The sequence below is a fragment of the Agelaius phoeniceus genome, chromosome 24 (genome assembly GCF_051311805.1).
Source record: "Agelaius phoeniceus isolate bAgePho1 chromosome 24, bAgePho1.hap1, whole genome shotgun sequence".
In the NCBI taxonomy this organism is placed as follows: Eukaryota; Metazoa; Chordata; class Aves; order Passeriformes; family Icteridae; genus Agelaius; species Agelaius phoeniceus.
In genome coordinates this window covers 6,751,280-6,822,853 of record NC_135288.1, presented here as the reverse complement: position 1 = coordinate 6,822,853, position 71,574 = coordinate 6,751,280, and the positions used below count along the sequence as shown (strand labels likewise).

The following is a 71,574-nucleotide window of genomic DNA, read 5'->3' as shown; positions in this document are numbered from 1 at the left end:
CAGACTACAATTTGGTGATGAATTCTATGAATACTAATCTTAGGCTACCCTTGACCCTAGGGTCAGCTAAAGATCAAAACCAAACCATTTAATATTTTCCTTTTGCAGATCAATAGAAGCATAAATTCACTCTCAATGACAACTATAATTTCAAACAGATCTATAGGAGGCATGCATGCATTTCCAGGATGAGCTGCTCATGCGCCTGTTGGGGAGCACAAGAAAAGGAGTTTTTCTGTTGTTGTGGGTTTGGGGGTTGTTTTTACCATTGAATCTCTTTTACCTTTTTTCTTTTATTGCTCTGAAACGCTATTTTCAGCAGTGCCTGTCATATAAATATCTCTTGTTTTTCTTCTCCTCTTTCCCTCCTAGTGAAAAGGGCAGGGGACCTATTGAAAATTCTGCTTTATCTCTTTCAGGAGAGTTCAAGTGCGGGTCGAACAATCGATTCCTCCTCCTTTTCTTTTTCAAGTTTCCTGTCGTTCTTTTGCCCAGATCAGCACTGAAGGAAAATAGGAAGGGCAGCCTGGAGTATGTACATCTATACATCCAGTGACAGAAAGGGAGAGCACGCAAGTGTGCATTTGTGAGCATTTATAAAAATGGTTTTTTACACACATATATATATTCACACTCATGTGCAAACATACACGTACATATTTTTTCCTGTAGCTGTCTGCATGTCACAAACTCCTGATGTGTTCTTACAGTAAAACTATTGCAGAGATAGAAGAAGAAAAAAGCTGAGAATGGGAAAAGTTTGGAAGTACTGTTCAGTTGTAAACCAGAATATTAACCCTTCCAAAAATTCTCCTCTATGAATTGCAAAAGCTTTTAAAGAAATGCTTTAAGATCCCAGACAGTTCCTACAATTTTCCATGATTGGGGGTGGGGGGGGGGGGAAAGAAGGTTCAAGCAGCATTGTTTCAGAAAAATAAATTCAGCTGATAATCCACAAATCTTTAAAGCTGCATTTATTCTAAAAAAGGTACTTCTCAAACATTTTCACCAAATCAAAGTGGCAGGAGGGGAATGGGGTTGGGGGGGTGGGGGGGGAAGACAAATATAAAAAAAGCAAAACAAATGACACCATTAATCTGCCTGGATTTTCCACCTCATAGAACAATCTGTTTAGGAATGACTGAAATAAAGTGGAATGTGGTTTAGATTTTTTTCCTCAGCAATCTCTCTCTGTAAATTCCTTGTTTATGGGGAAACACTGAAAAGAGGAGTTAGTCCCACTACCCCTTTAGTAAAATAAAAAAAAAAAAATTAAAAAGGCACTATAAGCACAGGGAAAGAAGGAGGGGGGGGTTTGCTTTGTGTAGGAAATAAAGACCGTAAAGTGAGGACTTTTATTGCTGGCAATCAGAGTATTGCTGCTGGCAGTGGCTAAAGGTGGAAAGCAAAGATGATTTAATTTATAGAAAGGACAAAGATGTCATGTAGCAGATTTAATCACTGAAAAGAAAAAAAAAGAAAAAACCTAGCTAACGTCATAATTTACATTTTGGGATAATAAAGAAGAGTGAAAGAAAGAAACAACTGAAAAACCCTGATGGGTGAAAAAAATGAAGGAAGATAAATAGATTTGCCTGTAAAACTAATAAATTTAAAAACAAATCCAGAAAGCAAAACACAGCCCCTTGAAAGTGCTGGTAAAATGGACCATCGATTTTGGAATTCATCTGCATTTTGTATTTTAATAATGCTTACTCTCTCTCTCTCTCTCTCTCCTCCTCTCTCTCTTTTGCAAAATATAAAAGCTGATCTGATAAATATTAATTTGAACCATCATAATGTATTTGAAAATTCCAGCTAAAATGTCACCACATGGAACATTAATGTAATATTTCAAGGCCCTGAGAGCAATACTCATATTGATTGCATTTATTTCACTCTAGGGAGGAGAAATAATTCTTCAATGTGGGACACATCTGGTAGCCAAAGATGCAAAAGGCTGAGGGTAGAAATGCAAAATTATATGGGAAAAAAAACCCCATAACCTAACACCCCAAAACCGAAACAGAAGTATAAGCAAACCTGACAAATGCAACCCATTCAATCTTGTGTTTCAGTTGAAGCAATCTTCTTTTTTTTTTTTTCAGAATAGTTCTCTATGATTTTTTAGCTTGGAGAAAACAAAAAAATCACAAAGTAACAAAAATTCCCATCATGTTTCTATGAATCTTTTGGCATGAAAATCAACAGTATCATCACAAGTCTAATGAAAGAATGTGTGTAATTGAATTGCTTATTGGAAACACAGAAGCCAGGCTGAGAAGACAGCACAGGACTCAATCCCGTGAAACTTGGACAGAGGCTCCCAAGAAAGATGCTCTTATCTGGGAAGGGGCTTGAACTTTGCAACACTGGTAACCCAAACATGTGCAAGACTGGGACTATTTTCCTGTGATTCTGCAGAAGGAGCATGGAGACGCTGCCTGTCTGGGGTCCCATAAAACAGATCTTTTCCTTGTCATTAAGAATATTGATGTTCATTAGGCCCAGGCGTCAATGAGTCTTTGTGCAAATGAAACGAAATCTGAGTCAAATTTTGACCCTGAGCCCAACACATAACCGCAACTGGCTGCAACTGGGGGGTTGGGGATGAGAGGGGTTCCCCCCAGCACCGAAAATTCAGCATCCTTACACTGAGACAAAAACATCTCTGCAAACACAGCCAAAATGCATAAGGAAATGGTCCTGTCCCTCCACCCCGCCAAAAAACTCTTCATGTAAGGTGGTTTCTGATAAAGATGGAACAGATCAGGGCAACTTTTTGCATTCTGTCAAGGCAAGATCTTTCCAGGTAAGATAAAGGTCCTCTCTGTCCCAGCTCCTGTCAGAGCAGTATCACTTCTGCAGGTAATGCTCCTTCTTTTAATTTGTTACCAGGGTTTTTCTCTGCCACCGTGGGTCTGGGATTGACGTTCCTGCTGGACAAACTCCAGGCTAATGAAGCAAGCTCGAGCCCTGTAATTCACGGCAAGCTGCTTTGATGGAGCACTTTCAGTGTTAACAGTGTGATGGGTGCTTTTCGGAGCTAATGCCTCACTGATATTAACAGCCATGCCATAGAGCAAAATCTGCAATGTAAAAGCGAGTGGCTTGCTAAATATTTACAGGCGTGCACATCTTGCTGTCCCATTCATTTCCTTGACCTTTCCTGAAGGGGGATGGGAAAGGAGATGCCAGAGAATGGTCCCTTCTGAGGTACAAATGCACTAGAGCCAAACCAGCTCCCCAGCTGCTGATAGCAAGACCTTGAGCTGAGATCCTCGTCTTTCCTCCCCAGCAGTTCATAAAATTAAGTCAAGTAAAGTCACCACATGCAGTGGGCAGGCTTTGGCCTGAGCTTTCTGAGCAGGGATAGAGGAATAGCTCCCAAAAGGAGAGGAGCCTTGTTATGAACTATGTGTAGGTCACTGGAGCATTTCACTGCAGATCAGCAGAGAGGCCAGTTCGATCCCCAAACCCCCAAAAGTTGATCCCAGGCGCAGCTGTTCCCAGAGAAAGGCAGCATTCCTGGAGAATTAAAAGATGGGAACCAATTAAGGAGACTTCTCAGTTCTGCATCCAGCTCTGCCACTGATGTGCCGGATGATTTTGGGCAAGCCTTTTCCCATCTCTGCGCCTCAGTTTCTCCTGACAGCATTTAAAATAAATACAGAACGGGTGTAGCAAACCCTCCTACATGAAGACGGGAGAGGGCATTGTGAGGCTTGTTTAATGCTTAGAAAGCACTTTGAGATCTGCAGATAGAAAGCGGTACGCGGAAGCCAAGTATTATAATTAAACTTTTTATATAACCAGGCTTTGTAGAAACCATGGGGGCAGGAGCAGCAGCTCCGGTTCCTGCAGCACCATGCAGCGGAACGAGCCGGGGGCCGGAGCGGCGGCCGGGCCCGGCGGGAGGCGGCCGGGCGGCGTGTGCCGGGGGAGCCCAGAGCGACCAAGTCTGGTTTTGTGCCACGCTGAGCCCCACTCAGCACTTGCGCGGCTGAGCAGCCTCTGCACTCGCTCAAACTGACGCTCCGCCGAGCTGTCGAAACAGTGCGACGGCTGGTGCCGGCCTTGTGGGGCAGCCCGCGGGACCGGCGACCCTGCAGAGCCTCCGCCACAGCCGAGCGAGCCGAGCTGGGCCGAGCTGAGCCGAGCCGGGCCGAGCTGAGCCGAGCCGAGCCCGCGGCTCCGGCGTGCCCCGCGCGCCCCCTGCTGCCCGCCAGCTCCGGGGCGCCTCAGGCCCGGCCCGGCCCCGCCGCAGCCCCGGCCCCGCCGCAGCCCCGGGGGCTCTCCGGGTGCAGAGCGCCCCATAGCCGGGGCCGGAGCTCGGTGCCTTTTGGTCCTGGTCCCGCCCGGCCACGCTCCCCAGGCGGAGTTCCGGTTGCAGACCCCAGTTTGAGCGAGAGGTGGAGGGAGGGTTGTCTAAAGAGCAGGCATTAAGAGATGGTTTAATTAAGCCCACCAGAATCTGCAATTCTTATACAGAGGAGAGAATACTGCAAGAGAACAGTGGAGAGTATCTGGATAAGTCAGCCTCATACACATAACGCGAAAAGTTATAATGGCCAAACCAGTTTGGTACAGAATTTACCAACCTGTAAAGGACTGAATGTGCACTGTACAGTCTCTCTTAAAAACAATCCTACAGGTCTGCAACCGTTCAGTTACATCAGCCCCAGCACTTTCTCCAAAGATGCACCATCCCCAGAATGACTTTTGTTCACAGATTGAGAGTTTTGTTAGTGCCTAAAACAGGACAAATTAATCCCCTGCAGCTGGTCTGCCCTAATACACCTTGCAAACTCCAGGGCTCAGGACAGGCAACCACAGTGCTTTCTCCTGACAGAGAAAGCCTGGAATTAGTTTTTTCCCTGCTGTTCTCCTTATACACCCATGCAATACATAAGACTGCTGGGAGGCTCTGTGGAGGAGGCACACCTTCAGGAGGACAGGGGTTTTCAAGTCCACTGTGCCATAAGCCCCCACCAGCTGTGCAGCAGCAGAATGAACACAGGGCTTCAGGTGGGCCTGCAGAGCACTTAGAGGGGGACTCTGTGCAGGTGGTTGTGCCTCAAACTACTCATAGGACAAACTGAAGTGACCCTTTGAACACCATGGCCTCAAGAGTCGTGTTCAGGGATGTGATGATCATTTCCCCAGTCCATCCAGTATTGCACAAGGAAACATGCTCCCTACAGTCTCTCCTCTGCCTACAATTTCCTCCCTTGTCATTTACATGATTGTCAATTCCAAGTAGCAGGACAGAGTTCCAGCTAGTGAACAAATCCAGATGCTCTTACAGGCCTTCACTGACTGTCTGTCACCAGAAGAAGAGGATTAAACAGGATAGTGGTGAAAAGAAAAGGTTGTGATTCTGGTCTTTCTCATGAGTGATACTGGATCTGAGTCACAGAGAAAGATGGCACTGGATTAGCCTATACTCCAGAAAAGCAGCACCCTGTCTGGCAACCTGAGCTCAGGGAAGAGCCAGGACAGGAAGAGCAAGTCAGGAAGGAGATGCAGTGGCAGAGCAGCATGTTTGTGGGAGCTCAGGTGGTGCATGCTCACTTTTCTGGGATGCGTCAGGCCCACACAAAGGGTGAAAAGCAGCAATGCCTGGGGCAGCATGCAGGGATCAGGATTTCTTTCTCAGGATTCTTGTCAGGCATAGGAATGGGCCATGAACACCCAGACCACGTATTTCAAATCTGCTACTGAATTTTCCTAGTGCTTCATAAACCATGGATGAGAAGGAGAGAGGAAGGGCAAGACCGAACATTACAGAGAACATTTTACAAAGGCCTCGAATCTCCATATCTCAAGGTCCAAGGGCTACAAACCTGTAAGATGTTGGCAAGAAGTGGCCTATAACCCCTACAACCCCTCCCCCAGTGATCTGGAAGCTTCTCAGCAGCCCCATTCTTCCCCCTGAAGACCACACAGTGCCCACCATGCAGGGTGAGGCAGGAGGTGGTTCCCACGCAGATGCCTTTGCTCGCCTTAGGCATGGCTCCACAGCCTGTGGATGTGCTCAGTGCCATCAAAGGCAGCCCCACCTTGAGGCTAAGATTCAGAGTGCCTCATGAAGAACCACATCGCCAAGATTAATGACTGCCTGCCTACACTAGGACTTCTCCTTTATCCCAAGATGATCCCAATCAATGTTTCACATCCACATGCTGCTGAACTCAAGTCCTGCCTACATCTATGAGTTCACGCCTTTCTTACCCATTTCTACTCCTGATACCTCACCTAAGACAACTTTTCTCTTTTTTCTTCCACAACACCTACCATACACTTGTCTCTACACCAAGAGTGGCATTGCAAGCCAGAGTCTCCAAACATCTCTGCCAAGACCTATTTGTTCCTGGGACTCAACCTCTTCCACGAGGCCTATGTACATGCCATTCAAACAGTAAACTTTCCCACAATTAGTGGAGGTGTTGGCATCAGGAGCATAGCACAAACCAGAGAGTGTGGACAAGCCATCCCTGGAGATGAGGGTAGTGAGTGCAGCTGAGCCACCATGGGATCAGGCAAGGTAGTCAGATCTCTCTCCTTATCTTCTGTTGTTCAGTTTTAGAAGGAAGCTGCTTGCACCCTGCTGGTCATTGTACCTCACACCAAAGAAGAGTGCTTCTCCTGGATTGAGAGCCTATCCTGGGAGAGTCCATGCACTTTACACTGAAAGAATTGACAGTGTGGGATGAACCATGAATGCCACACGTTATAATATCCCCAATATGTAGAGGAGAACAGGGAGACTGAGATTTGCCTACTAAGTGTTAATGTCAAAGATAAAAAGCACCATGTGCTCCAGGGGCACACACATGGAGCATTGGGCTGGGTGGTTTTGAGTCTAGAGCTGATTCATGAGAGCCAAGAACGCAGAAAGCTTTACAAAACCCCTCAAAGTTATTTCAGACAATTAATGTGGTTGCTTTCTCCTCCTCTAGCTTCACTGCTCTTCTCTGGGGTCCCACCTAAGTGCTGAGACTGCCCATCTCCCCTTGGTGTGCACAGGGACAGCTGCAGTTCTGTGGTGTCCCAGTGCTTCATTGCTGAGGCTGTGGCACAGCAAGGCTGAGTGTTGCATGGGGACAGTGCCCAACACATTTATAAATAATCACCTTTTCTGTGCCCTGCAGGAGAGTGTGACTTCACAGTGATATGTATCAATGTCACACAGGCCCAAGGAGAGATACTGCTTTGACTGCTAGCTTGGTTCCTGGGGGCCTTTCTTCTTCTTTGCCCTCCCTCCAGAGCCAAGGATCAATGTTAGAAGTTGCTGCTACCTTAGAGCTCCAAGCATCACTCCCTGCCACTGACTCATTCAGTTTCTTGGCAGGTCAAAGGGAAAGGTGGACAGAGAACCTGTACCTAATTTCCTGTAAAAATATTGTGGCAGACTAGGGGAAGGGTTAGTATTGAAGCATGAGAGATACTGTAAGATAGAAAAAGCTTTCCCCCAATTCTCTGTAGGCCCCCATTCCTTTTTTAAGGGGTATATCATGAGTGAGATTTCCCCTGTATCTTCTATGGGCAACACATACCTGGCTCCAATTCTCTCCAATTCTCCCCAATTCTCTGTTGGCCCCCATTCCTTTTTTAAGGGGTATTTCATGAGTGAGATTTCCCCTGTATCTTCTATGGGCAACACATGCCTGGCTCACCTCATTTACTCAGCTAGAGCATGTTTTATTAATCTGGAGTCTCAACAAGGTCCTTTAGTTCTATTAATTTATTAATATTGCTAATTAAATATCATATTCGCAAATGTAAATTTCCTAATAGTATCCCTTCCATTTTCAAATTAAAAAAAAAAAGAAAAAGCAGCAGCAGCTTGTTATGTTAGTCAATTGAAAGCAATTCAGGCTAATCAGGAGAGCGGGGCTGTCTTGTGTCTGCAGAGGGAGGGCCACTGTCAGTTTGCTTTGGGGCAAATATCCACCTTCTACCAAGAGCTTTAACAATTAGATTTCAAAGCAGGTACAAAATTATGTGAGTGGAGTAAATGGCAGGGGGTGAGAGAAAGGGAAAGCAGAGAGTTTGGTGGATGTGGGAAAGGGTACCAGGAACAAAAAAAAACAATTGGTACAGCAGAACTGATGAGGGTCAGGGGCACACATATGGCCAGAGCCCAGGGCCAGCACAGGTGTAAGGGACAGCACAACTTAATAGGCAGCCAGGAAGCCTGGGGAGTGGCTGTGTGGAAAGGGTCATGGGAGGGCCCTCTCCTCTGGAGGGGACTGATCCCTCTGGAGAAATGCAGTTGGTGGGCTAGGTCCAGCATCTGAATTGCATTTTGCATGTTTTCCCTGCTGACACTTTCAGCCATGTGTATGTATATATATATATCTGTGTTTGGGAAGATGTGATAATCTGCGTGTTGGGATGACTGGGCTGGTGTTGCATTAAGAAAAGTTTAAAAAATACATTATATTGTTTTTATTATTAATGGTAATGACAGGGCCCTGTTCATTATCTTTCCTTTTGTTATGAGCTCTGTAATCTGAGGATGCTGTGGCAATGTAAAAGGGATAATGCAGTGGTACTGCTCAATTTGGTTCTGTTCTAAAATTCCATCCTTCTTAATATTTGGAAAATGACATGTAGTTGCCTTTCTTCAAAAAGTTTTTTAAAAGCATAGAAACCTTTTTTTGGATCCATTGTGCAAAACAGACCTCAGTAAAAAAATCCTTATGCTGATTGTATGGATGGAGAGACATAAGCCCAGAAAGCAAAATATGAGTCCTAATGTTGTGGCTGAATGTCTCTTCAGATCCCAGCCCCTTCCCTAGGTTAAATGCTAAACTATTTACATAAAGGCACAAAACAGTGCATTGTGAGAAATTTGGGTGCAGAACGTGGGCCACCCAGTATTTCATCCCTTACTTTAAATGCCAGACTGCCCTAGCCCAAAGTATGAAAATAGTAAGAAGCGTACACACTGAAACAAGAAGATACAGCTATCTCCAGGCAGGTGGGTTTTTTCTGTACACAGAAAGAATTCCCAAATTAAAATCCTCTGATGACTCCAAGATGCCTAAATGAATAACAGCATTGACCAGGTCAAAAGCAGACCCATTGCAGCTGAGAGCTGAAGGGTGACACTCCTCAGGTGCAGATGGACCTATACCCTTCTGAGAAAACAGGAAAAATAAGGGTGAATGCTTTGCAACCTGGTTGGACTGTTTTAGCAGAGTGAGGGATACATCATGTGGAGGGGTAGGTGTGAAGGGGAAGAGAGGGGAACAAACTGCTGCAATTCAAAATGCCTTTTCAATCTCCCTCAGAGAGCAGAGACAACACAGAAAGCCCTGGCTGAACTGGAAGGAACTGGTTCTTGTCACCTCACACACACTGGTCTTTCAGCTGTTAATGATCTCTGTTGATGTGAAAATCACCTCCTCTGCCTCTTGGCATATATAATTGAGTGGGTCTGCAATGGGGAGACAGCACCTCCACCTTCCCAGTCAGCACTTACTTAGTATCAGCCTAATATCAGCTCCAGAAATGTTGCCAAGGTATCCCCTTCTGATGCCGTGGTATCACTCCAGTTTGAGAAAGTATAGAACGCACCTCGTGCTGACATAATAGGAGAGGACATCACCTTAATTCCACCTCCATTAGACCTCAGAGAGTCGACTGTGACACCCTGACCTCATCAATATTCAAAAGCTTAACAAAAAAAGGCTATAATTGGGGAAGTCAGAAATAATGTAATGCAGTATTGATTATTTTATGGTAGGATTAGGTGTAATTACATCTCTCAAATTTTATTTTAATGTTACTTTATACTACTTTTAGCCTTTTAAAATTATCCAAAACATCTCTGTTTAATGGAATGAACATGCCTTCAATTTAAATGTGAAACAGTCTTTTTCTGCTAAAGTGTGACCTCAATATATTTGAAAACATAAATTACTGCTATGTATAAACCATAAAAAATGAATGATGAATTTAATTCTGGTGAAGCGTGAGGGACTGGGAATGCAATGGGGAAATACTGTTTATCCGGACGAGAGCGGACAGCCCAGGTGGAGAGAAGGAGGCAAAATATGACCTTCTCTAACACTGAATGGGACAAGTCATACAAAGGACTTGACTTTGGACTTACAGACCAAGGGCAAAAATAATTTATTCCCTGGACCAAGTCCTCAGCTGGCCTTGATCAGCATAACTTCATTGCAATCAAAGGGACGATACTGATTTATGGAGATTTCAGTTCCCTGTATTTGCTTGGTGTTTGATTCCCTCCAGCTTTTTTAGATGTGCAGAGACAATTGTTCCAGCCAGAGACCCACAGGGTAACCTCCTAACTCCTCATCTTTGAGACCTCTTTGCACTGCCAGACTAATGTAAAAGGACCTTTGCATTAACAAGAACAGGGCCGTAAGAGTCCAAGTGAACCCTCCTGTCTGTCATTTGCCAGTATCACCTCACCCATTATTAGAACTAATTATATTCATTACTGGGATCTAGGAGCCTTAGCCTTGAACCAGAGTTCCATTACTGAAGAGAGGAGACAGCTGAGTGTCCCTACTCAACCTCTGCTCAGAGCCTTTCCTAACACACCAGTGTTTGTATCCCTGGGCATTATCACAAGTGATTTATTAATAAATTATGGTAGGCCAAACCTGCTTCCTCAGTGACCATAAATGGATGATTTTTTTCCTCTGGGACCCCTGTTTTAAATGGAAACTATGCCTGGACTTCACTGCTGGACTTCAGCAGTGCTATCAAGTCCTCTGAGCAGTCACTGTGCAAGTCTAAGTTCAAATTTCATCTTGATAGCAATTCCTATTTCCAACACAAACATTTCCTTGTTTTATCTCTTAATATGCAGGTAAGGAAGAAAGTATTCTGTGACCCATAAGTGTATATAACAGTTTGAGTTTATGCTTGAGGAAAGGAAAAGCAGGGTGGCTAGAAGGGTCACTGATAATGATCTTAGAGCTTTTTTGGGCCAGTGTGAGACCAGCCAATTTCTGAAGTTGAGCATTTGAAATTCATGCATCTCATCTTAGCACCTCTCCAAATTGAGAATATGATGGCTGTGTGAAGTGGCAATTGTGGGGATAGCTCCTGATAGCTTTGCAAGGCTGTTCTTTGTCCCAGAGCTATTGATATGGACTTACAGTGAAGGACCTGCCTGTTTAATCCACAACTTTTCAAAACACCTGCCAGCAGTTCAGTGAATTCAGCAGCCAAACATCCCAGGATGCTCATCAGCTGGAGTTGCTGATTTGCTGCTATCCATTCTTTCAAGTGTTCCCTTATCTGCTTTACATCAACAGCCAGGGTGCCAAGATGCTCATTACTTCCAAATGGTCCATATTCCATTTCTATATTTTTCTTCTTAAAGACCAATTAAAAAAAAAACCAACAACCAAACAAAAACAAACAACAAAAAACCCCAACAAAACTTAAGTAGCTCAGCCATTTTAGAATCAACATTGATTCCAGCTCTCTCCTAATTTATTAATGGGCCTACCCTCTCTATTGTATTTCTTTCCCCTGATATACTTGGAAGAGCTCTCATTATTTATTGTAGCCCTTTGGGCCAACATTTACTCCTTCTGCTTCCTACCTACACTGAAAGCTGGAAAGGTTTCTCCATTTGCCTGCTGGCTTCTTCCCCATAGCTGGGTGAGTTCAGACATCTAAAGGTTTTCAAATTCGAATACAGAGGAAGTTCTGTGTCATTCCTATTCGAGTCACACAAACTCCAGCAATCCTTGGAGATCAGAAATTGCACAAGTGAGCATGTTCTAGTATCTCAAGAGCAAGGAAATGATGCTATATTTTGGGAGCAGTCTATCTAATACAGATTCTGTTACCATTACAAGGGCTTTGAAGAAAAAGCACAAGAAATCTGACAAAATTGGACTAAAAGTAATTTGAGTCCCCAGAAGACTCCACCAGTTCCAACCAGAAATCAAATAGTCAAGTTCAGCATTGTAAAGTTTCCAAGGGAGCTGGGCACATAATTTCCCTGTTTTTTCTCTGTATTTTGGGAGAATCTCCACCTGTGAGGATAGTTGCATTGGCTGTAGGATTTACTGGATTTTCTGTCTTTTCAGATAAGCAAATTATTCATAAAACAGAAGTAGGGAAATCCACTCCTCCCTTGCCATGATCAAGTTTCCCATCCATTAGGCTAATTGGCATGAGGTTTAACATTTTCCCACTTATGATTACAAAAGTACTATGAAAAAGAATCCCTCAAATTGATACCCAAACTAACCTTACCCTGTAAAGCAACTTCAGGAAAAGAAGGTAAGACTGCTAGAAAGTTTTACCAGCAATAGAAGATCAGCCAAATACAAGAAGGGTTTTTAAGATTAAGGGAGAGGAAGAACTGTCTTCCAACAAAGTATATCACACAGACAGGCACTGAGAGAACACAGAGGTAAGATTAACATTCACGAGCCCATTCTAGAGAAAAATTATTTCTACAAAGATTTCAGGTAAGTCTCTCTAAATTTCCACATTGTAAAGCAAATGAAGAAGAAGAGGATGTTTATGAAGGCACAAACAAAAGGTGTAGGTGTGCACAAGTGTGGATGTATGTACACCTGTGTGCAGCAGGTGCATGTGCATCCACAAAGATATTAGCTGTGCTTTCCCATTGGTCTTCCTCTACCCTTGGTGCCCTCAGTGTGCAGCAGTGACAGAAAAGGCTCTCAAATGGCCTTTCACCCCCACACAACCAGTCATGCCAGGCTATGTACAGACACTGCTCTCATCCTGACTCAGATTTAGAGCAAGGTGACTAAATAATAACTTTTAATTGTGTTTACTTCCATTTTTATTCATAATTTCCCGAGTTTCATCTGCAGAAGCAGGAGAGTAATCCAGTGAGCAGGAATGATAATCCCAAGGGAATGCCAATCTCTGGGGATAGCCAAGGCCCTGCTTCCTGTTTAATGAATGTGCAATGACTGGTTAGGCAAATTATGTATCTGCATTTCCTATGAATATCCCTGACCATATATTCCCAGCTGTGTTTTCTATTTAAAGTTGGCATGATGCATGCTCAGAGAGATCCCAGATGCTTATCCCTAGCAGGCAGTACAAATATCAGTTCTCCTGAGATAATTCAGTTTATCTGTTATCAAAATCTGTAGCAGAGTAGCACCTAGATGTCATAGAGGGCTGAATGGACACATGATAAGAGGCCAGCAAAAAGGAAGTCTGGACAAACACACAGAGGAGGAAAACAGAAGCACAGAGATAGAAAGTCTCCCACCTCTGACCAGGCTTACACAGCATGTCAATGGTTGGGCTACTAATGCAGAATTCCTGATCCCCAAATCCACAAGTATAACATGAACAGCAAAAGGCTTGAGTAGCCTCTTTGGGTAGACACTCAAAACTCATGACCAAACAAGACAGATCACCAGCTTCCCTTCCCTGATGCTTCTGTTCTTTACTGTATCAGCACTGGATGGCACAGAAATTCCAAATATAGCAGGTCAGGAATCTCTTGCCTATTCCCTACTTGCCAGCAAAAAGGCTTGTTTTGATATTTGCAGGAGCGAATTAATTTGGTATTCCCGATAAGATCTCGGACACACCCCAATGACACTTACACCCACAGCCACAGAGGCTGATAACATCATCAGCTGACTTCTCAGCTCAGCAGCAGTCTTTTTCACCCGTTTCTAGGATTATGAAATACATATTTTGTGTGGCTGGCTAATGCCAAAGTTACAAAATCTATGTAATTAAGATTAATTTAAGAGCTGGATTGGATCAACTTGTGGCATCCACCCATTAATTAAAAGAAACACTTTGAATTTCAAGCGGCTGCCTTAATATTTCACTCTGTGCTGGCACTGTTAACCTCAAATTGGCAGGTGAGATGTGAGTGCCCAGGTGTGAAAGGCTGGGAGCCATTGGTTCGGGAGCGCTGCCTGCATCGGGAGACAGGTGCCCTCTTCTGGAAGGTGCCAACATGCACCTTGAACAACCTGTACGGGCTGCTGCATTCCCTGCTGCCATGAATACCTCTACAGACACTCCTGGCTAAAAGCACACAAGCATAACATCTATGTATGTAAGTCAGTGTAAATGTATGCATGACACACATCTCTCTGAAGACCCACATAAGTTGTGCATACATGGTTACCTGTGATGATGAAATTTTATGTATTATGTGAAAGTTTATAAAAGTTTGTGCTTTTTGCTACATATGCATACGTACATTAGTTCCATAGAAGATTATGTAATGCCCACATGTGATAGATTTTATGAGCCATGCAAAACCAACAGTGAAATGATTAAGTGTTCAAAGCTGTAGGGAAACTATTTCAATCAAATGGAAAAAAGCAGTGACAAATGTTCTGCGCAAGTTTATATGGATGGCTTTGTAGGTTATTCAGGTGTCCTGCCTGCTCAGCTCATCTAATCTTTCCAAAGAATCTGAGCATTTTTATGAACTATTTGCAGTGTCCTAGCATCTTAATTCTTGAACAATCTGACATTGCCTTTGTTGCATAAACAGGAAGAGAATCTACAAACTGCCCTGAAGAGCTCACAGTTGATGGTACAGAGTGTTAAAACCACACTATATGCTGAAATGTAAAACTTCAGGTCCCAAGATTACCTTTCATTTGAAATGGGTCCATTTACCCCTGGGAATGAAATGAGAAATAACACAGATTTGGAATAAGCTAATTTTTAAATTTGACTATGTTGATCACCTCATGCATGCATGGGAATATGAACAAAGATACAGATATGCACCTTGGGACATACTGATGCATATGCGCATAAGCACATTAATTCAAAGAGGAAGTTAATTTGATAAAATTATATACATCCACATAAAGTGTGTCAAATGTCCAAGGATGTGGAGATATGTGTATATATATATATATATATAGAAATTGCATTTAGGTGACCATATGAACATGTCTATGTGAAGTCTCTTAAGCAAACTTGTCAGAGAAGACACAGACTGTGTAAACAGCTGGAAAGATACTTAAGGCCAAATGTTTCTTCTTACTGTCATGTTACAAAAAAAGTTAAGAATCTCTTCCAAATCCAGACTTCTCTTGGATTCTACAGCTGCCAAGTCTAGTTGTTTTATGTATTTTTTATAATCTGAATTGCTCTCATACAAAGACATAGTTCTAATTCATTTAGAACAAAATCTCTCCCTCTTCTCTTTATGACAGGGGAAAAATTTCACCCCAGCACAGACAGCATGCCGTTCTTTTCAGCACCTTCTGTTGGGTGCACTTAGACTGGTCTCTTCAAATATTTCCCATCATTTAACTCACAACCATGGCTGAATCAGAGATCAATAAGTCCCTCATAACATCTTCTGCTGGATGAGATGTAAACCAGCCACAGTCTTTCTACCTTATTCTCTCTATCATTCCATCAGCACTCAGCGCTGTCTTGAGTACAAGGCTTTGATCAAGTAGTAGTTTACCTTCCAGACATCACCACGATACATATCCAACTATCCTTCAGCAGGGCAGGCTCCAACACCCCTTATTAGTAGCTTTGTATTTGCAGAATTGTGGCAAGTACAGGCTGGATAAGAACTTGCATATGTTTAATATAATCTAAACAACTGAGAGAGTCCTGGATTTAGTTTTACAGATTGGCCATTCCCAATTCTATTTATCCTTCCTCATTGTGTCTTCTGACAGCCTGATCAAGAGAGGCAATCCAATCATTTACATTTCTGATACTAAAGCAAGTTACAAGCAAATAAAGTAATCGGATATAATAATAATAATCAGACAGGTATAACCTTACCTGTCTGTGAAAGGCAGCCACATCTGGAGTGCAGTATAGCAAATGTTCAGATGGCAAAACTGCAGTCCAGTGTGTCTGCGAGGGAAAGGAAGAATTTGATTAAAGTGTTGTCTTGCACCAACTCTAAATCAATTAACAGATTTTATTTTTAAACAGGTATGTTTGTATTTTTACAGCTTATCTATGAAAGCAGGCTAGAGAGGACTTGTTTGATGTTACCAGCAAGCAATCCAATAGGAGCTACAAGTAGAATCTAGAATTAAGCAACACTGCACTATCTGTATTTCTAGCACCTCTACTCAGTTATGCTTAAGAGTACAATGAGACCTTTGACAAGCAGAGATGGCCAGAAGGTCCCCCAAATGAGGCTGAAGAAACTGGTATAACTAATAACCAACACAGGTTTCCATGGTGAGGATTATAACATAACCATCTCCTCTGATACCAGCAGATCTCTGCCCCACTGATAAGAACAAAGCCTACCTGCACCTGAGGCCAGGGCATGGCAGCAGCAGATTTTTAGGTGTCAGTGTACTCTACATGTGTTCTCATTCTTGGGGAAAATGTTCATGATTATTTCATTTTGTGGCAGTAATGGAAAATACATTTTAGTGCTTGTGTTCTGCATTTGCAATTCATGTTCCCATACATGATTACATTAAGTCTGTGTTCTGTCATTTTTGATGAATGTAGCTTGTTTTCTGTAAAAAACAGACTCTGGGATGGAAAGTGACAGAAGTGAAGCTGTAACAAAGGATGATCAATTTTTTATGGCCAGCACCAAATGCGGGGAAAGTCCCTGAATGTCTCCCTGAAGCTGGGGACTCTTCACTCACAGGCTGAAGTATGACCCATTCCTGTCACCATACTGCTTCTGGCAGTCACAGGGCAGCAGTGGCTAATACTGCTTTCTTCTTTTGCCAGAGTTGATAGCTTTTCATTAACAGGTCAGTGGCTGAGAGCAATTTGGCCTCTGCAAAAAAAATGTACACTGGTAAAGAGTGAGCAGCAAAGCAGGCAGCAGTGGGTGAGTTTGATTCACTTCTTAGCACTTAGTAACATCTCTGATCCTCTGGTATGTTGAGTGCTGAAAAACTAGCAGAGACCCCCGTCCCTCCCAAAGTAAAAAAAAAAAAGAAACAGGAGGAGAGGAAAGGCATGAGGAAGGGATGTGATTTACTCAAAGATAATTGTTGGAGGCTCAATTGGAGAGTATCAGAAGAGCTGGACTAAAGGTGACAACCCAAAGGACTCATTCAACAGTGACTTCAGACTAGAAAACCAGAGTAATGCATAGTAGGAGTATTTAGCTGATCTTATTCAGACAGAGACCTCAAATAAGAAACATTGATCCCATGTATTTGTGGGAACACAGGGTTCTCTGCTGATGGCAGAGCAGTTAGGCTTGTGTGCTGTTTTTGTTCAGATGGTCATGAGTTAGATCTTGACCTCGGAGACTCATCAATAACCACCCTGAACCTGGGCAATTGACAAAGGAGTTTTCTTGCTTCATAAAATCTGAGACTAAAGCCCCTTGACACACAACTCAATCTTCTCCTGCTATTCAAAATTCTGACTCAGGCTACAGTGGAAGAAGTTGTAGGGCTGCTGGATTTGCTTCTGCCCCCCCTGCCTCCGGGACATGTGCTCACCACAAGCAGATGGTTTCAGAGATTAAGTTCTAAGGAGGCATTAGCAGGAATATCTGCACACAGCACCCCAGCAGCTGCCTGTGCTCACACCTGTTCTAATTTTCACAGCTTTCAAAGAAACAGTGTCCAAGGCTTTTTTGCCCTTTCCTTTTTAGGAAAATAGAAGCTTTGAGGCCAAATGCATAGCCAGCGTCTACAGGCGCTGAGGGTTTCTTCCCTTTGCAAACAGATTCTCTGGAGCTGCACCTCAGTCCAGATTTTTAGCTATTATAGTCAGGTTCTTAAAGAGAATGCAGCTATTTCCCTAATCCAGAAATGACAACAACAAAGAGAGCTGCATCTTAGATAGAAGTCAAAAGCTGTTATCACAGGAAAGGAAACTCACAGCTGTTTTTTATGTTTCAGTACTGAAATAAGAATTATTGGATCACAACTGAAAGACTAAGGCATCCACCCTTCACACTTGAGTGTATTTCTTTGGTCATGTTTCTTCTGGTCATAAAATTGAATTCAGAGAGATCAATAAGAAAAGCAGTGGCAGGTATCACTCAGGACTCTAACAGTGGTCTCCAGCTGCTGGGCACTTGGGTAAAGAATGTAACCCCAGGTTCTGTGCTACTGAGAATGGTGTCTTGTATGATGGGACATCACTAAATGAAGATGCTGGAGATGCTGAGCTTGAGTCACTTTCTGCAGGAAATGGGAAAGAGATCTTCCTTCATAAGAGGACTTTAGGCACAATGTAATCTGGCACTGGGAAATGCAGCCAGCCCGCAAAAATAACAAAAACATCATCAGCAAAGCAATCGTGCTGGAATTTCTCCTTGGTTTAGCCATACTCTGCAGTTGCTTGGCATAAAAAAAGTAGATATTTCACAGCCTACTGTGCTATTCAAGTTGTCACACAACAGATAGCAGAAAAACCTCATATACACACAATAGTAACCACTTGATTCATTTGAGTGTACCTGTCTGTGGGAAGCATGGAGATGAGGAGCTCGTCTGGAGCATTCGTGATGTATAAATTGAATTCCTAGTGCACATAAGCACTTACAATTGTACCTAGCACTTCTTAGAGTGAAAGTGTTTATGTGCTTGGATGCATGTGCTCCCTGCTATTGCTGTTCATAGTCTGTGCATGGTAGTGCTGCAAGTTCTGGCTCCTGTTCTGATAACTGGAGCAAGTCTGATGACAGTTAGAAATCCAATCTACTGAGCAGTGGTATGTCTATTGCCAGGTCTGGAATCAAAGATGCTTATCCAAAGCGATCCACAGACCTTTTCCCAGACCCAATGTAACACTTACCCTCTTCTACAATAGAGCCAGCAGGAATGCCCTTTGTCTTCCCTCCCTCTCCTACACAACACGATGCAGTGAGGTATAAACATGAAAGGGATGCTACTGGTAGCCAAAAACATTCTAGGCAAAAGTATGAGTATCAAATAAGAAAAATAAAGTAGTAGAAATGGGAGAAAAGAGAGATTGGACCAAAAAAAAAAACCATTAAAAAGCAAAGATTCAGAGAGGATGGGAAATTTAATGCTCACACAGTCAGAAAAAAGGAATGAATGTCAAGAGGGCAAAGATGGCCAAAGGTGCCCCTTACTTGCCCATGGCATCACGCCACTACACTGTCCCACTGATCCAAACTCTCCTCACAACTCTGCCAGCAGCACTCATTACTTATTAGCAACATGCCATCTGCCTCCACCACTGACAAGGTCCCAACCTTGGAATCAATACAGATCTGTTGGTGACATCTGTTGGGACGGGCCACAGATACCAGTGGCTTTTCACCAAGCACACTTGTTTTAAACAATGCTCAGCTGGTACCCAGTTCAGCTGGCGAGCACTGGGCTGACCCTGCATCCCCCTATTGCCTGCACCCCTTGTGGAGGGGATGCCAGCCAACTCCCCACCCCAGCCTGCATGGTGGGGATGCCAGCCAGACACACGTGCCCCCCACCCCAGCCAGGACATCCCACACAGAGGGGGCTCCACACGGCTCCCCACTCCAGCTGGAACACCTCGCACAGAGGGCTGTTTTCTGTAGAAAACAGACTCTGGGACGGAAAGTGCCGCAAGTGAAGCTGTAACAAAGGATGACCGATTTCCAATGGCCAGCACCAAGTGCAGGGCAAGCCGGCGAATGTATCTCTGAAGCTGGGGACTCTTCAGACCCACTCCTGTCACCACAGTGCGCGCTGCTCCTGGCCTGGCACCCCCGCACGGACGGGGCTGCTCCAGGCGCTCCCGAGCCCCCCCCGCGGGGCCGGAGCGCCACCTGCAGCCCACGGGCCGGGCGAGAACACGAGCGCTTCCCTTCCTCCCTCCATCCGCTGCCACGGGACCGCGGTCCTGGAAAGAACCGGCTGGCTGCAATATGAGCGGTATCGGGTACCTTGTCAGAACAACGGAAAGTAAATTGAAAAGGACAACCACGTTAGGCAGGACAGGAAATTCCTGCTTTTGTGTCATGTGTGGCTATGCAGATTCTGTGAGCGGGCAGCTGTGAAAAACCTTCAATACTTTTTGCTGCCAGCTTTTTCTCTGAGTACCTGTCCGCCTCCTGTGACACCTCTTGCAGAGCTGTTGGGGATCTTCTGGAGTTTGCATCTCCATCTGCAAGTCCAAGTCTGCTGCTCATCCAGGTGTGCATTCCCCAACAGCTTCCACCAAGCTGAAGTGCTGTATGCCACTGGACCTTCAACAAGTGCCAATATTCCATTCCCTAACACACAGATCTAGGTGCTCCCTAATACTCTAAACACTGAAAAACTGGTGAAATCATGCGATGAACTGCATGTGCCATACACGGTTCCCTTCAGATAAGACTTTGATTCTACTTTTTGACACTTTGGAGAAGCTAAATAACAGCCCAGAAAAAAAAAATCATTAAAACCCCGTATGCACCTGCATAATTCTCGCAATTATCTTCCTGACCCTGCCTTGTTTCTTAAAGAGAAATTTGCTGTCCCATCCTCCCCACAGGAAGGTTGACAATATTTGGTATCAGGATTACAAACATATTTTGCAGATCAACACAACAGCCCGACAAAAGAGCTCTAGAACTGTTAGAGGTGAAGGTGGTTCCTGCCTATCAAGGAAAAGAACATCTGTCCTACTCCCTCACAAAAAAGAATGAGCAGACCTTCAAACTGTGGCAGACAGAATGGCAACATCTCATCTGGGTTAGAGTTTTCTCCCATCAATTACATCTGTTTTATCCAGTCATAGGACTTCACAGGTTTGATGTGATCCTGAGGCAGCAGGAGATGATGCTTTGGCAGGCGTATGAGATAAAAACCACTTCCAATGAAACACGCTAGATTTCTTTAGAAAACAGTTCTAATGAATTTAGGTGAAATACGGAATATAAGCAAAAACTCAGGCAGATACAGTGTGGCCTGGAGAAGTTCTGGCTGCTTGATTAGGGATTGCAAAGGTGAGCAGTCTGTGTGCCCCTCGGCAGACCTTTGCACTCCCTCCGCCATCGGGGTGGACGAATGCCGTTAATCAGGCCACGCTTTGATCCCCAGCCAACCCAAATCGTTTTGTGACTCCCAGCCCCACAAAACCATTTATAAAGCGTTGCAAGGGCACTGTGTGACACTGCCAGCATCACCCAGTGACATGGCCATGTCCTCTCCATTGGACACTAGACCTGCACTCCTCTCTTCCCCTACTGACAATTTCCTCACATCTGATAGCAACGCATTGAACGAAACTGGCAAGCCACCCTCAGGACCAGCAGAGTTAATCCCATGCCAAAGCCATCGGGATTTACTGCTCTCCTAAAATGTTCGTGCTACTGTATCAGATTCCAGCACTAGATCCTTTTAATCTCTCTTTCCACCATGGTCTCTGAGGACACTGGTGAGAGAGAATGGCCATATAGCCTGCGCAAAGGGATTAGCGTTAGGAGCCCAAAGACCCAGCTCTGTCACTGGGACTCTGCCATAACAACTACATCCACCAGTGCCTCAGTTTCCCCATGTGTAAAATGAGGATAATGATAATGACCTACCTCAAAGGGTGTGGTTTGCAGATGGGTTAGCGACCAGCACTACAGAAACACCCCCCCATCAATAAACAACCCCGCCTGGCACTGAAGGCACTGAGGGCACTGCATCCTTCCCTCACTGATCCTGCTCGGGAAAATTCTGCTTTGCCAGAGCCCTCCTGCCTGCGACTGCGCAAATGACCAGCCAGCTCCATCCTCATCGAACCATCCTGCGTCTATTTGATAAAGACGAATATTGCTTTTTAAATAAATATAAAAACTCCGTTTCCTCCTTGGTGAGTTCATTTTGAGTCATTTTATCTCTCTCCTCCCCCTATATTTTTCCCCAAATAATGTGATTAAGTGAGTCAGCGTTCTGCTTTCCCTGACAGCCTCTGGATTTAATTCAGTTTGAGGACTGTGACCTTTGACTCCTTTTTACTATACTAACCCAGCTAAGAGAACACTTAGCGATTTCTCCGCTTCCTACTGGGAGAGTATCTGGTGAAGGGTGAGGAGGGGGAGCAGGGGTGGAGGGGGGAGGAAGAGAAACAAACTTTCACATAAAATTATGGTATATGGATAATTGAGAAGTTTAAAAACATGAATCTAATTGTGCTGTCCCTTGAGAAGCAGATATTGAGCCATCCTATAAAAGGCTTGGAGTATCCCAATGGTGATTTATTGCTAAATCCTAGTATTTTTCAATACATTATAGTTTTTAAATTGTGTTTAAATTGAGTGTAGAAGAGCAGAGGCCATTAGGAGATGCAGAAATGATGATTATATTTAAATATTCATGCACGCAGTACCTTATTATTGAATCTGAACACTAACAAAATCAATATTAAGTGCGGTTTGACATGAATTTATTTATGAATTTCGACTTTCTAAGTACTGTATTTTTTCACTCAAAAATTGTGAGTATAATGTAGTAATGATATCAAAACAGAGTGTCAGAGAGCATTAGCTGAGGAGGTTATAAACCTCCATATTACAGGGCTCCATATTGCCCTCAAAAGTGCTTAGTGCACAAAACCAAAATGTTGTGGGGTTGTGTGGTTTTTTTGTTGTTTTTTTTTTTTTTTAATACGTAAATACACACACACGCATTCGCTCAGAAATAGGAAGGAAATTCTCAGTCGGAAATTGCACTGCAGTGGCTTTGATTGCTCTCTGAGGCTGCTTCAGGGACCAGGCAAACTGGGATTTGAAGGCTGACAAACCTGAATGGAGTGCTCTGGGTATGTGGTTTGTGGGGGCACTTCAGCACTTCGAGGGGAAGCTGGCAAAAAGAGAACAACTCACAAAGGAGAGGGTGTAGCCAGGGTCCCAGTGAAATCCATCAGTCTGCACCAAGAACCCACAACTCCTGTCTCACACAGCAGTGCTGGGTCAGTCACACTGGGATCCCAGAAGGCAACACCAGTCAGTATTCTCATTAGAAGTGTCTGGTGATAAGTTGTGCTCAGATTGGCCAGTAGGTCTGGCAGAGAAAGATGCTTCACTAACATATGCCAGCAAAGAGAATGGAAACAGTTTGGGAGTCCCTCTTCATAAGCAACATGGCAGGTGCCTTGAGCAGTTTTCACTCAAAATGGTGTAAATATGAGAGAACTGGCTAGAAATCACCCCCTTAGTTCTCTCAGAAAAATATGGTTCTGTATTTTTCTAAGGTGTATCTCAAGCAGGGCACTTGGTAATCAGGTTGGAACTTCCCCAGGAAAGAGATAGACAGCTTTTGAAAGCTTGGCACTTGATGCCACCCATTTAATGATGCCCATGATCATTTAGTGAGCAGCACTGCAGCAAATCCCCCTGCTCCTTGTCCTTTCAATTTCCACGTTGCTGCTCCATTACTGTTGCCAGCTCTGGACATGTGGTAGGTTTTTTGATGGAGTCACCACTCTCTCCTGCTTAAATGAACAGAGATTTCAGCAGTGGAAGACAGAAGTCTTGTTGGTAATAGGGAGGGGAACAGGATTAATTCAGACCAAAATCTTGACATAAGGGGACGCAAAGGAGGGGCTTGTGCAGATCTATCTACAGCTAAGTGATGTATATTAAAAGCTACTGCCCTTCCTTCCCTAACAATTAATTTTAAATGTGAGAAGAATTTGGAAGATTCATTTACTGTTGTCAGGAATCTGGACTGAGCCCTCCACATGCTGTATTGTGCATCCTTTGAGTCCAGCAGCCTTGGTTCAAAATACTACAGAGCCCACAGGAGACCTTCACCTCCATTCCTTTCTTTACTATAAAACACTCCTCTCCTGGCATCACACCCAATAGAAAGAAAGGGTTATCCTTTCTGCTTGGGAGCCATATAGCTGTAAGTATCATACCACTTAAAGTAAGACAAAACAATTTTCAGTCCAGTCCATTGTCAGAAGCCCACTAGGGGCAGCAATAGATACCACAGCAGCAGATTTCCTTGTTCTTGACCTCTGTAGAGACAGATACATAAACAAAAACAGTCCGAATAGAAGAGAAACAAAATTCAGTTTTGTCTGATTTTTGACTATGACAAGGAATCAATATACTTACTGAATCCAATGCAAAGCCATACTGCCTTCAGCAAAACCAAGGACCAGATATTCAAAGGGTTAGTACTTAATTGGGCTCAAGCATGTCATTTGAAGCAGATTGTTGAAGAGCACAGCCCAACTCACTTATAGTTCTCTCAGGTCTCTATAATATCAGGTATTGGCAAGCAAGAGGCAGGGATGCCAAGCAAACTGTACAGTATAGGTATGGTCTGCAGTCATAAGGGAAAGTTCTTCTGCTAGGATGTCTTGGTAAGGCATTCAGCAAAGTGAACAGCATTCTGCAAAGTCCAAGCTAAAGACAGTATATCCCTCAAAGTCCTTTTTGGATAGAGAATTGCTGCTGAGATTATTCTTTCCTTCCACCTTACTCTCAGGCATGCCTCTCTCTTCTGTGCTCAAGCTAGCAGTTCCCAGTACAGACTGCCAGGCTCTTAATGGATCGGCAACGTTCTTCAGGGACTGGACTTGACACAGAAACACATGTAATCTATCCCCTCTTGGAAGGGGTTTGATCATAGAGCACTGACTTCATGGCAGATCACACTGCCTACACAGAGGCCATACACGACAGGGCAAGCAGCAGCAAAAACATCACTCATTAAAATTAATTCCTTGCTCATTTTCATCTTAAAGGGAATGCTCGGATTTACTGGTCTCAGCTGAGTCTCTGATGGATAGAGGTCTGCATTAACAAAGCCCAGCATATCCTGTTTGCCTTGGTTTATGCTCTGCAGAATGCATTAATTCAGTGACTTTTCCAGGCGTGAGAACCAATGAAGGACCCCAAGACTAAGGGACAGCATTGGAAAAGATTTTGTGGGTCACTCTGAAGTTCCTGTTACTGCAAACATCCACATTGTATCCACAACTCTTTGTTAAACCCAAAGTGAAGCCCTAGGATTCCAGGGAAGTCTCGTCCCAATGAAAGCTTTTACCATCTGAAAGCCTTGAGACATCCCGATGTGACAATGAACCAAAACAGCAAGAATATCTGGATGTCAGAAGATGAAGCCTTGATCAAAATCAGGGAATCATAAAAACACTGAAAAACACATAGAAAATAAATGTTTTCTATCATGTTTTCAACCCTGCAGTGTCAAAGGATGCTACATGGAGAAAAAGGTGAGGGGAGGGTGGAAAAATTTTGTAAGCATAATGCACAAGAAAAGTCATGTGCCCAAGGTATATAAACCTTGCAGTTATCCAAGATTGGAGAGTGTGTCTGCCAACAAACTGCCCTAATCCCAAGCTCTTAGTTCTGAACTCAGAGTGTGCCCTTGGTAAGAGATGCAGTATACTGGGCACTTGAGAACATTCAACACCCAACCTCACTCTCAAAAGCTTTTGGTAAAAACAGACAGGTCTTCAGCACACTATGGCCTCTGTCAGCTCTTCCTGTGGTAATAGGACAGCTTAGATGCCTTGGGAGAAGACACCAGACTGAAGTGTCATGGTCTGATCCAGGTAGAGCAATTCTACATTTCTCATGAGATCTCTTTCTCAGAAATGCTAAACACCATCTTGGAAACTCTGCACACAAGAGATGTCTAATGCTGGCATTATTTCTAACACTAACAACTCGTTAAGTTTTTTCCACTATGCATCTGTATCAATATTTTAACACAACTGTTACAAGGAAAATTGCTTTTTTTCATGTGTGACTGTGTCTCTTTCCTCTCCTCCTCTCTCATTAAATGAGCATGACAGATTTTAGCCTACTCCATAACTAAGTGAATATCTCAGAAATCTTAAATCCCCAAAGCACAGTGATGGGTTCTGAAAGCTCTCCAGTGGTGTGGGGTATGAACAACCTCAATGGGTTTTGATTGTTCTTTCTGCTTATTGTAACTGCAAGCAGGCTGCTCTTAGAGTGCAAAACAATGGGATCAACACAAATCTCAGTAGGAGTTAAAGAGCCCAATGCACAACTTACAGCTGTGAGATTCAGCAGTACAACCACAACAGGACTAAGTTCTCAGGTAAGGTTGCCTACATCAGTGTAACACTACCACCAAGTTGGTTCTGGTAATCTAACAGCTGGCTGAAGTTGGTTTTAGAGGCAAATAAGGAGCAGGGCAAGGGGAGGATCTATTACACTAAAATGGAAGTCAGAAATCAGGATATGGATTGCACAATCTATAGATGGAAAAGGAGTAAAAAGGTCCCATCCAGATCAGTTCCCACTATGAGCAGACCAGCCATTTACAGGTATTTGGAGATATAGCTAAAATGCATTAATGAAAGGTAATTACTTCAGAAGATCAGCATAGACAAAATGGTCCATAGCAGGGGCAACAAGCAGAGTATTCTCAGAACCAAGGGGGGAAAATTATCAGGGAACTGATAAAAAAAGAACAAGAATAACAAAAACCCAACCAACCAACCAAAACCAACTGAATAAACAAACACCAAAAACCCCCAAAACAAAACAAACAAAAGCCCCAACACCCAAAAAGAAGAAACTGGATGTCTTTTACATGGAATATTCACCAGCATTTTTAAGGCATGGGTGGTAGAGAAAATGCTATCACCAAGGAAAAAAATCCAAACCCTCTTTTCCAGTAAATCGATGTATTTTGCTCTAATTTTATTAGGAATATAAAAGGAGCCTTTAGAAAAGTGCTTAGAGAGCAGAAAGAAAAAAGAAGAGATAGGGAAGGCTAGCAGTGGAAACATTAGTCTGTCTGTATTAGGAATCCCATACTCACATTTTATTGTTACTGTCAGGATGCAAAAGGCAGCGCTTAAAACAAAATAATACATAATGTATTACAGGGGCATAAACATCAGCAGTCATTTTTATTTTAAAAAGAAAGTGCAAAAAAAAAAAAAAAAAAAAAAGAGATAGCTTGCAAGTGAGGGATCCAAGGTGCAGCATTTATATCTGTGTCCACTGAGATAATCAAAAAGGTATTAGAGCAGCTGATGGAACAGAGTACCACAAAGGGCTCCTCAGCAGTTTACCACTGTTCTCATTACAAGGTGGCTGTGGAAGCTCTTTCAAAGAAATCACGGGGTCAATTTTTAGGTTGGGTGGGAATTTACTCCAACTGTAAAGATGAGATGGTATTTAGGGAAATAAACTCCATGCTTCTGAATGAGTAGTAAAGAAAATGGGTTTTGTACATTTGTGCATGTTTTAGGAGAGAGTGAGGAAAGATGTAGAAATAAGAGTCATTTATGCTTTCCAGCCAGGCCTTTTCAATCATTACTTTTTTAGAGTGCTTGCTTTATCTGTGTTCACTTCTGCTTTTTTAGAGTTTGTTCTCTTGATCTCTGCACAGCAGATCTAAACCTAAATCCAGCATATTTTTGTCATGGCCAGAATATAAATAAACGAACTTTATAATATATTAATAAACAAACCAATATATACATATTGCTTATTCCTGTGACTGCCTGACACAGGAGAAAGCAATGTGTGTGCCATTGCTCCAGTTTGATGGGACTGCTGGGGTAAGGAGGGTCTCTACTCATATGGTTTTATCTCAGAGTCGTCTTCCAGCAGAGGCTGCCCCATATTCCAAACCTCCCATGAGCTACACTCTGCTTCAGCCCTGCTTTCCATCCCTGCAGCTTCATGGGCAGGGATCATCCTGCCCCTGCTTGGGCTCCCACACCATGCACACTGCACAGCTGGCCCCATCTGCCTCCTTCAGGTTCTGGTTCCAGCACTACCTGCCCAGCAGGAAAAGGGGACTCCTTTTCCTCTGAGAAGTTTCTGCAGCCACACCTGCTTTTGAGAGCAGTCCTAAACCCAGGAATGCAAAGAACACGATGTAACAGTGCAAAGTGTGTTGAGCTGCAATTAAGCAGCACTGCAAGGGGGGTGAAGAGGATTATAAAAACAGAAAATATCTCCTTTAAATATTTCAGCTGACAGCTGGAACTAACACCCCCCACAACAGCTGGATCCTCTTCTGTCAAAAAAACTCAGCTCTTGCCTCCCATTGCCTGTGATTCTCTGAGGGTCTCAGGGGGTACTGGATCCCCTGTTTCCCTCTCTGGTTGTGCTGCTTTTGTCACAACATATGCACACTAACATGGCACAGCCACAGTCTGCTGATGGGATGATGGCAAGGAGATATGACTGCTGTGGCCTGTGTAGTCATTTGGAGGACAGGGAAAGAAGATTTGGCAGGCAAATTGGCAGAGGGCTGGGAGGAGGGGGCTAAGAAATGAGATAGAAAATAAAGAACAAGCAAGTTCAGAAATGAAAAGATATTAGGAAAAGAAGAAAAAAGGAAAAGGAAAAATGCAGTGATCTAGCTTTTTAACTATCTGTCACAGTAAAACACAATATAGACATTTCCCAGAGCCTGTCTCATTTACTCTGCAGAAGTGAGGTGAATCATATTCACTAGTGAGCAAAACCAGGTGTGTTTAAAAAAAAAATATCAAACTTGCTCTATTTGCTTATTTAAAATTATCTGGAAAACAAGGGTCTGCTCCAGGAGCCAGGAATTATTGACAACCAAAGTTTAGAAATCCCTGAAGGAGATGATATGCATCAGAAATTGATGAATTAAGAAGTTCTACAGTTCTGGAGGATTTGCTCTTGAGAACTGGAGAGGAGTTAACATCTGAAGCTGGATTTCATCCCCAGCTATGTCACTTGCTTCACTTCTCAGCACCTGAGATTAGCTACAATGCTTAATGGCTTCACCAAAATAAATATGGATATTGCTCTTAAAATGAGAACTCTGGAGATGATCAGCATTAGTGGGGCTCAGTGAAGTGTTTGTCTTTCATACAAGGACAGGTATAGGGAATTGGCTGATTTTAGGTAGTCTTAAGGGATACTAGTTCCTAAAATGAAAGTAATTGTGGGCATCCTGGAATCCTCTGTTTGGGAGAACACTGTGGGTGATAGAGCAAGGATACACAGATGGAACTAGCTGCTGGACAGGGCTGCTTTATGAGAAGGTGCTGCAGATCAGGCCTGAAGGGCATTGAGAGCTGTTCAGAGAAGAGCTCACTGTGCATCATTTTGGGTAGCCCTTGCATTTGCCTTCCTCTCACTAAAAATTACACTGTTTAGAGAAAAATATAGGAAATAAAGAAAATACAGGAATAAAGGAAACCCCACAAAACAAATTATGAATTGTACAGCCTGTGAAAATTCTGCCCACAGTACAGAAGACAATCTTCCCCTCCCTCCCCTCATGCCAGCTTGTCTCTGTGATATCTTTCCACTTCATAAATCTCTTCCTTGATTTAGAGGCAAATCTGGGAAACAGCCCCTTGGGGAAACAGTTCCTGAAAAGCCTGCATGCCAAGCCAGAGGCACCTTCTCATTGAGGTACAAAGCAAGTAAAGGCCTCTGACTAATTGCAACTGCCTGAGAGTTCTTGGCACCATCTAGTGGAATCATGCTGGAGGATGGAGAGGACAGGTACTAGAAGAAAACTTTGCAAATTTTCTTGGGTGGCAGTGGCAGCTCAGCTAGAACAAGGAGGCAGAAGTAAATGCTTGCCATCCTCACATGCTCCTTGTTCAGGGGACTCCTCCTCGTAGTAAGTAAGGTAGAGATGATGCTACATCATATAGGAAAAGCATTATGGAGTGTCCCTGGAGAGAGAGAGAGACTCTCCCTGCTGTTCTTAATGGCAGTTTTGCTACTACAGGTGGAGCTGTACATGCCAGGGGTGCACACCCTCTCTGCTGTCCTGCAGTGAGAGGCCAACGATACCTTCCAGAGAGCAGCCAAAATTGGAAACCCTCTGAAGAATCCTGAATCCTGAGCTGCAAATGAAGTTGCACTAAAGGAATATGGAAGATGACATAAAGTAATATCAAGGCCATGGGTTGTTTGAAAATGGGCCTGAAAGAGGGTGTAACTACCACTTTATGAGCAAAGTCATTCATTACAGTTGATTACTCATCTACTTCCCTCCTCTCCTGTGCAAGAATAGTAAACAGTTGCCCAAGTTACACAAAAAGATCAACACTGAGAACAAAACAATGCTTCTTGTTTTTCAGGTTTTCCTGGAGCCACCTCCCTTCCTGTCCAGGCTCATCACCTTTCATCCTTCCTGAACATAGGAATCACCACCAAACACATGGAACTGCATCAGTACCAAGCCCTGGTACTGAACCTCCAAGAACATTCTCACCTGGAAAAGGCTGCTGGCTTGTGATGTTGACAAACGGGGGCATGTGTGCTTTGGAAGGCTGCAAACCTCCCTGCAGGCCTCAGAAATCAAGTGAAGGAATCAATGAACTATCTGGGAGTAATGTTCTCAAATCAACTCAGCTCTTCATCTTTCTAAGAGAAGCAAGCCAAGGACCATGCTGAAACCTTAACCACAGGGCCAAAGATGTGAGGGCAGTTTCCCAAAAAGCAGGTATTAGCTTTGGCATCCTTGGCCAATATTTAGTTCCTCTCTGTTGTTACAAAGCAGCCTTTCCATGCAGCTAAGAGACAGATCCACAGGGAAGTGCAGGCACCTACTTCCAATTTCACTGGAAATACAACATCTCTGTACCTCTGAGCCTAGACTGCACTACTTCAGGATCCCTGGAAGGCATATGGGTGAGGGGGAGTTTAAATCCCATTTCTACCCTGTCTTGAAATTCATGTTATTGTTCATTCCATATAAAGCAGATCAGAAAAGCTCCCAAGCCAAAACTCCCCACTTGCTCAACAAGGTAATGATTTACATCCCCTTTGCCAGAGTGCAAATGATACCTTGTGGTGCAAGGAAGCAATAGGATCCAAACCTTGTGACAGTTAAATAGGAAATCACTGCCATGGCATGGATTGGACAATGTGTGTACAATTTTGTTACCTGCAATGCTCAGCACTGGAAACATGCAGCCCAGCACAACAGCTTCCATTCTACGGATTTGTCTCCTTTAAAGACATGGACACATGCAGTTTTAAAGTGCTTTAAGCAGCTAATTAGGGTGTCTTCCCCTCCTTCATCCCACAAAATGATAATTGCATTATAAAAATGAATATGTAACTAAGCAGAAACCACAGGAACGGTGATGGCAGAAAAGGAGATGGAACCAGCAGCAGCCTCACTCCACAGTCACAGGTGGAAGCCCTCACATTAGAGAGACTCATGCTCCAGTGTGGTTTCTGTAGCTGTGGGGAGGAAAACCTCAAAAAAGCCCCACATCATTTAGAGTCACAAGAGTCAGCGAATGGTTTAGTGCTTAAACAATCAATGTCAGGAAGAGAGAAGATCCGTGAGAGTGTGTCTGCCTCTTGTTCTCCCTGCATACATCTCCCCAGAATGTCTACAGTCATCAGGATAATTTAAAAAGGAATAAAAAAAATACAGACTTGGCTTGGCCTAACTGGGGCTATCACTGTAATTGTGGAAGGAAGTGAGAACATTACCAGCAGGGCCCCAGGGAGAAAAGAGCAAAGTGAGGGGAATGGAGACTGTATTTGTGGGACCCTGTGAAACTGAAGAAGTGTCAGAGAGCAGCACGGTGATGCCTGAGGGTGGAGCAGAGCTTAAGGCAGTTGGAGCCTCCTGAAACAGCAATAGCTTGGAGCACAGCTGCACAGCCAGCACTGTTCCCAGGGATCCTCAGTGCTAATACCATGGATGGCCAGGTAACTGGGCACATTCTCTATACATTTAAAAAGAGAGGTATCATTGTAAACAGCTGCAGGGATGATAAATATCTTTATTTTTTCAGGGAAGAAGGGGGGGGGGGGACTCTTCCTACTGCCAGTTCTTCTCTGCCCCCTATGGAGCACAGGGAGCCTCTATTCTGCCAGTCCATTCTTCCACAATCCAGTGCATTATTATGAACCCTCCAGCACACACAGCTAATTAGAGAAAATATCCTTTCTAGCAATTTAAATGATTTTGGCATTTTCAGGAGGGCACATGTAATATTCAAATTACTTCCACTCTGCGCTGCCTTGTCTTGCCTGGCTCATCTTCCCAGGTGAATTTGTAGTCTCTGAAATGCTCTAATTTCCCACACAAGCCGTGTCAAATATAATTTTGGTGCAAAGTTGGTAATTATACGTAACATCAGTCTGATGTTAAAAACACTGAAAAATTTAGCAAGAAGAGACGAATGGAGAGACACAAGTCTGAGACCAAGGAACGAAAGGCGTGCAGCCCCCTTAGTATTTGCGCTCATTAATTAATAATAGCATGTTTTCAGGAACTGAAAGGATGTGTTTCCTGAACTGACTGGAATTCACTTATGTCCCAATTACATTGTCTCAGTGAAGAACTTCGGTCAGGTCTTGAAGAGTCGCAGCAAGAGTGCAAACCAAGCCAGACTCCCACTCAGACCATCCCAGCTTCAAGCATATGTAAAACAGCAGAAATCTCATGCCAGGGCTCAAACCCAGAGACCAGATTGTCTCTTCCTCTGCCACCCCTGCTGCAAACTCCTCTGGAAGCAGTCAAGCAGATTTGCATCAGTGAGTCACCAAATGTATGGATATGTATTAGAATAAATGTAATTACAACTGTTGGCCCCAAAGCATTGGGCAAACATTTTAACAGACTTGTTCCTTTACTCCAAATGGAAGAATTAACATGAAGAGTGAACTATCTGACCCCATCATCAACTCTTCCCCAAGGATACCGGGTCTGCCTGTTTCAAGGAACACCCCAATCCAGCCTGCTTTTTGACACCATTATCCCAGCACAGTGTCTGCCTCTTAAAAAACAGTGGAGAATTTCTGAGTTAACCCATTTCATGCTAAAATCCATGCCTGCAATAACCACAGAGCCTTTTGCTCTGTCATTGTTGCTCCAGCTGACCTACTCATGGAAAGGACTACCCAAGCATCTCATCAGCACTGAACTGCAGTTTCTGGATCATGTGAGAATTTGGACCCCAGCTGGTGAGGAAGACTTGCTTCATTTTGTTCCTGAAGGCTATTATGCCAACAATCAAGAATGATATTAAAAGGCCTGATCATATAAGCAGAATCAGCACACCCAAACAAGGGTTAAGTAAGGATTACACCCCAAAGGATTAAGTAAGATCCACTTAATAAATCTATTATTTTAGAGGAGAGATGAGATGAAGTCTCAAATAAACTTTAAACTCTTGGACAGAGGTGAGCCCCACTTTCATCCTATATTGGCCATTGTGTGCTTGTATAGAAGGAATACAAGCACACATATAGGAATTCCAGACCCAGTCTTAAGTCTCTGTGTTTCACGTGTCACACCTCTCTCTGTTTTTCTTCAACTCCACATTAAAGGAAGAACCCCCTTGTTTTAGAGAATGAACACTTCCTGCCTTTTCACCTGACTCCATCTACCATCTTAAAATCAGTTCCCACTTCTCTTGCCCTTCTTCAGTGTCTTGGGTTTGTGCCGCTCATTTAATACCGGCTAGCTGTGCATAAATATAAAATCCATCACACCACATGGGCCAGAGAAAGCCAGAAACTTTCACCACAGCTTTAAGAAGTCCTCAAGACCCTCAGATAAAAGCAACTTTCTAAATGTAAAGAGGTTATGCCCAGCTTTTCCTTCTCAGTCTGAAAGAATAATGTGCAAGAGCAGAATATAGGAAAAATTACATTTGATGTCAAATTTCCTGAATGCTAACCAGCTTTCCTTGCCTTTTTGAATCAGGTCTCCAATGTAAGGCCAGGATGTGGTGAGGTAGCTGGACAAATAAAGAGTTCCTTTGCTGCCATGGCAATGATGCAAACAGAGCAGAGCACATGCCAGAGGAAGTTGCCATAAATCAAAATTGGTCAATTCTGTTTAGTTTCCAAGCAAAGGTTACACAAACTGGCTGGAAAGGGCTTCACAGAGAAGCCAATGACCATTTTCCTCAGGAAAATGCACTGATTGGCAGATTATTTAGTCTTCTCACAACTCTCCTCAGGTCTGAAAGACTCTAATTTTGGAAACATACTGTACTTTCAGGGTAGCTTGAACTCTGACAGGGTCCTAGAAGCATAAAGGGTAAGACAACATCCAAGTGTTCGGATTTTTTTTCATTTGTCACTTAAGAAGTAGTGAAATAAATCTCACTTGGAAAAACATGCCTTCATAACTTTCAGGGGTAAATCTTATGAAGGATTCTGCAGAGTGAGCTAAGAATGTGGAATACACATTTGCATAGATCACCCTCTTCTGTCCCTTTCCACAAGGAAATGGTCTTTACAGCACTTCCCACTGTCTCACTGGTGGACCAGAACAGTATTCTGCGGTGCAGACAGGAATTTCTATGACTCTTATGCCTATAAACTCATCCCTTTTGGGACTCAGACAACAAACTGGGCAATTTGGCCTTCACAGTGGAGAATGAAGCTTCTATGCTAAACACCATTCAAACACCATCAGAAGCAAAATGAAATCCAGCTTGTTCTTTGACAGCTATTTTGGTTTTGTGGGCTACTGTCACTAAATTTATTGGGAAAGGGGAAGGAGGAGTTGTGCTCCATCATTTGAGAAGCTGTACCCTCAGACTGTTTTGTAAGGGACCCAGTTGGCAACACTCCCCATGCATGGCTCCATTTCTGCATGGGGCAGCCAGCAAGCAAAACTCCAGTGCAGACCTTGCCGAGTCCTGTCAACACTGCACGTCATCTGGGCTAATGTAAACCAGACCCTCACCCTCCCTGGGAGGGGTCAGAGAGAGTTATAAAGCATCAGAGTGTTGACAGGGTCTCCAGCAACATGCTCCTGTTGTATCATTAGGTCCATATTCCCTGCATCTCACTCCTCCTGGGTGATGCCTGGGTTCATTCTGATGCCAGAGATATTCTGCAGGCAGACACTGGCTTCTTTCCAGTCCACCCAACTCCAGTCTGCCCAACTCCTCACTCTAAGTTTCGTATTTATACCTATGCTAGGAGAGTGCAAAGCTCTACTCAGTCAAAAAAATGGAGCATTTATCCTTCAGTTGCCCAATGTTTAGAGGGCACAGAGCAAGGAAGGACTTGACTTCTCCCTGTTCTTAACTGATAGGCTCCTCTTGGCTAGCCAGCCCCTCCAGCTCGTGGGGCAGATATAACAGGACAAAATTATTTTCTAGGCTAAGCAGAAACCTCCTGTCCCAAAGTCTACAAAAGTCAGCAGATAAGCAGTGATGGATTTCAGTGGACACTGACTAGGTGCAGGCTTCCTAAAGATAGTAACAGCTTCACCCACAGAAATATTCATAATTAAGAGATAAAATATGACAGTAGTATTTGCATAAGGGTAGGCAGCACCCTAAGGAGCAACATGTGCTGGTATGGGACCAAGAAGGTCTCCATGACTTCAGAGTTCCTTGTGAAACATGCTGATCTAATGCAGCCTCTTCCTCACCAAGGGTAATTCACTAATTGTTCCCTCTAAGGCAGAGGCAGGAGAAGCAAGCAGGCTGGACAGGGTATTTTTACCTTCTTGTTACAAATGTCCTGTGGCCTGGCACAAAATAAAGGACACACTGATCACAGTCCTCAAGGCCTCTGAAAGAATTTAATGCTAACTGAAGTTAATTTTGTACTCCTTATTTAGACAAAGAGGATGAAGGAAGAGACAGAGTGAGAGTGCCAGGGGAGCAACTGATTTCCCGTCATTTCATTTCATTTCATTATTACCAGAATCAAATAAGCAAAAAACTCACACATCAGGCTTTTATAATCATGAGAACTGAGAATGAATGAATACATTGGATTACTTTGTACTGACCTGACTTCAGAGCCATTACAGTGATAGAATTCAAGACTTTTTTAGAGACTTTTGATGTCAGAATTTGCCTTTAACTCATGCAAGTAAGAAAAATAACCTCACCTAATCATATGAATCTACAGCTAAGTCTTTAAGCAAAATGTGCACCCAGTTCAGTGCTACACTCACTGCTGTCTCCTGAGGTTTGAAAATTAATTACCATTAAGCAAGGGGACAGAATTAGATATAGAAGAGCCAAGGTACAATCCAGGTGCAGAGAGTGGTGGTTTTGGTGCTGGGACTTAAAATGGATTTCACGGCATGTGTCACCATAGTATGATGATGCTTTAATTTTCTCATTTCCCCATCCAAACAGACTCAAGTTACTTTGTGAAGCCTGCTGAATGGAAAAAGAGGGTACCTTTGGTCAGCAGCACTTGATCACAACGGCCTATAGCCTACAGATGTGGTTAACTCAATAGCATGGCTGTGAAAGTCCCAGGCCAAAGTCTTGCTGGTGAAGCAAGTGATGAGCCAGCTGAAATTCGGGATACACTCATGGTTTTGACTATACAGCAGCAGAATGGTCTCCTCTAACTTTCTGTGTTAAAACCCAGCTGGCCTATGACCAGCATGATACAATCCAGCAGCATCTAATTGGCTGCTGCCACCCTCAGCCTACCCCCATCCTCGGCACTGGCGGATATGTCAAAGCAAAAACATCTCAGCATTTCTGATCTCCCTGGGGTCACATCTGGTTTGAGTAAGGCTCCCCATTTGGTTCCAATCCACCAATTTCCTGCTACTGTCCATGAAAAAGAGTGCGACTCTGTGGCTTCCCCTGGGTGTAATGGTCTAATCTGTATCTTGTTGTGCACTGTAGAGGGGAGGGGAGGGGGAATCAGTGCTACTTGGGAGCAGATTCCTCTTCCCCTGTGACTGTGTCCTGCTCTTATGCAAAGCACCTTTATTCTTGCCAGTAATGGCAGCCCCAGATGTCCTGGTACCCTCTCTGTATCATCCCTATTCCTCCAGCCTCCTAATTGAATCCTTTCCTGGCTAGGACAGGCTTTCTTCATTACAATTCTACTCCCTCCCCTGCATCTCCCAGTCTCCCATAGTGAAACACAGGGCAGGTCCCACAGAGCTTCTGTGGGTGGATGACCACCCCAGTGAACTGTTCTTGCAGCTACTGGAATGTAGCAGAATGTTAACAGAACAGGAAAGCCCCAGACAGGTACAAGGTGGTAAAGGCACCTCCTCTGCCAAGGTTCTGGCAACATCAAGATGCAATTTAGTTCCAAGAAATGGCATCTAGTTCTTTTAATCTATGGCTTTAAAAGCCATTTATCTAAACCATCAGTGTTTTGCAGCTGGTGAAGCAGCCTAAGAATATGCTCAAGAGCAGTGGCAGAGCCCAGGAGTTTAATAGGTCTCTTGCATCCTCATTCCATAGGATCCTCTCTGTAGGAGGGCAGTACCCATGAGTGATGTTTCACTCATGCTCTGAACAAGGCAGGGCAACATACACAGAATAAATTCTCTTTTCTTACTCTCTCTCATCCACTGAAAAATCTCAATACTGAGGGGAAAAGTTCAGTCCTTTTCCTCACTTTATTTATCACCTTATTTACCTTCTTCACCTTAATCAGAGCTACATTATCCAATGCTGCCCCATTCAGTGCATAGTGATCTGTGTTTTCTTTGCAGGCCCCATTCTGGAGCAATGCTCCAGTGTTACCACACTTAAGATTACCCTGTAACACATTAAGTTGCATTAGTTCAGACACAGCATCATTTGATACTTAAACTGTTTTGTTCAAAGTTAGTTAACTTATTATATGAAATGCCTTAGGGTGTGCAGGAACAGCCTGGCTTGTGTTGAGGCAAGTAAAGTCAGGTATACTGAGATACAAACCTATCAGGTGCATGGACTTCAAGGTGAGTTTCTCATAAGCACTGGGAGGAGACCCAGCACATCAAATTCCCCTAAGTGCCATCACTTTAACTACTAACCCACACTCTTCTGTTGCACTAAGTACATCTGGATTCCATCAGAGCCTGAATATTATTAAAAAAAAAAAAACAAACCAACAAAACACAACAGATCTTTGGAAAACAAAATATCTCAAAGCACCAGAACAAAACCTCTGATCTAGAGGCTTTTCAGCATCCTAGGGAATGAGAGACACTATTATTGTTACTAGAAAGGCAACAGTACAAGGAACGATCTGTAGGGCACAAGTATGTTTGTTACGAAATGATTTGGATCCACAGAGAAATTCCATGTGTGGTTTCCCCTCTGGTGAGTAGAGGTTCCCACCTTGGCAGCGATCCTGGAGCCCCATGCCTACAGGCTCAGCAGCATGGAAAGGGAGGGTGGACGCTGGAGGAGTAATGGGATCATCAGGCGCTGAGGCTGCTGCTTGGCACGCCGACAATGTTTGTTTGCACCTCTTTGAAGATGAGAGATGAAAGTGGCGCCCACATGGGCTGCCTTTGATTAGCTTCTTATTTTTAACATTGCAGCTGCGATTATTTTTCTTTTTCTTGAAGCATTTCTTCCCTAGCACCAGAAACTCTGAGGTTTCCTTCTCCAGGGAGGTTCAACTTCAAGGAAACATAACAAAGAGAAGTGTGAATGTAAAGGAGACTGGACAACTCGGGGCCAGTAGGGAATTATGTCATTTTATTTTTAATTTTACTTCCATTTTCCCCCCAATCCCCCATTCTCAGTGGGTCTCAAAAAGAAAATACTTGTTTACTTCTTTTTTAATAGGGAAAATAAATGAGTCCTGGGATTGTACAGAGCTGTCATGAAGAGGGAAATGTCTAATGGTTCAATTCCCAGCTCTGTCACTGAACCACTCTGGGACTTGGGGAAAAGTCAGTTCGCCCATCTGTAAAATGGGATTTATAATGCGTTGCTTCTCAGGGGTATTGAAGGAGTATGAGTAGCATTGATGGAATGCTTCATGCACCTTGGATAGAAGGGGCAAGAGCCCTGTGAAGTGCTGTCCTTAATAGATACTTAGAGGAGTTTCCTTCACTGTGGTACTTATCTGACCACAGCAGCTGAGTGCCTCACAACCACTGATGGATTTTTTTTCCTATTACCTCTCTGTATCATAGGATTGTTGCAGAGGAAAGCAAAGCAAATGGCAAATGGAATGAAATGGACCCAGTCACACAAAGAATATGTGGTAAAGTCAGAACTAATCCTTTGTTTCTTAAACTTCTGCCACAGCCATTTGATTTTCATCCTAGTTGCATGAATTTTGTGATCTGAAGGCATGAGAGAAAGCCACCTTCCCTTCCTCCTACACTGGCCAGTCACACTATGGCTATCTTCCTGCTGGATGAGGGACAAGTGGTCCAGAAAAGGACTTACTGTTGTGCATTATTCTGTTCCTATCATAACATTTTGGGATTTGTTTCTTTCACCTGCTAGAGTAGTTTTCAGCCAAGAATTTAATGTTAATCCAGTCATCCATAGTAAATGTTCTAGCTTTAAGAGGATGATGGTAGAAAACCATCTAGATTTGCTGTTCCTTATTTTCAGAACTAATTTCTAGGGGTAGTGTACAAGTGAAACCAGAGAAAACTGCTGGTAATTGATACTTCCTAAAAATAGCTTCACAAACTGCTGCTGCTTGTATCAGCTTAAGTTTAACTTCAGTCAGAGGGCCTTAAAAATGGACGGTAGAGCATGACAGCAACAATATCAATTAACAACATGTAAAAATCTTGAGGGGAGATAAGAGGAACAGCCAATGATAAATAACAATCAAGCTCTCAATACTCACACACTTCAAAAGAAAAAACACAACTATGCATGTTTATATTTATTTGTGCTATCTATCAAGATATTTACCAGGCAAAGAGAAACGAGAGCACACTAGCTGAGTAAAAACTTGTAAGATGCTTATGCAAATCTAGCCAACTCTGAGAGCAAAATCTGGTGTTACCAAATATAATACCTGCTAAACCCTCTAAAAGACACTTCAGCCTTACTTGGGTCAGTCCAAAAAGCTTAGACTAATCCACATATAACTTAACCAGGTTTCCCTGTCTTTATGGCATTTCTCCTGCTCCCAAGAAAAGCAGCAGACAGTTGTTCTAGCCCAGTGCAACATTCAGGTAATCCCAATGCCCAAACACAATCCTGTTCAACCCAGCTCCCCATGAAGGAATAAACCAGTCTTATAGGCTCTCCTCAAGGATATTAGGAAGAGATATACTGTACAGGACAGCTTATAAACTATGCTTGCTTCAGATTCACTCCAGAGAAACAACATATTCCAGTCCTACTCCATCCAGTCACCCAGACTCCAGGACATTAAATTAACCCCCTGCCAAATTTACTGCAGGCCATCTGACCATACCATTTAGCCCACAGTAAAGACAAGATCTATACCTAGCTACAGTGAAGAAAGGAGGCAACCCTGTGGAAAACCTAGTTATATCATTCAAGGAAATCAATGGAGAGCCCAGGTCTGGAGGCCAGTGACCTTGGATTAACAGAAAATGTAAAAGAAAAAATAAATGGTGTCAATTCAAGATACCATAGCTGTTATTCCAGAGAATTCAAAAACCAGCCCTGCAGCTTATTGACCAAGGAAAAGAGCTTAATTTTGAAATAGAGCAAACACTCACCCATTGCTGGTACAGGAACAGAGGCACAGAGCTGCTTTCCCAGGATGGACAGGTTCTTGGTGGCACCAGCTGTAGTGTAACACTTCTTAGTGGCTTTTCTGGAAGAAGTTACTACTCACCATAGAGAGCTTTCCATGGATTGTCTCCAGAAGGTGCTCCCTTGGGGGTCTCCTGCCCAGGTAACTGTAAGGAGGAGGCAGGGGGGGGTGAGGCACCTGCTGAGGGGTCTGGAGGCCACACACACACACTAGTAAGATGAATTTTAAGGCCTCAGACTCCTCAGCTCTGCCTCACAGCATCCTTTTCTGCCTAGGCCTTTTCTCAACTGCCCCAGCTCATTCTTAAACCCTTCAGGTCAGCCTCAACCACCTGACACCAGCCTCAACTGCCATACATCAGCCTTAACGGCCCCGGCCTGGTCTCAACTGCCTCAGCCCAGAGCAGCAGCAGCCCCTGAGACGCTGGTGAGGGGCCTCCAACGGTCACAACATGGTGGCCATGGAGAGGGTGCCCAGTGTGCAGCTTACTGAGGAACCAGCACAGCTCCATGTGGATGGCACAGCCAGATAGTGCTGCACAGATGGTGAGGAAAGGTAGCCATGGCAGGAGACTGATGCCTGCTCCTCCCGAGGCACTGCCTGATGGCCTAGGAAAAATGGCAAAAAATGGCAGGAAATGGCGGCTGCCTCAGGGGCTCCTAAACTGGCCTGTCTCCCACAGACATGGGCCCTGCTGACCCACCAGCCACAGCACTGTCTGCTAAAAACCTTCTCTTCAGCATAAACTCCAGCCATATCCGCAGAACACTCTCAGGAAGGGCTTTCAGAGGTACAAAATGTCCCTACCCTGTCACAGCTGACTGTAACTTAGAGGGAACAGCTGAAAAGGGCACCTGCCCTACCTGGTGTGGCTGTGGGGAAAGCCCTAGAGAAAGTTAAGAGTCTGAGTGTGCTTCATTATTTTTTAATTAAAATGGCAATAATTAGGCCCTGGAAAGAGCAGGTTACAGGGACAGTGATGTTCAGTGGAAGTTGTGAAGAGTCAGGTTTTCTTTTTGGAGTAGCCACTGACTGCTGGTGCAGTGCTGGACATGTTAGTGTGCTTCTGCTGCCCTTAAAACCTCTTGCTTTGTTTTAATTTAACCATTTTTAGGCAAGAACACATTTTTGGGTGTACAGGTCTGTACACTGTCAGATTGTGCACTGTCAGGTCTGTGCACAGTAGGGCTGTGCTCTGTCATGTGGCCCTACAGGATACTGGCATGCAAATCATAGCAATGCTGGCTATGCTCATGATCTGTAACTTTCCTGGAGACTTTTTCTAATCTTTTTTTTTTTTCCCTGCAGTGGGTGAGAGATTCAGGAGGCTGATCCCTCAACTGCAGACTAGTAGGTCCCATTTGATGTCCAGCTTTTTCAGCAGAGCTGGCTGCCACATTGTGGCCTGTTCCCCTGAACGTCACATCTGGCAGATGTAAAACACACATGTTTTGACTGAAGCTTTTTCTTTAAAATGCCAACATTAAAGGAAGGCTTGCTTTGTAAAACTGAAACTGTAAAACTCTTCTGAAACCCAGTCTGGGGGATTAAAAGAACCACATGAAAAGGGATAAATATGACCTGGACATTTACTTCCTGTGCAGAAGTTCGCTGAACATGTGCCTCCCAGCCTGTCAGAGCAAAACAAGACCTTCTGCTCTTATTCTCAGAAGAGAAAGGAAAAGAAAAAAAGAAGGAAAAGAGGAAGACATGACAACTCTTTTCTATTTCATGGCTTATGTCAGATACATTGACAGTTCTTTACAGTGGCATCTCATGCACCTTAAAACCAGAAAGATGCACAACTAGTAATAAGAAATTTAGTATTAACAAACTATTCTTATTTGTACTATATGGTAAAATTAAGCTTGATCCATTTTTAATTGGCAATCAGGGACAGAACTCCTTTGGGTTTCAGTGGGAGTAAGACCAGACCTAAAGATACAATGGACTCAGTCCAAGGATTCTCTGATGATGTACAGAAGAAAAACATGGATAGACAGAGCTTCAGTTAGTCAGAGAACAGCTCACTTTCAAACAAACTAATGCAAGATGTTTATATCAGCATCGTCCATTTCAAGTATTAAAAGTAATTTTTGGGTTCCAAAACAACTTTGCTTAAATATTGAGACTTGAAACGAAAAAAAAATCAGTTATAGATTCTCTGTATTTCTTTTCTAGGTTTTGAATCTTCAAAAAGATATCACATTTTTTCTGGTTTCCTTTACTGATAATGAATTGCTAGAAGCTTGATTAATTTAAAAACTGAAACTGACATTGTGATTTATTATAGTATGATTTCAGAAGACAAGAGTTGGGAGGAAAAATCATATAAAAGCAGGCAATACATTAAAGTCATTATTGTTCTCAAAATAACTTTTTGATCTCAGGTCTCAGTACACAAATTGCAGAGGGCAAAATGCAATATAATGTAAAGTTTGGCACTGCCATTCTGTTTTGCCAAAAAAGTTCCTTTATCCCAGTGAAGTTCCCTAAAAGCCAGTTACACATTAATTTGAGATTATATTTCTCCCTCATGGACAGTGGTGTTAAATTACTCTGAATGTGTTGCATTAGTTGCCCAAAAGTCATAATTTCCAGAAACACGGCTTTATATATAAAGAGAAGACACCACTTTTGATATAAAGACAGATTTCCAACAGAAAATGTTGGGCTCTGCACATGGAATGTTGTGGAGTATCTGTCTGCAGCACTGGGTTGTAACTGCTGCAATAGCTCACCCTATGGATGCACATATGGGATCCTAGTTGGATCTGAGTTAGAAATTTTCTGTTGTTCAGGGTACCTGAATCTGTAGTTTGTCAGTTCATCCCCCCTGCTGTTTGACCTCTTTGCTTGTCTATTTTATTTGTTTGTTTTTTAATTTTAGAGTGACCATGTTTGGATTGGTTTCTTGGATAACGCTCCCTGTCCCATATAGGAGATATAGACACCCAATAACCCCACAACATACTACATTTTTCCCAAATGCTCTCCCAACTGGACTTCATCTTTGAGATGGACTCATCTCTTCTACTTGCAGTCTTAGTTTCTAATTCCATGCAAGCCCTTCCCATTGTCTGCTACTCTACTAAGAAAGGGCTAAGAAAGAAATCTTCCTTCTGTCTAACCCTGACAAAACTTAAAAAAAACAACAAATGAACTTTTATTTTAAAGCCAGAACCAAGCAAAACAAAAATGTGTTTCGAGGTCATTGTTCAATGGAGAAAAAACAGTTCCCCCATCCTTTCCAAATCCAAAGTGGACAGTTCCTCAGTCATTTCCAAGACGGAAAGAGGCCATTTTATGATCCAGAAAGCATCCATTTTCTGTGTCAGTCCTGAGCTAGGGAGGCTTGTGCCTGAGTCAGTTCTAGGGGGGGAATGGCTGGCATTTCTCCAAGCTTGGGAGTGTTGCTATCACAGCAATTGTTTGGTGATGCCATCCCAATAAAGCTTCATTATGGTGTTCCTCTTTCTATAAACCTCAGTGCCCTCCAGTGTCCCCAGCAATCACTTATCTAATATTAGGATATTAAAAAATATGGAAAGATTTTAAAGAGACTTATTAAAATGCAATTAGCAGCATGTACGACTTAAGCAGTGAGATTATTTTAAAAAATGACTTGATTGTGTGGAATGCCACGCACCTTATAGAGATAATAAAGCTGCCAATCAAGTCCATTTTCAAATTAGGAAATTTTCATTCTTTTTTTACAGCCCCCTAAGTGAATATTAAAACTGATTATTAACCTCAGAGTGTAGCAGCAGCCCCTGAGCCTGTAAGCTCTGAAAGGGAGGTTTCATAAGCGAGGGTAGCCTGGGCTTCAGTTCCCATTTGGACTGAGATCTCTGTGTTTATTTAAAGGGACACCCTTTAAATAAGGAAATCTGGAAAGCCTGCATGGGTCCCTTGTTTAGAAAGGGGCAAAGCTCCAGTGCTTGCCATGGGAACCTGGGAGGCCAAAGCGCGCTGGCTGCAGTGGCCCGGCCGCAGCGTTGCAAGGCTGCGATAACCTGCAGGTAAGGCTGCCCCCGTATGTCCGATCACAGTATCTCCACGAATCCTGCACTCCCAGCACAGAACCCGCCTTTTGTTCGAGGAAAAATGTGTACATCAAGTGAATGTTTCCGTGGGAACACACCCCTCTGACATACTCGGCTTGCTGTGCATGGATTTTCAGGGGATGTTATTATTCTCGGTTTATGTTGTTACTTCCCTCGTTAAATGTAAAACCCTGTCGTTTACCCTGCCTTCTTTTTATCTAATTTCTGTCCTACTGAGAGACAATCAAGTATGACATTTCCTGCTATTTCATTTTGCTGGCATTTTCATTTCATTTATTAAAAAAGGGATCTTTCTCTGAGAAATTAAGTCACAGTACCTTGACAGGTTACTCCTTCTGCAGCTCTTTACTCCACTGTCAAAGTAGATTTATCGATGCTTCCTGGATTCTCTTTCAAGCTGGAAATGATGAATTCTCTAGAAAGCAGCAAGTTATTCTTAAATTCAATACTTTATTTTTGGAAAAATGCAAAGATTCAGAGAGAGTCAGGAAGGGGTAGTCAGAGATTCCAACTCCAAAGCAAGAGAATGCTTGTTAAGCATAAAGTCCTTTAAATATATGCTTAAGTTTACCTTTCCTGATCTCTTTGGGAACAACACAGGTCTGAAGGTATGAATGTGGACACTTCCCCAGCTGCTTGGTGCCAAGCTGCTCTGCAAGAATGAGAGTCTAGACGATACCTAAACAGAGAGAATGTCACTGAGTTTGGAAGCATCCAGGATAGAAGTTATTTTACCAGCACATGTCTCATGACTGCAACTCCCTCTAGAATCTAGCTGTGGCACCTGGCTCTACTTAGAATTTGCATGGAAGCTATCTATACATCTTTTCAAAGTAAGTAATCTGCCTGGGTTGGATAATGGGGGTCAGGAAGGATGACAAATTGGGTTAAGAAAATGTCAGCAAGAGCCAGGGTTTAAGTCTAGAATGAGTCACATGTGAAACAAGTTTAGTGGCCAGGGTTCACCCTTGATCTTGAATTTGTCCACATCACTGAGTAACCACAAGTCATCCAGTGTAATTCAGCAGCATAACTGACAATCCAACATTGGCAATATTTCTGGGTGGAGAGGGGAAAAAGATGTTACTGCCTTGTTAGTCATGGCACAGTTAATGAGAAGCGCTGAAGAAACAGTGTGCCACAGAGATGACATTAGACCTCCAAGGCTCTGCTGAAAAGCAGCATCCCCGGCAACACCCCATGTCCTGTGCTGCTCCTGAAGCTTTCAGTGCACCTCTTTTCTGCTCCCCAGAATGGAGCAAGTGTTTTCATGGCTCACCCTTTAGGCTAGTCTGGGTGGAGAGTGTTTGTAGTGGTTTCGTATGCTCATTGCAATGAACTGAGCATCAGTGATATTTTGGGAGTGAGAAGGCTGGAAGGGAAAGAAATGCAGGCAGTCAGTATTGAGGTACACCAGAGAAGACATGTGGGACTCAGGGACCTATACTGCAGGTGGGATAACAGAACTGCATAAAAGAGTTCTGAAAATAACTGTGGGTTGTTGTTTTTGTTGCTTTATTTTTCCCATTTCCATAAGCAACTACTCACTGGTAAGCAAATTTTATGATTGGAACCACACTGAAAATGACAAAGAGAATTAAGGATATGTAATGGACATCTAATCTTTGGGTCTGTGAGCTACTAAACGTATGATAATGCCAAAACAGTAAATAACTGAGTTGTTAACATATTCTAAAACTAGATCAAGCAAAACAAGCATTCACTAATACTGAGACAATTCCTGGCAGAGAAGAGAGATTGCTGAAAAGATTTGAACAAGTGTTATGAAAGAGTGACTGCCAGGCTGGTAAGCAAATTTCAAAAAGCATGAAGACTTTGTCCCACAAGCTGCCTTGCTTTCCCTGATTAGGATTAGCTTCAGGAAGAGCCTTACTCTGGGTGCTGGCAGAACCAGACGTGAAAAGAACAAACTCTACCTAATGCCAAATATTCCAGCTGCAGCTTCAACAGCAGGAACTGCTCTGCAAGTCTGTGTTTCAGAACTCAACACAGAGTTAAACAAATGGCAAAGCAGGGGGAAGTCTGACATACAGCAATTCAAATATATTAGATGAACCAACTGAAAAAATAACCTTGCCTCATTTGTAGGAGCTTACTGATCAAGGTAAGTTTTGATCCAAATATTTCTGAGCGTGGAAGAAATGAATAATTAAGTGATACAGTCACAGCTCCTGTGTTTCTTCTCTACTCCTAAAAATAGGCATGGAAAATCTGAAATAGAAATCTGTATTTTTCTTTATTGCTGGAAAAGGGGAGGCAGAAGCATATTGAAAGCATCCCTTCAGTAGGAAAGCATACTTTCAAATCCTGGGATCTGCCACCCTCTCTGAGCTTTCCCCACCCAGTTGTGTTGCAGGATGTGTGCCTGCTGCAGGCTCTCCAGTCCCTCCAGGTGTCAGCCTTGCACTTTGCATAAGGCTTTATTCCATCAGCCACATCTGGAATGAAGCGCTGGGTTCAGTGGAGATTCCTGACAAGACAGCATCAGAGATCCTAAAATATTGAAAGCATTCCCTAATTTCATTTCAGACAAAAATGCTGAATTATCGGACTCCTGCCAGGTCTCCCTCAGAATGGTCAAAATGATGCCATGGTGTATAGGAGGGGATCTAAATGGGTCCATTAGCTTTCAGCAGGATCTGCCAAGGAAACTGTGAACATTTGCCAGCCCAGAAATAGTCCAGGAGTCAGGACTGTCACTTGAATTTTCTTTTTTTTAGGATGTAATTGACATGACTATCCTTTCCTTGGCCTTAATCCCTAACTACTTCCCAAGATACTAAAAGCTTTTGCTGTCCTCTGCACTCTTGCACATAAATCAGGACTACATTGAGATTTTCTCACTGGATCTCATTGTGGTAATGCCTCTGGAAACTCAAATGCAGGAAAGCATATGCAGGCCCACCATAACATCTGACCCCAGTCTGACTTCAGGGTTAAGATTGCTGGCAGTGCTAGTTTTTACTTAAGGATGAACACTGTACAACAGACAGCAAAGAGGGATAAATAGGCCTTGTCAGACTCCTGTACCTAGAGGACTGCACAGACAGCCTGGGTGTCAGCAGTAGGATTCCCCTTAGGATGTTGCTAATTTACCATACGGCTCAGAATTGCTACCATTCTTAAGACAGGTCAGATTTTGGAGGTATACTTAAAACTACATGCATGAGCAGTAATGCATGAAATTGTGAAAACAGAAATCCATCCTTTGAAAAAGCAGGAAGGGGGCTGTGTCAAGGCTAAGTGGTGTGGGAAGTTTGCAAAAATACAATGTTTCTTTCAGATTTAAGTGTCTTTCAGTTTCAGGAGCAGAAATTAGAGGCGTGGCAGAGTCTTGATGTCACAGGTTTTGAGATGACATCCACAGATGAGAAACTGGGCAGACTTCAGGCTTTAATTCTTGTAGTTGCTGCCACAGAAGAGCTGTTTGGTGGCAGCAATTTTCAGTAACTACTGAGCTGGGAAAGCTTCAAATACAGGCTTTGATGGATCCAAAAGTCTGTATACATTAACTGTCATAGGACAACTTGCAAACATGATAATGAATGCAGTTTTCACAAGGTCTTTCAAAAAGTCTGAGCATTTCAAAATTTTTATGGTTGTTAGGAGCAAGTTTGTCATGACAGTACAATTCTGGGTGTCAGGTGTCACTAAGGTTTTTCACTGTGGGCTTACAGAATCACTATGGGGAGCCTGGCTTATCCCAATACTTTCAGTTTTCCAAGCACTTACCTACAACATTACTGGCAAGAACTGGATTAATTAATTGCATGATAAATTTAAGGGCAAAAAGAAGACATGAAAAAATTCAGAAAGATAGAAGTCGATCACCTCTGGCAGTTTGAACTACACAAAAAGTCCATTTGGTCACGTCTGGTTGATGGGTAGCTCTCACCACCCTCATCAAGGATGACTTTCACTTCTACAAGCATTAGTTCTCCCCCTTCTGTGGATGTCAACTATTTCTCATGTAAAGGTCTTGCTCCTCTTTCAAAATTACCTGTATTAAGGCAAATTATGTGTTCCCTTCCTTTCCTTGTTCAAAGTCATTTACATGAAGAATCGCAGAACTGAGATTATAGATACTGGGGCAGGGAATGCAGAAATACAGCTAAGGCTGGAAATTTGGGTGGGCCTCAATTTATGGTGGACAGCCAAAGAACAAAGGTCTGATGTCATTATAAATCATTTATATTGCAAATGATTTAAGATAATGAAAACCCATACGCATTAAATTTTGACCTGTACATCCATTTGAGATATTTTAAGTAGACAAAAGATAGATTTTACATAAATCTTCAGTAAATGTATTTCAAAAAAATATCACCAGGCAGTAAAGCCTAACTATTTTAAAAACAGTCTTTGTCTTATCCTTCAGCTCTTGCTTCAATGTGCATCATTCAAAACCAGCAAAAAACTACTCAGACTGTCTGCCCTGTCCTTGAGAGAAAAGCAGAAAAAGATAAAAAACATTGAAGGAAAACTAGACAAAGCTTGTGAACAGATCCTGCCCAACACTATTCCAGGTGTTACAGAGTACTTGCTACACCTTACCCAAGCCACCTGTGAATTTTGAAGGAGTCTATTTCCAACCCCCTCTCTAAATTCCAGTGGTTTTCATTCAGTATTTAGAACCTGTCACACACCAGTGAATGCAATTTTATGGACCAGTTCCCAGTCTGTGGGTTTTATCCTTTGGTTTATGCCAACTTATGCTGATGGAAGCTCAAGCTTTTCTATGCTAGGAGTTACTATAGAATCTAGCCAAAAAGAGACTCTGAATCCCAGCTCCACTACACTGTACAAGGAATCAAATTGCGTTGGAAGATACCTGGCATATCAGCACTGGGAACTGAGCTCCAGGAACTCACTAGACACCTCTGTGAATCACAGGGAGAAATTCTTCCCAGGCTCTGCTACTGGATGCTCTGGAAAGGCAAGGGAGATGACTTGAAGATGGTTTGATCTAACTCTGCCAAACAAAACAGAGCAAAGTGATTTTTGCATTCCCTGTGCAAGATGCAAATGTTTGATAGTTCCCACAGGTACCACTCAAACAAGAGGGTGGAGATGGCAGATAATCCCCACTGTTCTAAACTCTTCACAGCTCACATAGGAAGGAGCCAGCAGGCCAAAGCAGTGGCTTTGGAGCTCAGAGGGGCCTTTTTGTCACCATTTGGGTTTCCAGTAACTGCAGAAGATTCTTAGCTCCTACCAGAGCTCTCAGCCAGGCCAGTCCTTCTGTTTGCTGGGGTTGGGTTTGCTGAGTAGCAGCCAGGACACCACCACACCTGGCTGTTCCAGTGACATGGACTCCAACAAGCCTCACCCAATAGCTACTAGGGCTGAAAGGACCCAGACTGAGCCACCTGAGCCCTTCTGGAACTTTAAAAGAGCCAAAGCTATTTAAAAAAATCTGATTTTCAATGTGTTTGCTGAGAGATTAAAAAACATCACCTGTTCTAATCTGGAAGAGTTAAGTAAACAAGGGTATGAACCAAAAGGAATGCAGAAACTCTTCCTCTTTACAAAACAGGACTAAACTGTCTCAGGTGGATTAGAAATGAGATAACTGGAATCATCATTTCATAGGATCACGGCAAAATTGCCTTAAATATTTCAGGCACTATAATGAAGCCTTAAGTGTGTTTTAGCTGAGAGAATTAGGAAGAGTGTGAGTACCATGGACTAAGCAATCTTTCCAGGTACTTTATGTGGGTGAAAGCTACTTATTTTGTTTCAGGGGAACTTTTCTTTAGTAGTTTTAGACGTCTGGGCATGAGTAAACATTTATGTCGATAACTTGGTTGTGAATGGAAAGCTCTCATTATGGTAGATGCTTATGGAGAAACTGTTCATCCTCCTTATCAATCTGACTAGACCAATACACAATTACTCATTAAATTCTCCTGTCTTTTACTGCTCTGTAATTAGGAATAGGCCCAGGCACTTTGTGTTTTTCACTACCCACAGTTGCATGGTGGTTTTGTATCAGGAGCTTATATTTAGGTGCCCATTGATGTTGTTTTTCATCCCAAGTGCTTTTGGGAGGGCGAACAGTTGATCATTATACTGAGTTTGCTTGTACCCATGAGCACACTTAACCTAGAGCAGCAAATAGTTATTGTATTGCATTTTGTTTTGTGCCTCTGGGCACACTTAAGTCAATATACATGATGGCTAGTACCACATATTGTATTTGTCTGCACCCATGGGCCCTTGGAATTGCCAGTGTGAGGGAATTGGTGAATTAACCAGTGGTATGCTGGTGTACTTACTTCAAGAGCAATGCTACTGTTAATTGCTTAACTTAAACCTAATCATAATGCAAAATAACAGAAGTGCTACAAGAATCCCGACTCACACAGAAAAGGAATTGTGACATTTGCTTGATTCCAAAGCTTGTTTGTTGCCAAAACTGAGGATGTTTTCGGGGCAGAGGTCTCTGATGGCTAATTGTCCTTCTTTCCCTCCCTGTTTTACAGTCGGCGCAGAGCTCCCCGTTCTCGTCAAGCTTCTACTTGCACAAAATCTAGTCCAAGGCTGGTGCTTACTCTGCTCATTAGTGAAATTACCACCAGATGTTGTGTGAGATGGAGGCTGCTCTGCTTCAGCACCACAACAACCTCTTCAAGAGTGCTACTGCTAAACTCTGAGTGGAAATGGTGCAGCACATAATGCTGACACACTACAATTACCATTCTGTCCTCACAGCACGTTCAAATGACACTGGTATTGCCATGCTGACTTGGCAACACCAGAACTGGCTTTGGGATGCATTTTGTGGATCACTAGAAAATTTCTTCGAGTGATCCACAATATACATTTCTTCTTCCTCTTTTGTTAGCCTGTGGCTAGTCAGGTCCTCTCAGAACTGCTGAAAAATGGTAATTAAATGGTAAGACTGAGTCTCAAGTCACACTCAAGGCATGGATGAGCTGAGCTTCAGTGGTGCTGGGAGCCAATTTTTGCACTTGAAGAAATATAAAGTGGGAGTTTTAAATACTCTCAGCAGAAGCCATTAATGCAAGGTACTGGATTAGCCTTTTCTAGCAGTAGAGTCGTCTGTCCTTACTAATAGCTCTTTATTTTTATGAGATTCTTTGGGCGGTTTTTTTGGGGTTTCTTTTTTGGTTTCTTTTCTTTTATTTTCTTTCTGTTTATTTTATCTTGAGGAATTAATGAAGACATTGATTCTGAGCAATGAATCAATTGTTGGGGACAGTGTCAGACCAGACAAGTATGAGATCTAGAATGAGCAACGATGAAACTCTGCATTAGTCAGCCTGCTTAATCTAGCTCTTCCCAAGGTCTTCAAGGAATAATTGCATAAGATCTGCAGAGGCATGTTGGATCAATTCTTCTTACCCAGTGCAAAATGCTGTTCGAGAGCAATACTCAGCCAGTATTACTCCCATGCCTCTGTTGGTGACAGGCTTTGTGTCCTTTTCCAACTTAACACATAACATTCAATGCCAGCATTTCCAGGGTGATGCTGATAACAGATGATTGCATCTCTAATGTTTCCATCCTCTTCTGTCCAGTTCTGTGAAAAAGGGATCTTCAAGTGCACGTGGAGTCTCTTCCTGCGCAACTGGAAGAGCCCTGGGTACACTTCAGATGATTCACAGGAAAGTTCTCCCCAGGGGTGGAGACCCCGCATCTTCCCTAGAAACACTGCTCCACTACTTAGGCCTTGTTAGAAGAGTCTGTGGGAAATGTGATTGGTTTGTTTTTACCCTTAAGTTATTGCAAGGGTTTTTGGTTGTTTTCTGTTTGCCTGAGAGTTTTTTGTTTGTTTGTTTGTTCTATTTGGTTGGTTTTTGTAGTTGTTGTTTTTTTCTAGAAATCACACAATCTTCTGAGTGGGAAGGGACCCACAGTATCAAACAGTCCAACTCCTGCACAGCACACCCCAGCAACCCTACCCTGTCCCTGAGAGCCTTATCTAAACACTCCTCGAGCTCTGGCAGCCTTGGGACCGTGACCACTGCCCTGGGAGCCTGTTTAGTGCCTGACCATCCTCTGGGGGAATCAGCTTTTTTCTGATATATTTGCCTAAACCTCCCGTGACACACCTCCAGCCGTTCCCTCAGGTCCTGTCACTGGTCGCAGAGAGCAGAGATCGGAGCTACTCCTCCGCTGCCCCTCACGAGAAGGGGTGATGAGGCTTCCCCTCATTCTTCTTCATGCTGAGCGCGTCAGGTGAACAACTTTGGGTTTTGGTGTTTGGTTTTTGGGTTTTTTTTTTTTTTTTTGGTTTTTTTTTTTTTTTAAATGAGGTGGCCTCGTTCTTTCTGGTAGCGGAAACGGGAGGGAGGCATCACAGAGCTTTGACAAGGATGTCTTTGCTAGCGGCTTCTCCGGGCGAGCTACTCGGGAGCGGCCAGGGAGCCACTGCCTCCTGTGGAGCTCTGCCGTGACGGCCCGCCCGGACAGGTCCCTGACGGCGCCGGCTCCCAGCAGCTCCCGCGCTCGCGCAGGCGCGGGCAGGGCCGCACCACCGCCCCACGCTTGGGGGGAGCGCGGCTCTGAGAGCTGCCGTCGTCGCCGCCGGTTCCGAGAACGCCGGCCGATCTCCGGCTGTGAGCGACCGGCGCCCGCTGGGGAACGGCCGGGGCTCCACGCTCTCCCGCGTTCCCAGCGCCCCGCCGGAGTTCGCTCCCCCCCTTGGCCCCTCGGAATGGTTCGGCCCGCGGCCCGGCCCGGTCTCTGAGAGGCCGCGGCCGCCATTTTGTGCGGCGGCGGGTAGAGTGCGGTGGAGGAGGTGCTGAGGAGTTCTTGGGACGTTGCTCCCTTCCCTGGCCGGTGAGCGGGGCCGGGTGATGCTGGGGCGGGTGGAGCCGCATCCGGAGGTCACAGGCTCGGGCGGGGCCGGCAGGCGGCGAGGCCGGCGGGGGCTGTGCTCCCGGCTCCGCGGACGTAGCCCATGGCGCCCCTGGGAATTTCCGCCGTTCTCGGGGACTAAGTCGCTGTTGGTACCTCCGTAGCTCCAGCACAGGCCGAGGTTTACAACAGGCCCGGAGGCTTTAGTGTTATTGAATAGCGCGTTTCGGTGCCCCTGTTGTGTAATAGACATTCGTGCCTCAGGCCGAAGAAGATGAAAGCCAAGTCGGGGGGATAGGGTGATCGCTTACGCCTTCTCTTTCCCTTTTGTACTTCAGTAACTTCCAGCGAAGATGTCGGAGTATATCCGGGTGACGGAGGACGAGAACGATGAGCCCATCGAAATCCCGTCGGAGGACGACGGCACGGTGCTGTTGTCCACGGTGACAGCGCAGTTCCCCGGGGCGTGCGGGCTGCGCTACAGAAACCCGGTGTCGCAGTGCATGCGAGGAGTCCGGCTGGTCGAGGGCATCCTGCACGCCCCCGAGGCCGGCTGGGGAAACCTCGTCTACGTCGTGAATTATCCCAAAGGTTTGTCCTCGTGGCTTCGGTTCTCCGTTCTGGGCTGCTTTCTTTAAGGTCCCAGTCGCTGCTGTAGTAACATGGCAACATGTTATTCTTTAACTTTGCAGTTCACAGAGATCAGTGATTTATTCAGGTGTCTGTTCTGCCGAGTAGGTTTGACCCCACTGAGTTTTTTATTTTTTAACAATTCTACCTAAACAAGTACTTTAAAGACAAAGTCTTGCACTATCCTTGAAGGCTAGGCTTGTACAGGCCTTCAAAGGGTACTATTTGAAGTGTACTGTAATCTCTGTACTCACAGACACTTTTCCTCAAGGCATGGTTTAGTCAGAGGTACCATTTAGAAGTGTTCAGGAAAGGAGAAATTATTTCCCCACCTTATAGTGGGGAAAACATGAAACTTTTCCCAATCTTATAGGACTGTGAATGTTGCTGGATAATTCTTAAGTAAACTAATGCAGAACGAATTGGGTCAGTTTGCATTTTGGAGGAGGATTCAATTGTGGACTAGCTTTGGTTCAGGACAGTCAGATATGTGTTCCATTTAGCTCTCAACAGCTGGTGTACTCTTCCTCATCATAGTTTCTAATATGCAGTTCATAGTCACTGGGTCAATTTCCAGCTCTGAGGATGTCTAATGTACTTTTTTATATTCAGATAATAAGAGAAAAATGGATGAAACCGATGCATCATCAGCTGTGAAAGTGAAACGAGCAGTGCAGAAGACTTCAGATTTAATAGTCTTGGGTCTTCCCTGGAAAACTACTGAACAAGACTTAAAGGAATATTTCAGTACCTTTGGAGAAGTTCTGATGGTGCAGGTAAAATCCATTTGCAGCTCAAGTAAGGAGGGACATTGGGTAGATGTCAGGCTCCTGAGAAAGCAGTAGAAACAAAGGAGCTTTATAAATTCGGACAAGATCAGAACCCATGTCTCTTCCTAAGGATGTCTTTTTTTTTTCCATGAGCCTGTTAATTTTGGGAGAAGATGTTAAGGAATTAGAGGTTGCTGTGATAAGAATGGTTGGAAGACAGGTGAACTCTCAAACAGATTTTTACCAAATTCATTCAGTAACAACATGCTTCGTACTAGTGGTTACTTCTGGTTTTTGTTTTTGTTTTTTTTTTCCCCACCTAGGTTAAGAAGGATATTAAAACAGGCCACTCTAAAGGTTTTGGGTTTGTTCGGTTCACGGATTACGAAACCCAAGTGAAAGTAATGTCTCAGCGTCACATGATCGATGGAAGATGGTGTGACTGTAAACTTCCCAACTCTAAGGTACTTTGGGATTTACCACTGCTTTTATTTGTACCAAACACTCCAAGTGCACCTCTTCATCAGCTGTGTCAGGGGAGAGCAGCTGCACAGATTAACTGTCCGCTCTCGGATGTGGCTTTACTGTGAATGAACAGAACAAGCGAGAGCAAGGAAGGAAAACAGGGAGCAGGTGGGTGAGCTGGAAGTAATTTGAAATGTTGAGAAAATCACTCATTATGTGAGGGAATGAAATACAGATAGAAATCTGTGTTTGATGTCCAGCAATACCTGCCTGACTTGCCTGTTGCATGAATAAATGCAGAATAAAGCAGATGGGATCACTAATTTGGGGAAGAGCAGAACAAGTCTTTGAGTTCCAAACTGAACCTATAGCTTCTATTCTTGTCCTGTATGCAATTATTACAAAAAAGTGTTCTGCAGTGGCCTTGTCACCATCCCTATGTGTTGCTCCCATGCTCATTTTCTTGTGGTTCTTCCCCCCCACCTTTACCAAGGTGCTGCCATGTTCTTGGAATAGAATTTTAAAAATGTATTTCTTTTAAGTCTTAAATTTACAATCTCAAACTTTCTTCCATCAGCAGCCCTCAGAGCAGGCTAGATTAAGAGTGTCATTTACCCTCCTGTAACTCAGTTCTCAAGGACTATAGGTGTGATGGTTTTTACCTTCAATTCTCTGCAGCAAAGCCCCGATGAGCCTTTGCGCAGCAGGAAGGTGTTTGTTGGACGCTGCACCGAGGACATGACGGCAGATGAGCTCCGACAGTTCTTTGCCCAGTATGGGGAGGTGGTAGATGTCTTCATTCCTAAACCCTTCCGAGCTTTTGCTTTTGTTACGTTTGCAGATGATCAGGTAAGTCTTAAAATATTTTCACTTCATAGACTACATTTTAGTAGCATGATAAAGTATCATTTCTGGAACTACAAATGAAATGCTTACTTGTCCACTGTCTGATTTATTGAATGGACTGAGAGTACACTTTCTGTGCAGACAGGACTTTGTACTACAGTTAGTGTAGTGATGAATGCAAAGCTAAATCACTTCAAATTGAATGAAGTACATGCATATGCTTTCTTTGCAGGATAAATATCTGGTCAGAATTGTAGGGGATGTTTTGTGTTTTGTCTTGTACTGCTAACATTTTTGAAAAAAAGGACATCTAACATACATTTAATCAATCCCTTATTTCTTATAGGTTGCCCAGTCTCTTTGTGGAGAGGACTTGATCATTAAAGGAATCAGCGTACATATATCCAATGCTGAACCTAAACACAATAGCAGTAGACAGTTAGAGAGAGGTGGAAGATTTGGTGGTAACCCGGGAGGCTTTGGGAATCAGGGGGGATTTGGTAACAGTAGAGGAGGTGGGGGAGGACTGGGCAACAACCAGGGCAGCAACATGGGCGGGGGTATGAACTTCGGGGCCTTTAGCATCAACCCTGCCATGATGGCAGCAGCACAGGCTGCCCTGCAGAGCAGCTGGGGGATGATGGGCATGCTGGCCAGCCAGCAGAACCAGTCAGGGCCCTCGGGAAACAACCAGCCTCAGGGCAACATGCAGCGGGAACAGAACCAGGGGTTTAGTTCAGGCAACAACTCGTACGGAGGGTCCAACTCGGGGGCAGCCATAGGCTGGGGCTCAGCCTCCAACCCAGGCTCCAGCAGTGGGTTTAACGGGGGCTTTGGTTCAAGCATGGATTCCAAGTCGTCAGGCTGGGGAATGTAGACGCAGTGGGCTCTGATACTGACTCTATGGTGGGAAATCAAATTTTTCTAACTCATGGTAAGTATACTGTAAATTACGTATATGCTAAAGTTTTCCAAATGAATTTGTTCAGTGTGCAGTATATTCAGCAGTATTTTTGACATTTTTCTTTTCTAAAAAAAAAAGAAAAAAAAAGAAAAAGAAAAGAAAGGTAAAAGGAATTTTCTAAGTTTTGTTACATATCTAGTTGGAATTCTGAATGTTTGGAAGTGGACTGCTGTTTGCCCGATAGGTGAACTAACACTACAGTCTATAGGAAAGGTTTCTCCTGTAATACTTTACCCCTTGTTTCCCGGCTACCTGAATTCTTTGCATGTTCAAAATGGAACCATTGGTCAGAAACAGCATTCTCTCCCTCTTGTTTTTAATTTGATCCCACCATAAGACTCTCCAAGCGCCCCGTTGGACAACACAGTGTCATTTTTGTTTGTGTTCGTTTGTTTTTTTTTAACGCTGTCTCCCCTCCATACTAAAGTACGATATGAAGGCTTCATTTAATCTCCGCAGTTCATCTCATTTCAAATGTGTATGGAAGAAGCACTTCATTGAAAGCAGTGCTGTAAATATTCTGCCTTAGGAATACTTCTGTCTACATGCTTTCTCATCCAAGAATACTTCATCACACCGCACATGCTGCGTCTTAGACGGTGGGTGTTCCATTTTTATCCGCTACTCTTTATTTCATGGAGTCGTATCAACGCTGTGAACGCAAGGCTGTGAGATGGAACCAGAAGGCTGTTTGAACTTTTGAAACCATGTGTGGGATTGGTGGTGGTGCCGAGGCATGAGAGGGCTGGTATGTGCGAGATAAAGGAGCGAGCGCATGCAGAGACCTGGTGGTGCATTAATGGGATTTTATTTGACTTGGCGAGATGTCTCTCAATCCTGTGGCTTTGGTGAGAGAGTGTGCGGAGAGCAATGATAGCAGATAACGTACGAGTGTTTATTGCATTCAAAGGACATCCACATGTGGAAGACTTTAAGTGGGTTCTCTACCTAGTTAATCAATTAGTTGAATGTGTTACGTGAAATGGAATATTTGTATTTCTTTTCCCTTATGTCAACTGCTGTGAATGCTGTATGGTGTGTGTTCTTTTTCTGTTAATGATCTGTAAGTGTGGTAATGTGACCTGAAGATGATGGGGGTTTGTGATGAGAACATTGAGCTTGTGGTGTGCTTTGCAGTAGTTCTTTTAGCAGAGATCACTAGAGCTCAGTGTGCCTCTCCAGGGTGGAAGTTCCACTGTCTGTAAGATATCCAAAAGAATGCTGTTTGCTGCAGTTTCGTGTCTGGATGCTTTTTATAAGATTTGTCACTGTAGGAAATTCTTAAATAAAACTGATTTAAGTAATATGTGTCTTTGTTTTGCAGCCCTGAATGCAAAGAATTCATAGCAGTTAATTAATTTTACCCTTTTGCGATGAACTTCTGTAAAGCCTTTTGCAGTCACTCGGTTTGTTTCAGATAAGCAGGTTCTAAAGGAGCCACCGCTCAGCACGTATCGATACCTGACACTCTCCTCTAAGCCACTGTAGCCTTGCACTGTGCAGTGACATAGATCTAAAATCCAGGTCCCACACCTTGGGGTGCCCGCACCTAGACTGGTAAGCAGCTCCCTCCAGATTTCATCTGTGCCAAGGAACGTTACTTGTTCTTTTAGCAGTGGAAGGTCCTTCTCAGAAGTGGGGTGGGGGAAACAGAGTTGCTGTCATGATGGATTTCTGTCCACATCTTCTTTGGGGATGGATGCTTTTACTTGTTTTTAGATCAGCCCACTCATGGGAAACAGGCTCCTGCCACACTTCCAGCCCAGAAGAGTGCTGTTAACTCCTGTTAAAACTAGTCACAGGAAAGAGTTTCCAGATGAGTAAAGCACTGTAAATATACACAGACTGCTAAAGTATAAACTGAGTTATGACAGGTGCAGAGGTGCCATGTAGGAGGCAGCTTCTTAACAAAGTGCAAGGCATTAGAGCAGAAACTAGTGGAAGGTTATTTCCACTTGTGGTATGAGCTTGAGGAATTGTGTTGTGTACTTGGGGTTGCAACCCACTGAAGCTTGGATCTGTATTTTTCTATACACCATAATACTGTGCTGTAGCTGTGAATAGTCTGAATATGGATAATTACACAGTTTTTAACCTATGTGATTTTCAAGTGAATCTTCATTACTCTATCCCACTGAGGCTTGTGAATAGCAGAGCATCTAAACAGCAAACAAAACTGCATGACTGAGTTTTCCACCTGCAGAATTAAAAAATCAGTTGTGCCTTAATGTGCTTAGTTTAAAGAGGGTTTCTAAACACCCAGGCTGAGAAAGAAATCCCACACATTTGTTCATATTCCACTGAAAAAATTGCTTACATTTTTTTTCTGCACCTTAATCAGAATAATCTCCAAACTGTCCCATCTGTGAATTTTGCATTTTAGCACTTGCACTATTACCAGCTACTTCTGCTGAGTAACACTTTAAAATGGTATTCTTGGACCTCCAAAGACTAACTGTGACCCCCTGCAAGGAACCTCATGGTAAGTTTTTTGTAATTAGCATGGTTTTAATTCTGTTTAAATTGCTCAGGTTTAGGTTTAAGAGGCTGGTTGGCAGCACTGAGTAGTCTTTGCTAATAATTTTAGCCTTCCTTCACCTTCAAACAAAATCTCCTTTTCAAGTTACAGTAGCATTTCAAGAATTTCAAGTTACAGTAGCATTTTAACTGCTTTGCATACTTTAATGTTTATAAGTGAGTAAATAAACTGTCACTGAAAATACTGAAGTGTTTTGAGTCTTAATTTTTTCTAGAGAGATACTTCATTTTCAGTTGCATTACTTCAGAAAGTGCAATGCTAATGAAAGAATCCAAGACACAAGAAAAAGGAAGTTTATGTGTATTGTAAGGGGGTCAATATAGAAAAAAATGTTTTTCTAACAGTGCTAATTAGCTCCAAGAATCTCTTGTCCACTGTTCTTGGACCGAAACTCTGAATGTGAAGCTTGTTCTTCAGAAAAACACCATTTTTCCCGCTGAAAGCTGGGGCTTCTCAAGCAGGGGCTGTGCAGCAGTGATCGGTAGGGACGCAGGGCTGTAAATGCCCCACATCCAGCCAGGAGCTGGTACTGCACACCTGGTATGCACCACCTGAGCGAGGGCTGGCTGGTGTTGGTTCTCTGCAGGCTCTCACTGCACCTGTGCTCAGTCAGAAGCTGCAGACAAACAAGAATTCACAGCACTATTTAATGTCACCGTTGAGTCACAAGTGACACAGATAAATGAGTGACACAGTCCATGCATTCACAGAAAGCTCTATCTAACTTTATTAAGAACCCATTCCTTTCTATACTCTAGTTTGCTACAGGTGGACCTAATTGGTCCTTTAATTAAAATTCTGTCACCATTGGCTAATTAAGATGACATCCCTTGGGAGTAAACAACTTGTTACAAATACCAGGTGCAGATTGATTAGAATTCTTTCTCTCCAGCTCCCTAAAGTTTCCCAGACCCATCCATGGAAAGCTTTTCTAGCTTTCTCTCTCTCTGACCAGACTATTGCATCCACAATTTAAAAGAAATGAATAAAGCATGCTGTAGGCAGATGGCAGCTTTGTACAGTTGAAGGACTTCTAACAGCTGCTGGGACATTTCCTCAAGCCATCATCTGCAGTCAATCCTCCTGGTAAACAGATATGTGTAAGATTAGTACTGATTGAGATATAATCAGTACTTATCCACTATAACCAGTACCTTTATCAAAGGGGATGAGATAATTTTTATAACCTTCATGAGTTAAATTTCTTTCTCCCTGGCCACCTTCATAGTGTTTTCTCAAAATTCCCAATTTACTCCTCAAAGATGGGATTTTTTGATCAGCTATATGGTAAGCAGCTGTTAGAACCCCACTGCCACCTTCTAACTTTTCTTGCCCTGTAGTTAACACCACTTACCAGGGAAGCTCTCCAGGCTCATCTTCCCTTCCTGCAGGAACTCACTCCACAAAGTGCAAAACAGCAATGGCAGCAAAAGCTGTTTAACAGTTTGAGATCTAAATACTGAATTATTGTGCTCATATGGATTAAATTACGTTAATGATTCTAAATGTAATTCCTGGATTGTTCTGGAATGGAAAAATTGCTTGCAAATGAATATTTGATTTAGAATACAATTTTCATTAGTATTGCATCCCTAGGAAAAGTTCTGTAATCAAGAGAGACAGCATTGCTGAGGAATTTGGGCACAGAGGAGGAAGTGCATTTGTTCTGAATGTAAATTAGGGTAATTGGAATATATGGATATTCTAATCTAAAAGATAAGAGGCATAATTATGCTATTACACTGTACAATGTTTCTCCAAAACTCAGTCTTGGATCTTGACTAATTTTACAGAGTAATGAATTTAGCAGTTCAGGCACTAAAAAACCAAATACAATCCACAACCCTGTACTCAGCAGCGAGGGGATTCTTTTCCTCTCTCAACTACTGCTGTAGCATGGTTCAATCTTCCTGTCAGAAACAATGCCAATCAGTTTAAAAGCAACAATTTAGTTAATTATGAAACTCTGTTTTCCAAAGAGATCTGGAATACAGGAACATTTGGCTTTTTACTCTCCTCATGGAGAACTGCACTGAGTTCTGGGCGTTACTCTGCAGTAGGCAGCCTTAGGCATGACCAAGGCCTGTTCAGTAGTAAATGATTTAACAAAACTACGATCAATAATAGAAATTCCAGTCACACTGTGAGGTTATCATAACATTTTCAGTTTTGTTAGCGTTCCTCTGCGCTGTTAAACAGCACCTGTAGCACATTGTGAAAATCAGCATAACATAAAGACAGCAATTGATTGTTAAAAAGAAGAGCCTGCAGTGAAATAGTTCTGCCTCATGGGCTTAAAGGTACTCCAGGAAAATCTAAGGAAGCCACAGGACTGTACGTGCTCCATTGCTAAACAGCAGAGTTGCCAGGCTGGGTAACTGTCCCCCTGCCTGCACAAACATGTCACAAACATGTCACAAACATGTCACTGTGGGCTTGGTACAAGGCACAGGCTGGAATTTTTCCAATATCCATCACCACATGTGAATCTTCACCTGCATCCCAGAGAACACAAATGAGAACCATAAATGGAACAGCTGGGCATTGTTTAATACAACACAGAAGTGACTGTGTCACTCTCCTCCCTTGGGCTATTCCCAAGAGCTAATCTATTAAATCCATTGATTGATGGGGGAATGGTAAAAAAGAGGGGTAAGAAAGCTCTCAGCTGTAACTGGATTAAGCCTACCTGGCTACTTTTCACCATTCTCACATGGCCTTAAACATGCAAGTACATCCCACAGTCAAAGTTCAGTTGTGTCCAGGTAAGGCTGGGGCATTCCCTCTGCTCAGCCCCAGAGCCAAGGAGCACATTTAATTCTGTGTTCAGACCTTACCATTATGATTTGCCGTCCTGGGGCAGAACAGGCCTTCATTCACACTGGCACTGAATTTTGGCATTGCATTTCCATACACACACAGGTCTCTGGTGTTTGTGTGGAATAAATTAACTCACATTAGTTCAGTTATTCTGTGTTTCGACATAGACAGTGAATATGTGCATCAATTCAGACAGACTACAAAGTAACTGCTCAGGTAAGCCTGAGCCTCCCCAAACCATAATCACCTCAACTGTGATTTTAAAATTCTGTAAGCATACACAGTCTGGAGTATGTTCCAAAACTGCCTGCTGAGAAAGCTCAGTTCAGTTACTAAGAAATAAGTCTGAAACACTGCATTCAGCAGGAATGTCCATGTATTACTGTTTGAACTTCCCTGGAGAGATCTATAATGAAAGAACATTAAAAATTCTCACCACAGATCTTGTGAATCTGTTGTAAAGTCGTTATTTTCTTCCAACATAATTAGAAGCAAGTCTCTAAGTAGCAGCGTCCAGGGCATCAGCAAGGGCAGACGTACACACCGGCGTGCATAGACAGGAACAATTCTTCGGGGAGCATATCAAAGGACGATTGCTGCCAAATCCAGCGCACCGAACACACCTAATTACAGCATGGGAATGACGGAAATTGGTAACGAGAATGGGCACCGCCGTGTTTAATGCCCGAGAAATTTAAGTCGAGCGGGGTTCGCAGGATTCCCTTACGCCGAGCAGCGGAACCCGGAGCGCCAGGCGGGAGCGCCTGCACCGCGGCGCTCTGGCCACGGGGTGGCGCTTCAGGACCGCACCGCGCAGCCCGGCCGGGCTCGCAGGCGCCGCGCTCCCCTTCGGGGCGAGTCCTGCGCTGCCGGCCAAGGGCTCCCGGTAGAGAAAAACACGCGATTCGTCTGCGTGTTTCACTCGCGCGGACGCAATCTTCAATTGCTGAGAATCAAAGCAAAAACCGCCGCTGGCTCCTGATAGCGTTCTCACACCAAAGGGGAGCGGTGAGCTGCGCGCAGCCTGGCTGCGCTCACGGGATCAGCCCAGGGCATCTGCTGCCCCCACCTATAACTTTAAACTCTTGACAAGTTCGGAAAATTGTTCCTTAAAAATAAAATCGTATGCCTGGATCCAAGCTGGTCCATAATGATCAGCTGGAATGCTGGAGTTCTCTTAAGAGCAGATCTAAAAGGAGCATTAGGAAACAAAGGTGTGATGTGGTTCTGCTCTTCCTGCAGTTTAAGAACTATGTAAGGTTAAGCAACAAGAGCCAGATAAGAAATTCAAGACTCTTCAGGTAGCTGTGATGCTCAGGGGCCTTTCACAATGGCTTGTCTCTTACCAGTTCCTGTCTGATCTACCTCCTTTTTTCCCAAGTGACACATGGGAACATCAGAAAATTAATGTCCCAGAGGCTGCATTTGGCTTCCAACAGGCAACAGCCTCTTTATTTACTGCAGCAGGCAAGTCTGAAAGGCAAGGAACCACAGGGACAAGTCATGGAGCAAGAAAAGCCTTCAGCCCTTGGGCAGACTGCAGCAGGTTTCCTTCCTGGACTGCAACCAGGTGTTCCCAGCACATCTGTCTCCATCTCTGCCTAAGTGAGGAGAAGCTTAAATATCTTCTGGAAAACAAAGGAAAAAGAGAGCCTGTCAATATCAGCCAGCTTCAACAGGAGTCCAAAAGACACAGGGGCAGCTTTTGCCCTCAACTCATGAAGAAAATCTGCAGAGACCTTTGGCACATCAGCTGCATCACAGCAATTCCCAATGTCTTCACTGCCAAGGTAGCTCAGCCCATCGCTGTTGCTGAGAAGCTCCCTCTGCTAGAACCTCAGTGCAACACAACAAGAGCTCTTTTCAAGGAGAGGGGCATAAATGTACACACACAAATGGTCAATGCAGAACTGCTCCTCTGCTCGTTCACAGCTTTCCGTTTTGCACCTTCACATTAAGGCTTTACAGCATCAACAAATCCATATGCTTGTGCTAAAAGGCATCACTTTAGGAAGGGCAGGTTGAATGAACATGTCTGTTCCAATACTCTGGAGACATGAGGAGTTTGAATCTTGAATCAGACCCAGGCAGCCATGGATGGAGAGAGTTTGTAACAGGCTGCTGTTGGGAAGGCAAATGCTAAGGCAGCCTTAAGCACTGGAAGGTAGATCCAGCTTTGCATTTCAGCATGGGGGAGCTCAAAGAAACTATCTTTCACCTATGACAGTATTTATAGGCAGTGTGTGTGTTGATTTTTTCCAGACAGGATTTAGCTCCTGCTGGCAAAGCTGCACCCATGAGGAGTGAACCCTGTACCCCATGTGGGCATGGGTTTCACTGCAAAGGAATCCCGAGGTGCTGATCACCATGATGATCCCAACACTTTGTTACCTGACACCACAGAAGCTTTCCCTGGTTATGAACTGTGGGGCAGAGCCAGGCAGTAGCCAGAGAGATAGACCTGGCTCTGCCCCACAGTTCAGACTGTCAGCCCTTCTGAAGAAGAGATTCATGCCTGGCCATTTAATGCCTGGGTTATGGTGGCTGGTATCAGTGATACCTGAACCATCTTCCTCTTCCACAGGCTCCTTCTTGGCCTGTGTCCTTACAGGACCACAATCTAATTATTTCTTCATTAGACTTCACAACTCAATTGATAGTTTTCCCAACATATCTACTAACTTGGGTCCAGAATACTCAGGATCTTGGTACCCAGGGAGCAAGATATACTCAGTTTTGCAAGAGTGGCTTCACTGGCACCCATGAAGACTTTTCTGTGGAAATATCTGTGGTGGGAAGTGTAAAACATTTCTTGATTTTCCATTCAACTCACCTAAAGCTGAACGGAGGTGGAAAGGAGTAGCAAAAACCAAGTACAGCAGTTTACTACGACAGAAAATTGCAACAGCAGCCAGTCACCCACAGCCTCTCTGCAAAGCAGGGCCTCTGCTCACAGCCCTGACTAACTCTGTGAACCTCCTCCCAGCTGCACCAGGCACACAGGGAATACTAAAAATGAAAACCAAACCCCACAGCTTTCACCTTGATATTATTGTCAGCACTGGATTTAAGTGGATGTTGTAGATAGGGGAGCATCTCCTGATCTAGAAAGAGCTCACCTGTGCATGTCCTCTTGTTTTCATGCAGTTTGTAGCCAACCCTGCAGCTGCAATAGTAGCCCCCCACATAGTTGTGACAGTGATGACTGCAGAGGGGTTTAGTATCCAAAGGCTGTTTGCACTCATCGATATCTAATGGGCAAAGCACAGAATCAGGCAGACAATAGATTTCAGCACAATGTTCTCTCAGTCTCAGCCACTCTGCGTTTTGTGAGGTTGGCCTTTGGTCTCTGTGCCCCTCTGCATCTGCTTCTGTACCATGAGGCCACCTTCTCCTGCCCCACACCAGCAGCCTCAGGCTATGAGAGCGCAGGGAAGGGCCAACCCCACAGCAGCCGTGGCTCTTCCATCTACAAGAGGGGCCAGACTCTCACCTTCAGCAGCATAAAAGGCCTCAAAGCCTGTGAATGGTTTCTCATTGGAGTAATCAGACCGAAACACCACCATGAGGTGGTTATCAGTGGAGATGTACGTCCTGTTACCCGGAGCCTCCTCAGTGTCTGTACTGCCCCTTCCACACAGTGTAGCCAGGGTCTTCCCACCAGAGCTCAGCTGCAAAACAGACAGAAAAATCCAGCAGGTGAGCACAGATCATTGAATTTTCTGAGCAAAAGCATCTCACTTTTCAGATGTTCCAATGTGACAACCACATCTGCTTCCTAGTCCCGTGGGCCTCAATAAACACATAATTTAGAAACCAGCTGAGCCTGAACTTTATAAGCAGACTAAAATCAAGAGCTGACAAAGAGTTATGTTGATTCTGCATGTGCCCAGCATCACATGAACAGAGTTTTTAACAGCTGCACCTGCTACATGTTACCCCATCCCACACATACCTTCACATAATCATATTCACACAGGTAGGACAACTCCAGGTCGAAATGGGTGAAGTAAATGCGAACAGAATATCCTTTGGGGACAGTAATATTCCATGTTTTCTCCTTGTGATTCGGGTAGACCTTTGGGAAGTTTGGGGATGTGATCCTTCCATACATTTTTTGTGGCACAATGCTGCTCCTTACTCCACTATAGAGCACAGCCAGCAAAATAAACAGCCTGTGTCAAAGGGACAAGAAATTACCTAAGAAGGAGTGAGCATTATCTTGGATCATACCCCAAAAGCCACACACACCCTCATTGCCCGTACAGATAACAAACCAGGTCACTCAGCTCTAGCTGAAACCTTCATGCCCAACACCCTCTGCACTTGACAAGGAAAGCAATTGGGAGGTATCAGTGGGGTCACTGTAGTAACAGCTAAACAGGATGAGCCTCATGCTCACACCTTCTAGACGTGAAGATCACAAAATGCACCTGAAACAGACGTGAAAATGCACAAAATCAAGTGGCCAGAGGAGCTGGAGGTGATGGCACTCACCTCATTTTGATGCCTTCCTGTCTGAGCCTGTTCTGCTGTGAGCCTCGGGGAAGGAATCCCTCCTTGTGTGTTTGCATTTGGGGGCGGATGTATTTATTGTGTGTGCTCTGCTGTGTTTGCCTGGATGTTGAACCCTTATGTTTATCTCCCTTCCACCCCCTTCAGCCTGCTGAGTTCTGGGAACAGCAATCACTAAAAACCAGGCTTGCGCTCAGGCTTCAGTCAGTGACAGGGAGAGAGAGGCAGAGATGGAGAGGATGGATCAGGAATGCTGCAGGCTCTTGGAGGGAGCCATAATATCACTGCTCCGTGGGAAGGCAGGCAGGGGGAGGAGGTGGCTCCACACAGTGTCTGCCCGGTGAGCAAGGGGAGCTGGCAATGCTCTTTCCCTCTGAACAACTGCTCCCCATTTACTACAATGCAAGCAGCATGGAAGGAGCTGCGTCCATCACCAGAGCACAGAGGTGTTGAAAACAAAATAATGGGATTTTTACAGGATTTTAGAATAGTGAAGCGTCTGGTTGTATGGTTCTTCGTAACAGGACAGAAATACTGCAGGGACATAACACTGCAGAACACACAGGCACCAGTTTCAGAGATGTAAATTCTTCCTGTTCTCAGCTGCAGGTTTTAATCCAGTGCACGCTTGTGGTGACCAAAATCTACTCCATGCCTTCTTCATAAGCATGGATTGCTTTTTATCCTGGAACACCCATAAGTAAAAAGTCACACTTAAAAAAATAATTCAAATTTCTTTTAAACATTTGTGGATCTACACAGGGGTTTCACAATGCCCAGGGAATTCAACTGGGAGAACAAACACTATGGGACATAAAGCTTTATTAAGTCTCCTGCATGTAGACTGCTCCTTTCCAAATCAGCATTTAGGTTTCCCACAAAACTCCTACTCCAGCACACATGGAAATAGGCCTAATACATAGAGGGTGAAAACCCAGATATATTAAAGCTGAGCCTAGGTCCATCTCTTCTCTGATGAAAATGGACAGAATTGGAAAACTGATCTGCAGCAGGGAACAGACTGTTGGATTGCACATGCAGGAAATTTAGCCCGAGATATCCTGTAATCTAATGGAAACCTTTTCAACAGCCAACAGTCATTACCCCGGGCACAGAAGCTGGTGCTGGCAGGAAAGCAGGAGTTATTATATGAACAAAACTAAGGCCAACAAACCATTCAGCAAACTGCAAGCAGAAAACACCATTTAATAGAAGTGAAGGAGAAAATACTAGCATAATAAATAGTGATAATTGTGTAGCATCAATACCTACAAGCACAGCTAACAGACAAGAACCAAGAGGGCATTGACTTTTCCCATGGCCCACTAGCTGCTAAAATCATCCTATCACCAAGATAGATGTGGACTTTATACTATCTAGAAAAGGGGGAAGAGAGAAAATTTGGAAAAAAAAAATCAATCCATGCCTGACTGAGCTGTTGCCTGATTCCCATAGGCATAAACACTTCCAGAAGAATTCCACTTCAGGCTTCCTGCTCACATCAGTAGCAGAGGAATGGAAAGTCAATTCTGATCTTAGGTCTAAAAAGTTTCTCACAGCCCAGAATCTGCTGAATGCCCTGAGGCTGCCAAACATTGAAACAGGGCTGCTGACTCCATGAACTGTTATGCTGGAGCCTGAGAAACTGAACACTTGGGGCACACATTGGCTTTCCTCAGGCATGAGGAGAAGCACCTGATATAAACAAGGCTAAAAACACTGTCCCTGTTTCTTCTACCAGAAGCCTTTCACCCCCAAATTACTGCTGGGGATTAGCTCACCAGGTGCACCAGCATTTTGAGAGCACTCATAGCTAACCAGGACCCACAGATGCTCTTCCTGCCCACAATTTCCCTTCCGTCACAGGACTAAGCTAGTGCAAAGGCTGAGTGGACTTCATCCACGTCACACACTGTTTAGACAGTTTTGCAACATAAATAAAATACAATTTTTATTGTGGAATGGAGCAGAAGATCACCAGTGCTGTTTCTTCCCAGCCGTTCTGCTTCCAGCCCTCTCTGTCCCATGGAATGGCCAGCTGCCTTCCAGCACTGGGCAGGGCTCAGTTATGCTTTTGGAAGAGCAATCATAAGGCACTTTAGAGCCTGCTGGCTCCCAGCAGTGGGTAAATTCATCAGTTCACAGCTGAAGATGAGCACTGTTTGCAAGCCAGCATTTTAGAGCACAAAGGCTGCAGTTTGCTCCCCATGGCTCTGGGCTCCTCAAGCTCACAAACCCATGGCTGCTTAGGCAGCTGCAGCTCCCTGTCTGTACACCTGCACCCAAGCTTCTGGCAAGGAAGCCACCTCTCACCATGGGACTGATTGGGCTCTGGCTGGATTTAGCAGCACATGGCCAAGGACAAAGGCAGAGCTCTCAAGAAAGGAGACGTGTCCTGACCTGTGAGTTTCACTCTGAGCGGGGGAGTCCCTGCACGGAGCCTAATCCCAACTGGGAGGCTTAAAATCCCTGTATGAAACATTATCAGAGAAATGCTCTCCCTTTCTCTATTAACTAAGCTCTGCACATGCTAAGTCCACTAACTAATGCAGACCAGTACACCCAGTGCTGGCTGGACAATCTCCTTTTATTCAAACATATAAATAAAGTCATAGCGAAACCAACCAGATCTAAGGACCAACAGTGACCAAATGTACCATGTGTATAAAGTGATGGATTCTAAAGCCACCATCTCAGTGACCAAATGTCTCCTGGATAATTTCTGGAATCTACAAGCCAGGAGTGGGAAGCTTTTCACAATCATAGAGACTAAAAGACACCAGCCAAGCACAGCCCCAGTAAAACATTTTTAAAAGCAACCTTTCCTAACTAGAGGTCTTACTTTAGGAAGAAGGCCTGACCTCAAACCCAATTCAACAAGGTCTCAGCTGTAAAGATTGCTTGTAATTTTTTTTTGTTTGTTTTACACTAACCATTAATTGCTTAAAAACAAGAGTTCTGCAAGTCCCCAGTGTACTGCTAGATCAGAAATTCCTCATTCCCAGCTGAATGCCCTGAGCCTAGAGAAATAGTGTGCTCCCTCCTCTGTCACAGCTCATTCCCCTGAGCACTGAGGGACTGCTGGACAACAACCATCATCCATCCCAGCCAACTGCTCAGGACTAGGACACTCTCTGGGGAGGTGGAAGATGTGCATTTGAATTGTTGATATTTCCTTCACCTTCCAAATGCTTCCTCTGAGGCCTTCTATGATCTTTCTGTGCCTTCTGGCATACTTTTAAATCTTTTTCACTTTTTAGAAAACCCAGAGATAACTTATGGGTATTTGCTCTCGCTCAAAGAGCAAGACACATTATTCTGAGCAGAGACAAGACTCAAAAGTGCATTGGCTACTGCATCTAAAAAAGAAATAGCAGGCTCTCACTCCCTTCTAACTTGTCAAATTCCATTATAAGTCTCACAATTCTTTTGTGAAAATTCATTTTTTTTGTGAAAAATGGAGAATAAGTCACTCACACTGAATCTGATTTATCCTGACACACTCACTAAATGCTACCATCAGGCAGGACCTCGCATCGCTTCAGTCTCAGCACATTGACTTACCAAGGAAACTGCACAGAAATATCCAACTCAAACACTGATTTCAGAGCTGATAAAAGAAGCCATCCCCATGGTGCTGGCCCCTCTCCACTGCAGGTGCACTGGCAACTCACACTTCCCCTTGGTGCTCAGCCAGTGCCTCAGCCTATGGTAGCAGGGTCCATCTGTGGCGATGAGAGAGCAGCTCAACTTTCAAATTAACTTCCAGCCTCGAGAGCAGCCAGATTCCTCTCTCCTGTGGGAACCACTAAATAATGCAGCTCACAATCTGCTGAACCGGCAGGCTCTGTCTGGGGCAATCCCTACACCCATGTACTCAGGAGTTTCTTGTTTTCACTGCACAATTTCTTCACCATTACCTCAACTGCCACAAAACTGGCTGGCTTGCTGATTTAATCCAAAATGCTGCTGTTGACAGGAGTTACCTCCTGGTCACCAACCTCCAAAAGCAAAATGTAAAGGCTCAAAATGAAGCCATTAAAAATAGCTACCCTCAGTTCTCATCAGGTCTGGGGACAGCATCAGTGAGATACAGTTGAAGCCTCCTATTTTGTACAGCCATTCACAGCAGCGTAATACAGCTCTGAAATTCAAGTTCCTAGTTGAACTTGAAGCAAAAGAGTGACTAAATTTCATACCTTTTTGTTTTGCCAGGATGAGAGATTCAGCAGCCTTCTTCAGAGGGAAATACCTGTGAGCTCAGACATGTCTACTGTCCATATCTTTTTACTACCTGTTGATTCTAAAAATAAACAGTTCAAAAATCTCCTCAATAATCCCAAAGAAATAAAACTACATGCTGTGCTACTCTCCAGGCAGCAAATGGCACCCAAGAGGGTAGGTAAGAAAACCCAGGTGTTTTGGTTTTGGGCTCGTTAAAGCAAGTTGAGAAGACACCAAGAAACCATGAGTGAACCAGAGCAGAGTCACAGCTGTTCCACCCTGGATTATGGCCAATTTATATAATTATTTAGGTTTTAGATGCAGCCCAAAAGCGTCCCAGGAGCTTCTCTGGAATTACCTGCTGGCAAACCAAAAGTAGGTCAAGCTCTGGGCATGTCTCCCTCTCCCCAGATGCTGCTCCTGCACCCCACATCTGTACATCACTGCCTGGGTGCTTCACTAAGCCAGCGTGGGAAGGAGCATGGGGTGCTGCTCTCTCCCATGTCCAGAGACAAGGCATGGCACCTTATCCTGACCAGGGGCTGACACTGAGGATCCTCCCCATGAGGCACAGCCCCAGCTGCCCAGCA

General features: G+C 43.9%; 2 protein-coding genes across 3 annotated transcripts; one reads left to right on the top strand and one right to left on the bottom strand.

The window, feature by feature from the left end:
• The first annotated feature begins 52,935 nt into the window (after positions 1–52,935).
• Positions 52,936–59,608, top strand: TARDBP (TAR DNA binding protein). 2 transcript variants are annotated; one of them, XR_013185091.1, is made up of 7 exons: positions 52,936–53,193; positions 53,550–53,802; positions 54,454–54,617; positions 54,935–55,075; positions 55,755–55,925; positions 56,269–58,443; positions 59,270–59,608. XR_013185091.1 is itself a non-coding variant. In XM_054647648.2 (6 exons), exons 2-6 carry the CDS (start codon positions 53,565–53,567, stop codon positions 56,797–56,799), a joined length of 1,245 nt encoding a protein of 414 aa, XP_054503623.1. In that variant the 5' UTR covers positions 52,936–53,193; positions 53,550–53,564; the 3' UTR covers positions 56,800–59,608. The 2 variants fall into 2 exon arrangements, 1 of the variants encoding a protein (XP_054503623.1); XM_054647648.2 differs by having other exon boundaries at positions 56,269–59,608.
• Positions 59,609–63,669: 4,061 nt separating this feature from the next.
• MASP2 (MBL associated serine protease 2) lies at positions 63,670–67,460 on the bottom strand. The gene is made up of 5 exons (XM_077190203.1): positions 66,743–67,460; positions 66,201–66,420; positions 65,739–65,916; positions 65,365–65,496; positions 63,670–63,873 (listed from the first exon to the last, which is right to left on the bottom strand). Exons 1-5 carry the CDS (start codon positions 66,817–66,819, stop codon positions 63,863–63,865), a joined length of 618 nt encoding a protein of 205 aa, XP_077046318.1. The 5' UTR covers positions 66,820–67,460; the 3' UTR covers positions 63,670–63,862.
• Between the last annotated feature and the right edge of the window lie 4,114 nt (positions 67,461–71,574).

Coding starts and splice junctions, on each gene's coding strand:
- TARDBP (XM_054647648.2), top strand. CDS start 53,565: ATGTCGGAGTATATCCGGGTGACGGAGGACGAGAACGATGAGCCCATC. Junction 53,803..54,453: donor CGTCGTGAATTATCCCAAAG/GTTTGTCCTCGT, acceptor TTTTATATTCAG/ATAATAAGAGAAAAATGGAT. Junction 55,926..56,268: donor TTACGTTTGCAGATGATCAG/GTAAGTCTTAAA, acceptor TATTTCTTATAG/GTTGCCCAGTCTCTTTGTGG.
- MASP2 (XM_077190203.1), bottom strand. CDS start 66,819: ATGCAAACACACAAGGAGGGATTCCTTCCCCGAGGCTCACAGCAGAAC. Junction 66,421..66,742: donor CAGGAAGGCATCAAAATGAG/GTGAGTGCCATC, acceptor CCTTTGACACAG/GCTGTTTATTTTGCTGGCTG. Junction 65,497..65,738: donor GGCCTTTTATGCTGCTGAAG/GTGAGAGTCTGG, acceptor TTTGCCCATTAG/ATATCGATGAGTGCAAACAG.